The sequence below is a fragment of the Eretmochelys imbricata genome, chromosome 19 (assembly GCF_965152235.1).
Source record: "Eretmochelys imbricata isolate rEreImb1 chromosome 19, rEreImb1.hap1, whole genome shotgun sequence".
NCBI classification, from domain to species: domain Eukaryota; kingdom Metazoa; phylum Chordata; order Testudines; family Cheloniidae; genus Eretmochelys; species Eretmochelys imbricata.
In genome coordinates this window covers 21,130,129-21,201,398 of record NC_135590.1, presented here as the reverse complement: position 1 = coordinate 21,201,398, position 71,270 = coordinate 21,130,129, and the positions used below count along the sequence as shown (strand labels likewise).

The 71,270-nt window shown below is 49.2% G+C and overlaps 3 long non-coding RNA genes and 1 other non-coding gene across 5 annotated transcripts in view; all 4 read left to right on the top strand.

Moving 5' to 3' along the window:
* The window catches only part of LOC144277149 (uncharacterized), a 5,172-nt gene extending 966 nt beyond the window's left edge, over positions 1 to 4,206 (top strand). The window contains exons 2-4 of the long non-coding RNA XR_013348409.1: positions 3,280 to 3,423; positions 3,897 to 3,984; positions 4,166 to 4,206. This is a non-coding gene — a long non-coding RNA (uncharacterized LOC144277149). The remainder of the gene's footprint in view (positions 1 to 3,279; positions 3,424 to 3,896; positions 3,985 to 4,165) is intronic.
* Positions 150 to 222, top strand: TRNAF-GAA (transfer RNA phenylalanine (anticodon GAA)). Its single transcript has one exon. It is a non-coding gene; the product is annotated as a tRNA-Phe (tRNA).
* Positions 4,207 to 4,232: 26 nt separating the features above from the next.
* On the top strand, positions 4,233 to 10,923 carry LOC144277150 (uncharacterized). Of its 2 annotated transcripts, none has more exons than XR_013348410.1 (2): positions 4,233 to 4,328; positions 10,204 to 10,923. It is a non-coding gene; the product is annotated as an uncharacterized LOC144277150 (long non-coding RNA). The 2 variants fall into 2 exon arrangements; XR_013348411.1 differs by lacking the exon at positions 4,233 to 4,328 and adding an exon at positions 6,959 to 8,734.
* Positions 10,924 to 42,404: 31,481 nt separating this feature from the next.
* Positions 42,405 to 45,195, top strand: LOC144277092 (uncharacterized). The gene is made up of 4 exons (XR_013348390.1): positions 42,405 to 42,512; positions 43,308 to 43,328; positions 43,433 to 43,459; positions 44,846 to 45,195. It is a non-coding gene; the product is annotated as an uncharacterized LOC144277092 (long non-coding RNA).
* Positions 45,196 to 71,270: the final 26,075 nt, after the last annotated feature.

Here is a 71,270-nt window from a genome sequence, read left to right as displayed (position 1 = left end):
AGAGTGAGGAAGCAAGTCAAGCTGAGCAAAGCAGGCAAAAGCGAGTCTTGCCATCATGGGCCTCTCACAAAGATGTCCTTTTTGTGTGCCACAGCTGACAAAAACATCCCGGACAGAGAAGCAGCAGGCCAAAAGAGAGCCATGGAGCTCCCGAAGTAGCTCAGTTGGGAGAGCGTTAGACTGAAGATCTAAAAGTCCCTGGTTCAATCCCAGGCTTTGGCAGGCCCTTTCCTCCTCCTTTGTGCAGGGGTGGCTTGTTTTCTGGGAGGGCATTGGCACCTTTACCTGAGGCGGGTCCCTGATTTTGAGCTCCCCAGCAGGACAACAGAGCATGGGCTTCTGCCCCTGCCCCTGTCTTCAGCTCCCAGTTGGCCCACCTGACCTTTAACAGTAAGAGAAGGGAGCTGTCTTTCCCTGGCAACTTATTGGTGGACCCAATATGGCAGGAAGAGAGTGAAGTAGGGCAGCCGTCAGGAAGGGTGTGGGGCAGTGACAGGCAGGGATTGGGGTCGAAAGCTCCTCTGCACAGGTCGGGATGGGAAGGCGGGGTTAGAATTTCCCTCCAAAGCTATTTTAGGGTCTGATCCTACAAGCCTCCCACGTACCCAGTGCAGGATGGCTCCAGACTCCTCACCCAGTCCAGTGTTCGTGTATACAGCAGAGAATTGGAAGCAGCAAATTGGGGGGGGGGGTCGTATAAAGAGATTAGAAATACAACAATTTACTTCTGAAAGAGAAGAAAAGACGACATTACCAAGCTGCATAATGGGGCGACCTGACCCTCAGAGACTGCGAAGGGAAATCTCAGGGGCTCTGCTCACCTGGCCCCAGGCCTGTGTCCTCAGGACAGGTCTGTGGGAGAAGGGAAATCGCCAGAGAGAGGAGTGGGGCCCAGTGTGGATTTTTGGGCTGTGGCAGGGAATTTAGGTCCTGAGACTGGAGCCATAAAGAGGGAGTGAGTGAAGGCTCCCCTCTGCTTTCAGGCTGAAGGAATCCTGGGTTGGTCAGTCTGTCCGGGGGGGTCACATTGCTCACAGGCAAAGAGAGGAGGAGAACTGCCCCCAGAATGACACATGCAGATCCTGGAGAAAAAGAAAGAGAAAAGAGACCAGCAGCAGGTGAAGGTGGCTGAGTGGGGGATTCCCTTGTGTGTGTGACGGAGCACTTGGGGAGCTGTGTCCATTCAAACACACTGAGCTTTAATATGGAGGAAGGCTGGACTTCTGTGACTTGGTAAAGGATTTAGGTGTCATAATGGACATACAACTCAGCATGAAATCCCCGTGCGATGCTGTGGCCATCCTTGGATGCACAGACAAGGAGAATAGTGACTAGAAATAGGGCACCAGAGATATCTCTGTATACCACCATGGTCAGACCAACACCGGAATCTTGCATACAGTCGTGTTGGCCGCATTTTAAAAGAAGAATGAAAAATTGGACAGGGGACAGAGAACCCCCCCCCCCCCAAAAAAAAAAAAAGGAGCTGAAAAGTTGACTTTCAGTGCGATACAAGAGCTGAATCTGTTCAGTTTCTCACAAAGACCAAGAGGTCACTTGATGACAGTGCGTAAATCCCCTCACAAAGAGAAACCTGGGTACGAAAGGGCTCTTTAACCGAGCAGCGAAAGGCAGAACAAGAACCAATGGCTGGAAGTTCATGCCAGAGAAACTGACATTAGAAATTTGAGACACATTTGAGATCGGGTGATTAAACATTGGAACAAGGTACCCAGGGCAATGATGGATTCTCCACTCCACGTGGAGGGGGCAGGAGGGGGCAGGAGATGCTGAAGCAAGTGCTCTCAGGTGATATAGAAAACAATTTCTCTCCGGTGCTTGGCCGGTGGGCCTTGCTCACATGCTCAGGGTCTCACTGATATCCATTTTGGGGGGTTAGGAAGGAATTTCCCCCAGGTCAGATTGGCAGGGATATTGGAGTTTTTGCCGTCCCCTGTGGCATGGGGCACAAGTGACTTGCCTGGATCAGCTGGGTGTCATGTGTCTGGGGGTCACACTGGATTATTTTGTTGTCTTGACTGGCCTGAAAATCTAGACCTGGATGTTCTGGCTCTAATGTTGCAATGTCTGACCTATGGTCACTCCAGCTCCCAAGTGCCTCTTCCGAGTCAAATCCCCAGCCAGTCTTCAGAGGACGGCAGCTGCTGCGCAAGGCAATCGGAGCTGGTGGGAGTGACTCTGGGGCAGTCACTAGCCAGAGAAAACAGACCCTCTCCCAACACCCTGACTGCTGCCCCTCAGGTCTCTGGCCGTACAGGAGATGGGCCAGGCCCCCGTGGGAGGAATGAGGGGGATAGAAACCCCCAGGATGCAGAGTTGTGTGTTTCAGCCATGTTGGTGCATGGGTCTCACTCAGACCCATGCACTCTACCCACACGCAGAGCCAGTTCGGACTGTTGAACCCCAGACCCATGAGGGACGTGTTCAGCTCAGCATCAGTTGGGCTTTAACCCGTGAGAAATAACCCTGGAGTTATAGTGGGGTCTCAGGGCCAGAGGACCCCAGACCCCTGAGCTGTCAGCGGAGAGCCAGGTGACCCGTCAGCACGAGGCCTTGTGCGTCAGCAGGAGGCCTTGTGCGTGGGGGGCAGACACATGGCTCAGGGAAAGGGGAAGATCACACACACAGCCGGAGCCCTCACCCGGTCCTGCACCCCTGCCCCAGCCCGGTGCCCGATCCTGCACCCTGAACCCCTCATTTCTGGCTTCACCCCAGAGCCTGCACCCCCCATTAGAGCCCTCACCCCTCCTGCATCCCACCCCCCTGCCCCAGCCCAGTGATAGTGAGTGTGGGTGGGGGAGAGCAAGCCACTAAGGGAGGGAGAATGGAGTGAACTGGGGGCGGGGCCTCTGAGAAGGGGCGGGGCAGGACCTGAGGAGAAGGGGCGGGGCTAAGGGGTTCGGTATTGTGCAGAAAGTTAGTAACCTGACATCAGGCCTGGCATAGGTGCTGCCTTTTGGTTTTGCCAGTAAGTCCCCCATCCCAGCTCTGCCCTCTCCCCCAAGGCCCCAGCCCCACCTCCACCCCACCCTGCTCTGCCCCCTTCCCTGAGGGCATCCCACTCAATCCTTCCTGCCCCCTCCTGCCTTAAGGGCAGGGTGTGTGTGTGTTTGGAGGGGCTCAGCTCCCCCCAACTGGCAATTTTCAGCATATTCATGCACTTTTCATATTCAACCATTTGGGAGCCCTGTGGATGCGATGGGGTGTCTGGAATGGGGCGTGTGTGATCCCATGGTGCCCCTTCACCTCTGCCTGCAGAGCTGAGGACAGATGGGTCTGAGGAGCAGAGCAGGAGCTCTGGGAAGGAGAAGAGCAATATGAAGATGGTGTCTAAGACGAGGCCAGGTGACTTCTGTGGAGGGAGACATGCTGGACAATGCCAAGGATTGGGGAGACAACCAGGTGTGAGCCCAGGGCACAGAGAGCTGGGGAGGATGTCTGTGTCTGAAACACTTCCCTGTCCTCTCTCACAGATGGAGTCCAAGAGGGATAGGAAGGAGAGAATGAGCGCCCCAGTACTCAAGAATAATAAGGTGCATCCTAGCTGGGCCTAGGGCTCTGCGGGGTTAAGACCAGTGGAAGGGACAAGAGTCTCCTGTGCAGAGTGACGATTTTGGGTGCAGGTGCACTGGGATGCTTCTAATTGTAGCTCCGAGAACATCATGGGAAGGGGGTTCAGAGTAGATCCCTGGGGTGTGGGAGATGCGAAAAAAAGAGCCCCGCCATCACGGTAGAGTGTGACGGTAACTTTTGTTTTTCCTTCTTGCATTGTGTTTGGCACCAAGGGAAAAGAAGTGTGTGTGTGTGTATGTCTTGATGCCAGGCAAGACCTGTCCAGCTCACCCTCTCTCTCTTTTTACTGCCTCCTACCACAGGCCCTGGGCCGGAGAAGTGCACATTGATCCCCACAGGCTTGTTCTCGAGGCCTGCACCATCTGGCGGGAGGGAAAAGAATCATACCAGGTCCTGGAGGTGACAGTGGGGGAGGTGGGGTGACTGGCCACGCAGCCTGTTGGCTCTGTCTCTTTTCATCGCGTGGGGCTGCTCTAGAGCATATGGGAGACGGAGGGAGGCTGAGCTCTCGTGCACCAGTAGAGCTGTGGGCAGGGCTGCCTTGCTCATCGGTTATTTCCTGTGCTTGCAGATGAATCGCCCAGGAGCCCCAGGCAGAGGAGAAGCTGGAAGAAGTGGAGCTGAGCAGGATGGACATCCTGGTAAGCAGAGATGAACAGTCCTGAGCTTTCTGCCTTTCCCAGCACTGGGTGTGAGTCAGCGGTGACGGCACACTCTTCCTCAGCTCTTCCCAGGTTAGTTTTCTTCCGGGGCTGTGAGCTGCGCATGGTATTAAGGGCAGGGGAAGAGACAATCGTCTCCTGTGCAGAGTGACTCCTTTGGGTGCAGGTGCACAGACTAGCTGTGTCTTCAAGGGAGATGATGTTGCCATTTGCGGGGGCTGATCATCTCTCTGGCCAGGAGTGTGGTGTGCTCCCTAGCAGAAGGTTGAATCCATGAGGGTGACTCCCTGTTCTGAGTTTCTTTCCTTCCTCCTAGGTTTCTCTCTCTCTCTCTCTGTCTTCTCTACTGTGTTGGCCAACTCACACTCAAACTCTCTCTCTCCTTTCATGGACACTTGTTATGTTCAGTTGCCTGCATCCTCTTCCTCTGCTCTCCCTCCCCCAGTCTCCTCTGGGCTAGGCTGGGTCTATCTGCCTATGGCCATGGTCTCTGCCCTACTGGGCTAACCTACTGGGTTGCTCCTCCCACCCCCTATCTTTCTAGAGAGTTTGGGGAGACTTCATTGGTGTAACTGGGTCACAGCATGAGTGGCCAGTCATGTCTTTGGGGCTGTGGGGTCTGAGACGGAGAGGGGTGAATTCATGGTCATTTGGGCACAGAAGAAATGGGGCTGGGATTAGAGAGGCCTAGAACCCCCCTTATCATCCCTGGCGCCATTACTGCATCACCCAAAAGCCTCGCTCGAGGTCCACGCCCAGTACTGGGTTTCCAACAGTGCCACTGGCACTGTGGCACTGGGCCCAAGCTCAGAAGGGGTCCCGGCCTGGCCCCCTCCACTTGCCATGTGCCCCGAGGCCCCACTACCCACTAGCTCCTCTCCCCTCTTGCCCACTGCTCGCTCCTCTTGGCCAGCCAGACCCGGGGCTCCTCTCTGCCCCCTGACCCCCCTGGCCACTGCTGGCTCCTCTCCGCCGCGGGTGGTGGAAGCTCTACGGTGAAGGCTCTTTTATCGGGCACTAGCTCTCTTAGCTCAGGGCATGGGGCTCCCACTGGTGTCTCTAGACTTCGTCCTCTGCCCCGTCTCTCTGAACTCCCCAAGTCTTGTGGAAATGAGCCTGCTCCTCTCACAGGTGGCTGACAAAGGAGGCTCCGGCCCGGTGAGGCTCTGGCGTTGTGCAGAGCACGATGCAGCAGGGAGTTAACACTAGGGCCGTAGTTCTTCCTTCCCAGAAACAGGACGTACATGTCGAAAATGGGGCAGCTCCCCCAGCCCCCCCCAGTGCAGCGCAAGGTCAGTGTTTGTCAACAGGGAGCAGCAGGAACTCCTACCCCTCCATGGGCTGGGATGGATACTTGGCTGGCCTGGGCCCCTAGAGGTGTGAGAGCAAAGGGAAGGTTTGTTTGTGGATTTTCCCCTTCAAGGAACCGAAGGAGCTTTTTCTCTGAGAGCTGCATGGGAGGAAGTGAAGGCTCAACCCTGAGCTGGAGGCTGGCAGCGATATTCTGTTCAGGGCTGGTGGGGGGAAGCTCCCCGCAGTGAGGCTTAGAGGCTCTCTGCTAAAATCTGGCCTGGAAGGTGTTAGTGTTGCGATATTTGTTCAGTGCTGATTGATTGGCTGTAGGAGCTCTGCTGGAAAGAGAGCCACCCCCAGCTCTCAGTTCTGCTGACTTTGCAGGTGAGTGAGTGCACGCCGCAGTGAGTGCGTGTGCTGGGACAGGGCGGGGTGGGGGGAGCGCGGGTAAATAAGCTGTAGGGAAGGAAGGGGGTGGGATGAGGAGGGCTGGGGCGATGGGGAAGAGAAGGGGATGGAGGAAGCGGAGGAAGGGGGAAGCGGGAGCCCGGCATGCAGCATCCCCCTGGCAGCAGCTGAGGCTCCCCATTAAGCAGGCCCATCGAACCCTCACCCTGACAAGCCCCCACCTCCCCTGCACCTGGACCACCCCGATAAGCCCCCCGGACACACACCCCACAGAGCCCCAGCCTGCTGCACTTGGACCCGCACTCCAACGAGCCCTACCTCCCCTGCACCCGGACCCGTCCTGCACTGAGCTCCCCACACCTACACACCTCCTGCTGAGCCCCAACCACCTTCACTTGGAGCCCTCTGCAGAGTCCCACTGCGCTTGCACCTGGAGGCCCCCAACAAGCCCCTGTGCATCCAGATCCCGCAGTGAGCCACCTCACCCCGACTGCTCCACACAGAACCCTCTTACCCCACCCGGATCCCCTCACACTGAGCCCCTTCACACTTGGATCCTGCCAGGCTGAGCCTGTCTGCCCACACCTGGCGCAGGGGCAGTGGCCAAGAGTGTTTCTGCGGCAGGTTTATCCCTTACACTGTGTCAGGGTCGGGTGCAGCCTCACGGCCGAGTCCCTATCCCGGGAGGGGAGGGGGAAGGCTGCAGGGTGATCTCCCACCTCCACGCAGCCAGTGGCCTCTGCTTCCCACTGCCAGGCCGGAGCTTCCACATTCATTTATTGACAAATAACGTTTGCAGAATTTTAAAATAGTGCACAGAATTTTTAATTTTTTGGTGCTGAATTTCCTCAGGAATATGGGGTGCTGGGCAGTTGTGGGGGGGCTATGAGAGGGGCACTGGGCAATGGGGAGTGTTGGGCACAGGGATCTGTGAGCCAGATCTCTGGGTGAGGGGGCACTGGGCATGGGAGTTGCTGGGCATAATAGGGTGGGGAGCAATGGGCAGGGGGGTGGTATGGCAGAGCACGCTGGCAGCACAGGGCTGGGTGGGCCAGTATGTGTCTGGTGGCTGCGGGTTTGCAAACAGAGCCCCTGTGTGGGGCTGTGCAGACCGGAGCTGTGTCTCCCTCCCCGCACCTCCCTGTGCCTTACCCCTTGCTGGCCCCTGGCTCTGGTGATCAACCCCCCCTTGTGCCATACCCCATTACCCCATGGGGACCCACATATATGTTTGGTGCCAGGCTCACAGAAGGTTAATCGGGCCCTGTCCACACCTCCTTGTGCTGGGCACTGCACGGACACCCAGAGGGCCAGTAGGATGCATGAGGAGATAGATGAGTGTGTGAGGCAGATGGGTGAAGCGCTATATGTTGCATACAGTGGGGGCGGATGGGGGGCTTTAGGGTTGGATAGACAGCCGGACAGGTGGAGAGCTGCAGGGACGGATGGTGACGTCATGGGCCAGAGGTGTGATGGGTTCAGCTCATGGGTGCTGGCCCTGTCATCTCCTGCCCCCATCTGCCCTGGACTCTGCCCCGTCTCTTGCAGGCAGCACTCAGCAGAGTCAGGCCCTGTAGCGCTACACTGGTGCCTCCATCCCGAGCGTACAGCTGTGCACAGGGTGCTGCTGGAGTGCTCAGGCCTGGAGAAGCCAGCGGGCTCACGGATGCTGAACCAGCTCCTCCAAAGACTGCCCCAGATCTCCCCCTCCTTGGGCAGCAAGACCCTGGCTGTAGGGGCTCCTTGTCCCTCCTTGCACCCAAAGCAGCCTGCTCGGCAGAGAGACTGTGGTCACCTGCCTCCGCCCAGCCTCTTGCTGGAGCTGCTCCAGCCCTGAATTGCTGGTATCCCAGCCTGGCTGGAGTTGGTGTGATGTCCTCACGGAGTCAGTTCTTTCTCCCTGATAGATTATGATTTTCCCCTCTGTAGTTAGTTGATCTTTCTCTGCTTCCCCAGAACCCCTCCCCAGAGTCTGTCATCGCTTCACCTAAAAGCTGCTTCCCCTTTGGGTCTCTGTGTTATGGGGTCTCTGCTGTCATCGGGGACACTGCTCTGGCTATGGGCAGGTGCTCAGCAAGGTGAGGGTTGTAACTCAGAGCTTTCACCATCAGAAATTTAAATAAAATTAGCCTTTGCCTCATTCCTTAAAGTGCAGAGTAACACACAGGCACACGCCTGCTCCCCAGGGATATGTGTGGGTCGGTGTCAGGGTGCAGGACCCCCTGGTGCCCAGGTGAGGCATTGCATGGTGAATATCGCTCCTGTTGGGGCACTGACCCCTGCTGACCAGGTAGGATAGTGCCCTATGTGTATCTCCCCCCCAGCACTGTGATAGTGACCCCTGCTGGCCAGGCACGGGAGAGCCCTGTAGGTGTCTTCTTGTTGGAGCAGTGACTCCTGGTGGCCAGGTGCGGCAATGCCTGGCATGTATCCCCCCTCTCATTGCTGCAGCGACCTCTGATGGTCACTGAGGGCAACTGCCTATGTGACCCCACCACTACCATTGTGACCAGCCTGCAGAGTAAAGGTGCGGCCGCGGAAAGACGAGGGCCACCCTGATGGCACACGGAATGCCCCCTTTGCCAGTGCTGCCGCAGCACCTGCTTGGAACGCTGGTGCCTGGAGCCTGCCCTCCTGGGCTGGAACTGAGGGGGAGTCGGGGGCAGCAAAGCAATGGCTGTTCCCCAGGGGCTGCCTGCAGGGGTTGGTCCCTACCCACTTCCAGAGTCATCAGCCCTGTAGGAGCAGGCAACCGGTGGGAGTTCCAACCTTCCCAGGTGCGGTGGGGCTCAGGATTCAGGCTTCTGCCCTGGGATGGGGGGCGGGGGGGCTCAGGCAAGATCCATGGAACGTTGGCTGGGGGGGGGGGGGAGAAGTCTGTAACTCATGCAGTTATCGATATATGTGTGACCTCAAATATTACCAACCCCCCCCCCAAACCCAACCAACCATCTCCCCAGCAGACTCTCCATCTGGAAAGCATTCATCCCTCACACTGATGAAAAGACTCACAGTAGAAAGACGATCAGCTTTTAAAACAATCCTCCTGCAAGACAAAGAAACTCACATCTTTGGACTCAGAAAACACTCCCAAGAAACGTTAATAACATGTTGTCATGAAGAAATCAAAGGGACGGGAGACGGGGTCTGAGGCACCAGAAGGGGCTGCGGCAGCCCTCTCCCGGCTGCCCTCCCCACTGGACCTGGGGCGATGGTCCGGTTCCGACACGGGGGAGCCGGAGCGGAGTGGGGGGTGGCTGTGGACAGAAGGCCGGGCCTGGCCTTTGGGGGCAGGGGAAGGGGTGTGCTCCATGTGTAATTCTGGGGGGTGGGGCTGAAGGGACACCCCAGGGGTGTGTGATGAGGGAGGAACTGGGGGAGGGGAGACTGGCAGTGAGGAGGCTGTGGTGTGTGTGGGGTCACAGAATTGTCTGGTGGGCTTTGGGGGAGGACTCGATAGCTAGCGGGGCCCAGAGTGCCACAGCCAGTTTCTAGTTCTGGGGGGTCTAGGTCTGGGATCCAGTGGCTCCTGTGAGGTGCCCCAGGGCTATAGTGACTGACAGGGGGCTGGACAGCAGCACCACGGTCCTTGAGGAGGGGCTGGGAATGAGGACACTGAAGGCTATGATGGAGGAGGGGAGCCCGGACAGCACCATGGCCATTGCAAAGGAGGTTGCGGGGGGTAACATTGGAGAGTCTGAGGGGGTTGTTGCTTAGGGAGGTGCTGTGGGTGTGCGGTTGGCAAGAGGGACCCCCCACCTTCCACAGCCATTGCTGGGGAGCTTGTGGGGAGACCACAGGGAGCAGGTTTGTGCTGAGGTGATTGGAGCCAGAAGGGGCTGGGGCTGTAGGGATTGGAGCAAGGCAGGTGGGGGCAGTGTGGCGGGGAGGGCACTGAAGCCATTGGGGGAGGAGAGACCTGGAAGGAGCTGGGTCCGTAGGGAGGGGGGTAAAGGGGTGCGGAGGTTGTAGCAAGTGTGGGCCAGGGGTTCCTTTGGTCAGTAGCAGGGACTGGTGGTGCGTGTGAGACTAGTGCCATCCCCACTGAGAAGCTGACAGGAGGGGACATATAGGAGAGGTAGGGAGGCAGAAGCATCTGCCCCAGGGGAGGTAGCAGAGAGTTTGGTTGGCGTGGGGGAGCAGCCTGGAGGTGAGGTTGGCTCTGGTGCAAACTAGTATGTTGGGAGGAAGAGAATGCACGTTTAAACACTGATTTAAATTACACATGTGCCACTTTATCCTGCAGCCAACCCTAGGGGCCTCATTGACAAGAAAAGGATTTACAAGTAGGAAAGTGAGATTGAAACGACAAAGTTTAGCAGGGGGATGCTGAGCGTAAGACCTGAAATGTATCCGTGTGGTTCCCAGGATCAAATCTCAAGAAATGCTCTTACAGTCGACAACCAAAGCGCACCCAGCTGAAGCTCTGGGCATCCCTTCGCAAGCTGTTCTAAAAAATACTTCAACAGAAACTCTAGACTGGAGCCTGCCCCCTGATCAGAGCAGGAGCCCCAACACACCTCTGCTCATTGAACTCCCCCTCCCCCCAGCCCTCGCAGGACAATTTAACTGTCACAGCAGCAGCCGCATTGAGTTTGCTGTGGCCAACTAAAGCAAAAATGTGTTTGGGAATCACGGGACTGGATGATAATGGCCTGGTGGCATTAAAATCCCTGGCTGGTTTAATGCCTTTGACCCCTCTCAAAAGAAGCTGCTCACAGGGTAAGAGGCTCCTGTGACACTTAAAAACATGCAGCAGTTCTACTGCTGGAAGGGCAGGGGCAGAGGAGAGGCCCAGCAACCTGCCCCAGGATTTGGCATTTCCTCAGGATTATGGGACCTTCACTGAACACTGTTAGATGCATTAATTGATTTTATTGGGGGAGGGGAGGACTGTTAGATGGTCATTTACAATTTTTCTCTTTATAGACTTAAGCAACCAAATAAAATATTGTAAACTGCAGAATTCTGTAGCTCTGGTCCCTGTTGCTGCTGCCCCATTCTGTAGCCCTTGATCCCATTTTACTCCTTTCTTGCTGTCTCCATTGGATTGGTCTGTAGGATGAGCGCATGGGCAATACGGAGCCAACTGGGCTTGCCTGAAGAACAAGTGGAGATCTACAAGGTATCTGCAACCCTAGCTCCCCTCCCAGGGACTACAGCTGGCCTGGACAGCCCATTAACTGCATTGGAGGCTTGCTCCTCCTGCGTATTTCCTCTCCAGGTAGCTTTTCTTGCTAGCAGGGTACCAATGTCATGCAATGAGTGACATCTGGTCTGTGCTGCCTCTGCCCTCATCATTCTGCCGCAATGCTGTCAGTGCAATATTATAACTGCTCAAGCTGTGGCCACTGTGAAATTGCTATGACTGCATGGGCAGACAGAGCAAAAATCCATTGGAGAACTGCTCATTTAGGCACTTCTTCAATTCAGGGAATTATGGATCTAAATCCCCATGACTGCTCTGAAAGTCTCAGCCTCCGTATTGCCACCACGTGATTTTATCATGGGTCTCCTGGTATTTGGGGTTTCCAAGAGCCCAGCTCCTGGCATCCAATGGCTAGATGAGAACTTTGGCTTTCATTTAAGAAAAATAAAGTTAAGTTTCTAGCCCTAGTGGATGCAGAGAATTGAAAATGTGACCTCATTCCACCCGAAAGGCTCAGGAATCAAACAGCAAAGAGTGCCCCTTACATGAAGGGGGACCCTGGGGAAGAGCAGACCCCCAGCCCAGCATTAAAACACAAGACCATATCTATAGACGGCTCAGTGGGGTGAGGTGAATCAACTTTCTGGTCTAGACAGGTTCTCATAACATGCTCGGTAGCTTTCCTGCCCTTTGTCTCTTCTCACACAGCCCAGTTCTCTTCACCCCAAGCCCCATTTCTGCTGGGTGGAGTGATCGTGATCCTTGTTCTTCTCCCCTCATTCCCTCCACCGTTCCCCAATGTCTCCCCTCACTCCCCGGAGTGTTTCTAGGGCCTATCAGATCAAACCCCAGGAGTTTGGCTTTGACACCCAAACAAACCCAGGACTTTGGCATCCAAAATCTGGAGGCCTCTTTGTGATGGGGTGTACCTGGCCCCTTGTGGCCTCCTCCTGGTGGCCCTGCAGTCCTACTCCCTGCCCCAGGAAGGAGCAGCAGAGGGGGCTCCTCTGGGCTTGCCTAGAGAAGCCTCATGGAAGCAGCCAGTCAGAGCCCAGCAGCCTCCTATAAAAAGGAGCTGCAGGACCTCAGCTGCTCAGTTCCTTGCTGGGGGTGGAGGAGCAAAGAAGTGTGCTCAGCTCTGGCCAAAAGGCATTTGATAGGCTGCATGAGCTAAACTGGGGAGTGAGAGGAGCTGAAACCATTACGAGGTGGAGGTGGGGAGAGGCCCAGGGAATGTAGCAGGAATTAATTAAAGGAAGCAGTAGGCGCTTGCTGTTGACAAGATCCCTGGGCTGGAATCTGGAGCTGTGAGTGGGCCTGGGTTCCCCCAGTGATGAAGTGGCCTGAGCCCTGGGCAGGGGACAAGACTCCTCTAGAAACTGGAGGAAAGGGCTGTATTTAAAGGGCCCTGAGATGGGGCTGAAGACCCTGGTGAGGGCAGGCAGGCAGGCAGACAGCTCGCTGAGCTCTTTGCTACCCGGGAAGGGGTTCATTTTTGACTGTGAGACCTGGCTGGAGGTGTGAGTCACTGCAGACATGCCTTGTGAGGTCAGCAACATACAGGGGGCACCAGGAGTGGGGGAAAGATTGCAGTACCACAGCCAACTACTAGCAGGCACTCAAGAGACAAATACCACTCTGTTCCACTGTGGATAAGTGCTGAAATAATCATTGGGCCAGAGAATGTGAAGGACTCTGTAGTCCAGTGGTCAGGGCATCCACCTGGGAGGAGACCCTGGGTCTAGTCTGCCTGCTCCAATCACTCTTTCATTATTTATCCACAGGAGAACAGCTTCCACAGGAGAAACGGAGGGAGCCTCAGATCAGAATATCCCAGTGGTTAGAGCACCTCCTGAGACATGGGAGACTCCTGTTCAAATCTTCTCTTTCCCCCTGGCAGACAGGACAGAACGGAATCTGGGTCTCCCAGGTCCCAGCTGAGTGCTCTGAGCACAGAGCTAAACAGTGTGAAGTGGGGACCACACCATCCTGCAGAGTTGTTGCAAGTTTGTTACTTCGCTTCTGTTCATAGTTCTGGTCATAGTAAAGGGTTTATCTAGACACTGAGCTACTCATCACTAATGCTACATCGACACTAGAAGATGCTCTAAGCTCTTCCCATCAGCTTAATTGCCCCACTCGCCATGAGAGGCGTAGCTCTGTCAGCGGGAGAAGCTTTCCTGCCGACATAGCGCTCTCCTCAACAGCGCTTCGATCGGGATCACTTACTTCGCTCAGGGGGTTGGATTATTCGTAAATTATACCGAAGTCAGTTCTAGTGTAGACAAGGTCTAAGATACCAGAGCAACTGCTGCTGCTATTTGAACAGGAAGAGAAGGAAGAGGTTGCAGGACGGTGAAGGAGAGAAAATCAACACTGCAGGAGCAGGAGAATCATAGAATCATAGAATATCAGGGTTGGAAGGGACCTCAGGAGGTCATCTAGTCCAACCCCCTGCTCAAAGCAGGACCAATCCCCAATTAAATCATCCCAGACAGGGCTTTGTCAAGCCTGACCTTAAAAACTTCTAAGGAAGGAGATTCTACCACCTCCCTAGGTAACGCATTTCAGTGTTTCACCACCCTCCCAGTGAAAAAGTTTTTCCTAATATCCAACCTAAACCTCCCCCACTGCAACTTGAGGCCATTACTCCTTGTCCTGTGCTCTTCTACCACTCGGAATAGTCTAGAACCATCCTCTCTGGAACCACCTCTCAGGTAGTTGAAAGCAGCTATCAAATCCCCCCTCATTCTTCTCTTCTGCGGACTAAACAATCCCAGTTCCCTCAGCCTCTCCTCATAAGTCATGTGTTCCAGACCCCTAATCATTTTTGTTGCCCTTTTCTGGACTCTCTCCAATTTATCCACATCCTTCTTGTAGTGTGGGGCCCAAAAATGGACACAGTACTCCAGATGAGGCCTCACCAATGTCGAATAGAGGGGGACGATCACGTCCCTCCATCTGCTCACTATGCCCCTACTTATACATCCCAAAATGCCATTGGCCTTCTTGGCAACAAGGGCACACTGCTGACTCATATCCAGCTTCTTGTCCACTGTCACCCCTAGGTCCTTTTCTGCAGAACTGCTGCCTAGCCATTCAGTCCCTAGTCTGTAGCTGTGCATTGGGTTCTTCCGTCCTAAGTGCAGGACCCTGCACTTATCCTTATTGAACCTCATCAGATTTCTTTTGGCCCAATCCTCCAATTTGTCTAGATCCCTCTGTATCCTATCCCTGCCCTCCAGTGTATCTACCACTCCTCCCAGTTTAGTATCATCCGCAAATTTGCTGAGAGTGCAATCCACACCATCCTCCAGATCATTTATGAAGATCTTGAACAAAACCAGCCCCAGGACTGACCCCTGGCGCACTCCACTTGACACTGGCTGCCAACTAGACATGGAGCCATTGATCACTACCCGTTGAGCCTGATAATCTAGCCAACTTTCTACCCACCTTATAGTGCATTCATCCAACCCATACTTCTTTAACTTGCTGACAAGAATACTGTGGGAGATCGTGTCAAAAGCTTTGCTAAAGTCAGGAAACAATACATCCACTGCTTTCCCTTCATCCATAGAACCAGTAATATCATCATAGAAGGAGATTAGATTAGTCAGGCATGACCTTCCCTTGGTGAATCCATGCTGACTATTCCTGTGTTATACCAATAAAATAAAAACCAGCAGGATCTTATTAAAGGGACAAGGCAAAATGCCACATTTATTGTAAATATAATAAAGAAATATGAAACTCACACTATCCTATCATTACTTATTCCTTACTTAACTATATATATATATATATATATATTCATTCATTCATTCATACCAGTTCTGCATAGGGGTTTATAGTTACCAGCCTAGAAGTTGCTCATGACAGAGTACTGGCCAGGTAACCTGTACACGAGAGTGGAGCCGAGTCCAGGTCAGGTGCGCATCCGATACTCCTGAAGGGTAGTGGCAGAACTGGAGACTCAAAGTTCTCATTCCTTAGTGTCCATTTTTATAGGAATTTCTTCCTATGCCAGTCCGTGGAATTTGCTTTGTCATATTGTTAGTCATGACTGCTCCAGGACGGCTGTCAGGTGCTCATCAGCTTTCTTCATCCTTTGAATTGGTTGGGTGGATCCCAGTTTGCCCTCCGGTGGGGTTCTCTGGTTGTCTCCACCTGGCGTCTTCTTTGGCCAATTGATGTTAAATTCCTAGGCTGGCACTTCCCTGATTATTCAAAACCCACCATTCATTCACATACGTTCCTTACTTTAATAAAAACACATTTCTCATTTCACCGAGTGTTGTTATTTTATTTGAGACTCCCTGTGTCTTAACATTCCTTCAGTATTGCCTTTCTTTTATTATACAAAGGTGTTATTTATTTGAGACTCCCCGTTTTTTAACATTCCTGATCCAAACTATAGAGTGTGGGAGTCTCTATGTGACATTTCTATGAGTGCCGCTCCAATTCGTGGTTCTTCATGGGTGTTACAAACAAGCATGTCAATCTCCATTACAAAGTATCCGTTTGCAAAGTAGAGCCAATTGAACATAACCATTTGAGAGAGTAACGTTAATTGATTGGTTTACATTTATAAGCGTCAATCTCAATTACAATCAATGGAAAGCGCCAATACAGAGAAAGCAGAGTCAATTAAGCCGTTTAGTTTTACAAGCGTCAATCTTAATAACAAGTGAGAGAAAGTATCAATTTAGAGTCAATATGAGCGGTTTGGTTTTACAAGCGTCCATCTTAATAACAAGTGAGAGAAAGTATCAATTTAGAGAAAGCAAAGCCAATTGAGCGGTTTGCAAGGTATGGTTTGCAAGCTTTAATACAGAATTGTAAATCAATATTGCAGATTTACAATTATGTCAAATAGAATTATAAATGCAGATTTAATTGCAGATTTACAATTATGTCAAATAGAAGAATTATAAATGCAGATTTAATAAATATTATAAATCAATATTGCAGGTTTACAATTTTTTATGAACAGAATCACAAATATTGGAATATGCCTACACCTGATCACTTTCCTCTCATGTAAGTGCTCATGTAAGAATATCCCAGGTCGGGGTTCCAGGGGTGTGTCTGTGCGGATTTGATCTTGTGCTTTTTCAGGGAGTTTCTTGAGCAAATGCTGTAGTTTCTTTTGGTAACTCTCAGTGGGATCAGAAGGTAATGGCTTGTAGAAAGTGGTGTTGGAGAGCTGCCGAGCAGCCTCTTGTTCATATTCCGACCTATTCATGTGTGGAAGTATAACATTATATAAGGGGACATGCTGGATACATTGTATATGAGAGGGCATGCCAAAATATGTTACAAAGTATCTGAGGGAGCACATGTAGGGACAGATAGCTTTTGAATGGAGAAGCAATTAAGATAGAGCCAGCACGTCTAAGAAGCAGGCATCAGAATGGAAGGTGTGAAGGGCAATTAGTTAACTGGAAGCTGTTAAAGGAGATTGTTAAGGGTGGCAGGTAATTGAAGATACGTGACTGGTCTCAGGGATCTCGAAGGGTGGTGACTAAAATCTTTTTCTTCTTTTGTCTGTAACTTCTCTGTAACTTGTTCTCCAAAAAACTGTATAAATTAAGAGACACAAGCCCCACTCGGGGGGCTCACTTCTAAATGTATTAGCAGAGCAGCTTTGCTAATAAAACAGAGTGGTCTGATAAATTGTGAGTCTGAGTCAAACTTTGACAATTTGGAGGTTCCACCGAGATGGCAAGCGGCTTCACTGAGGCTGTGTGATCCCTGACTGCCTTGCAGGACGATTGTGGCAGCCGGCGCCTGGACGCTTAGTCCAAGCGATCCTCCACAAGACAGAAAGGTACACAGCAGCAGCGCAGTCTATGCCATTGAACTTGTTGGTTCCCACTCTGTTCGGGTAGGGGTCTTTGGATCAAGCATCTGGAATCAGACGTCTCAGGTAATTATTATTTTTGTGCTTTAACCGGTTTGAGGACTGTCTTGTCTTTGTGTCTATCCGTCTTCCCCGTGGTGTGTGTGTGAATCTGGGAGCCATCTCTGTCCGGAGACTGGCTGACCAAGAGGTCCCCGTCCCCACGGTCTGAATAAGTGGAATCTGCACAGCTGCAGCTGCACCATGCGTTGGGTATAACCCCTGGTGTGAAAGCAAGGGCAGTTGAGGCAGTAGCCTGTGGGCTCCTTTGTGTGTGTTGCACTGGGTACCGCTCTGCTGAGCCCGAATTTCCTTCTTGTGTGAGTGCTGTGTGAAGTCCTCCTGGACAGGTAATCAGAAGTCTAAGGTAGAACAGTTCCCTAAGGGAACTCCAGCTTATTTTGTGTATTTTAGGAGGGGTCCGGACTCTTGTAGGTTTCCTGAAAAATGGTCCAAATTAGCTCTAGAGAACCCCAAATTACAGTGGCCACTGTTAGGTTCTTGGGACAAGGATCGAGTGGACGCTTTAAAAAGCAAACTCGTCCTCCCAAAAACCAAATTGGAGAGAGAAGAAGTAGACTGCTTCATGCAGTGGTGGGAAGAGGCAAATCATAGATGGGCTGAGTCAAAACTCACCTCTCTTAAAAATTCTATCAAAAAACTAACAGTTCAATTGGACGCAGTCTCTCCCCCCACTAGTCCGAGCGCTCCCCTTTGCCCAGTCCTGTGCAATGATCCGGATCAAACCCGACCCCCACCATACTCCTGCGCAAATAAGAAATCAGAAAAGGAAAAATCTTCAGTGACTACAGATAATGAAAGTGAAGAAGATACCCTCATTGGCCTCGCAGCTCTGCAAAATATTATGAAGAAGAAATCCAAAGCAGACCGCAAAGATTCTCTTGACATCTCTTCTTGGAAAAGAGAACCTGATGGGAGATTAATGAGAGACTCTGGTCAAACTGTTGTGGCACCCTTATGAGTCCTTAAGATGGGAGAAAGTGAGTCCATATGGGATTATAAGCCCTGGACTCGTACGGAACTTTTATCTATAGTTAAAAGTTTTCCCAAACCACAGGAAAACTCTGTCAAATTTGCTGAGGAGTTTCTGTTAATCTGTGAAACCTATGAACCCTCTGAGACAGACCTCCTCCAACTGTGTAAATTGTTAGCTCCTGCCAGTTATTATGAAAAATGGTTGACTGCCGCAGACTGGCCAGCTGAGGCACGCCACTCAACCATAAAAAGTACTGGCCCAGATTCGGCATACAGAGACCGGTGTATGGCTCTTTGGAAGCGCCTGCATCAAGCGATTCCCAAAGTGTGGTCTCCTAAAACAAACTGGACAGCAATACGTTGCTGTAAGCAAGGGCAAGGAGAAAGCCCAGGCGACTATAGGTCCCGGCTAACTGATATTTTCCTACAACATTCAGGAATACAAGAGCCCGATGCAAATGGGCAGGGGGCCTTGGCACATGCATTTGTTGATGGTCTTCTCCCTGCCACAGGCAGCATGTTAAAACGAATAAGTGTGGGATGGGAGACTGAAACCATGGACAAATTGCTGGCAGTAGCAGAGCACTGCCACCGCACTTTAAAAGGAAAGGAGGAACAGTCCTCCCAAAAGTTAATGGCTCTGCAGATACAGCATTATTCAAGACTAAGCAGACCACACCGGGGACAGGGATGGGGTTGCGGAAGGGGGCGGGGGGCTGGATTAACTGGGGTTTGTAACTACTGTAAACAGCCTGGACACTGGAAGAAAGAGTGTCCAAGACGACCTAATAATTATATGGGAAATCAAGTGAACCCCCCGCTGGTTCCTCCAGCTGATCCCCAACCCTATTTTTCACCCCAACAATGACGGGATGCTGGGGAACCTCACAAAGTTTTAGCTCCCTTATTACCTCTGTCCCCTACTGGAGAAGGTGTCCTGACTGTAAATGATCTCTCTCTCCCTTTCCTTGTTGATACTGGAGCTTCTCTTTCTACAATCCGCACCACTGACTTGCCTGAGGTTCCCCGATCTGGAAAATCTGTGTCTGCTGTTGGCATTACAGGGATCCCTACCTCTTTTCCCCTCTCAAAACCTTTGTCTGTTCAGGTCAGTCCCCTCTCTGAGGAGCATGCATTCCTCCTCTCTGATTCCACCCCTGCAAACCTTCTGGGACGGGACTTGCTATGCAAACTTGGCTATTCTATTTACTGCTCCCCCAGATGGTGTCTATCTGCAAATCCCTCAGTCTTCCTTATGTGATTCTGTAGCCTCCCTGCTGTCTGAAACTTCCCTCTCCACTCCAGTCCCTTGCTGTCCCTTAACTCCGTCCCTAGAGCACCTAATCTCTCAGGTTCCTTCCTCTCTATGGCCATCTCACCGCCCCGACCTTTCAGATGTACCTCTCCCTAACTCTGACCTGGTATTATTCACTGATGGGTCCTGTTATAGAAGTGACCAAGGCCACCTTCTTGCAGGGTACACTGTGGTCTCTCTCTCTCTGAGACCATAGAAGCTGTGCCCTTACCCTCTGTGACCTCTCCCCAGGTGGCTGAACTGATTGCTCTAACCGTGCCTGCTTTCTAGCCGAGGGGCTCTCTGCCACTATTTTTACTGTTGCTCGGTATGCCTTTGGGGTTGTGCATGACCTTGGCACCCTCTAGCAGGCTCGAGGTTTTCTTATCTCTACTGGTACCCCTGTCAAGAATGGCCCCTACATTGCCGCCCTCCTGTATGCAGTTTTACTACTGTCTGCCTTGGCAATTGTTAAGTGTACTGGCCACTCAGCGGCAGACACCGAGGTGGCAAAAGGTAATGCACTTGCTGATGCTGCTGCAAAACATGCCGCCACTATAAAACCTTCACCAGAAGCGTTTCTTGGTCCCCTCTCTGTCTCTGTAACGCCGCCATCCCTGTCTCATCTCACTCAGCTCCAGGATTCTGCCCCAGAAACAGAGAAAGACTTCTGGAGTGCTTTGGGTTGCTCTTCGCATTCTGATTCCCTTTGGCGATTGCTCACCGGTACCTTTGTAGCCCCCCTCTCACTCTACCCGTCTCTAGCCACCCTGCTACATGGTGTTTCGCATGTCGGCAAGGAGGGGATGGTCTCTGCTATGAGTAAGGCGGGGTGGTGGGCTCCCCATTTCAGCTCCTTTGCAGCCCGCCGCTGTGCCGCTTGTGTTACTTGTCAAAGCCACAATGTAGGCAAATCTGTAAAAGTAACACAAGGGTTCCGGGGTTTGCCTCAAGCACCTTTCCTACACTGGCAACTTGGTTTTGTACAAATGCCAAAGTGTCAGAAATATGAATTCATTTTAGTTATAATATGTCTGTTTTCGGGTTGGATTGAAGCCTTTCCCTGTCGCAAAGCTGATTCATTGTCCGTTGCAAAATGTCTTTTAAACCACATTATCCCTACCAAGGGAATTCCTGCCACTTTGTCTAGTGACCGGGGAACACATTTTACTGGAAAAATTGTTCAACATCTAAACCAGGTATTACATGTCACCCACCTGTTGCACTGCCCTTACCATCCACAGAGTGCAGGGGCAGTTGAAAGGCGAAATGGTGTGCTTAAAAATAAGCTGGCAAAAATCTGTAGTTCCACAGGGTTAAACTGGCCAGCTGCTTTACCACTGGCCCTTATGGAAATTCGGTCATCCCCATCCCAGAGACACAAATTGAGTCCATTTGAAATCATCATGGGACGCCCTATGCGAACAATGGCTACTATTACCCCAGCCCCAGACCTAAACCTAACTCACAGCACGCTCCTCCAGTACTGCAAAGGGTTAATGCAAGCTGTGAGCTCCTTCCATTCGCAGGTGCGAGCAGCTTGGCGGACGGAACCCACCTCTGCTGCCTGTCACACTCTTGAGCCTGGTGATTGGGTCTGCCTGCGGCATCACCTTCGGAAGCACGCCTTGGAACCCTGGTAGAAGGATCCATACCAGGTACTGCTCACCACCCGGACAGCAGTGAAATTATCCGGCATCGCTGCATGGAGCCACGCCTCACAGTGTAAGCTAGCGCCACCTCAAGGGGACCAAGCACCTCTGCAAGACCACGCAGAACCAGCTTCAACCCCAGAAGACAAAGAGGAACAGCCTGCAATACCTTACAATCTGTGCTCTCATAAGGGTTGCCAGAAGCAGAGGGTAAGCAGACAGCAGGACCCAACAAACAAGAAGCAGTAGTGAGCCTAGCGTCTGCTGCCTGGTGGACGTAAAACCATGACTGCGGTTCCCTCGAAAGGGGTTGTCGGAACCAGAAAGGGTTCTGCTTCCAACATGTGTCCTTTGAGAAGCTTAATCCTCAGCTACTGTGTCCTGAGGGTCTGGGGAATCCAGAGTGACAGTGACCATTCTTTCATCCAGCAACAGGTGCAGACAGCTCAGATCCTGAATATTTCTAATTGCTGGGTCTGCAGCCACATCCCAGCTCACTCACAAGCTAGTATCCCCACCATGGCAATCCCTTTGAATTCCTCAGAGCTTGCTGAAGAACCCTATCCACTTAAAAGGACATGGAAGGAAAATGACACTTGGGGGCTGGGAAAAACATATGTTCCTAAACTTATAAGTGTGATGAAAGGAAAGGGCCACTGGTGCTGGGTGTGTAATGGGACAGGGCTGAATCTAGGGAGGAGCAGCTGTCTCCAGTACATCTTGTCCCGTAGTGTATGGGACTATTCAAACAAGGTTGGAGAATGGCGAACCGGGTATGGAAAGATAAACTTCCTCTCAACCTGGGACCAAACCAAAGATTCAATCTCTTGCTCCCCCTACAGCCTCCCTGAGAAAAACAGCACCATCTACAAATGTCATGTGAATGCTACCTCTTCTCCCAGTGAAAATCATCCTGTGACCTTTGGGGGATACTATTCCTCCTTCATAAATTCTTACATGTCAAAGGGTTGCAGTCAACCCTTCCCAGCTTTAATGGGACATCATTGGGTTTGTGGGGGAAATGCTTACACTGTGTTACCAGCAAATTGGTCAGGTATCTGTTATCCTGCTCAGCTTTTCCCACAATTCCGGGTGCTTCAATCCTTCCCACAAAATCACCTCCGTAATTTCAGGCGAAAAAGGAAGGACTTGCCAGATGCTAAATGGTATGTGGATAACATAAGCCCCCTAACTTGGGAAGAAGCTGTTGGCATTTCTTTAGTCCCAGTAGGGGGGGTAATCCACCATGCAAAAAGGCTTTTAAGGTTACAAGCGGTGGTTGAGATCATGGCCAATGAAACAGGAGAGAGCTTAAAAGCTCTAGCCAAAGAAGCAGGAGCGGTCCGACAAGTGGCCCTCCAAAACCGTCGGGGATTAGATATAATACTGGCAGCCAAAGGAGGGACCTGTGCTCTAATTGGAACAGAATGCTGTGTATACATACCTGATAATACTAATGAGGTAATAAATCATGCTAGCCATCTGGAGCAAATTGCATACCTTCCCCACGAAGAACCAAGTTCCTTGTGGAAATGGATAAGTAACTTATTCAATTTCTCTAGTCTGGGAAACTGGTTGATTCAAGGAATCCTGACTATCCTATTTGGAATTCTAATAATCTTTGTGTGTTTTCAATTGATTTTTTGTTGTATCCAAAACTGCACAAGACACATCATCCATCAGGTTACCCCTAACCAGAGTGCTAATCTAATGTTGTTAAATGTCACCAGTGAAAGTAATGAAAAAGAACGATTGATGTATGGAATCCACTAAGTCATTGGTCATGGGCGGAGCCTTGACCAAAAGGGGGGATTGTGGAAGTATAACATTGTATAAGTATAACGGGTTGTATAAGGGGACATGCTGGATACATTGTATATGAGAGGGCATGCCAAAATTGTTACAAAGTATCTGAGGGAGCACACGTAGGGACAGTTAGCTTTTGAATGGAGAAGCAATTAAGATAGAGCCGGCAAGTCTAAGAAGCAGGCATCAGAATGGAAGGTGTGAAGGGCAATTAGTTAAGTTAACTTGGAGCTGTTAAAGGAGATTGTTAAGGGTGGCAGGTAATTGAAGATACGTGACTGGTCTCAGGGATCTCGAAGGGTGGTGACTAAAATCTTTTTCTTCTTTTGTCTGTAACTTCTCTGTAACATGTTCTCCAAAAATCTGTATAAATTAAGAGACACAAGCCCCACTCGGGGGGCTCACTTCTAAATGTATTAGCAGAGCAGCTTTGCTAATAAAACAGAGTGGTCTGATAAATTGTGAGTCTGAGTCAAACTTTGACAGGGTTCAGGAGTCAGCCAGAGCTGGTGGACGTGGCATTGCCTTCTGGATCCCTCTCTCTGGCCTGGTCTGGTCAGGACATCTCTCAGGATTAGGATGAAGAAGGCCTGGGCTTCCAGGGGAGGGAGGAGTGGCAGCCATGATGGTGAAGCTCACTCCCTCCCCTTCTTTCATCCAGAATAGCAGTACCCTGCATCTGTTCAAATATATTCCCGCCAAAATCTTTTTTTAAGAACCCCAAAATGGAGTAAGGGGTGACTAGCACATCCACTCATTATTTTGTCCACCATTTAGGCCTAATTTCTGACAAATTTTGTTTCACTGATTTCTGATCCCACATTTCTCTTGTTTACCAGGCATGATCTTAACACAGTCTTTGAGTTCTATCAGGAGGCATTTTTGTTTGGACTAATTCAGTCTGTTTCCCTCCCCTTTTCATCCTTTCCCTTCCACATTCATTGTTATAGGTTATTGTGACATTTTGTGAGCTTTCACTCCTGTCTCACAGGTGAGCTCATAATTAGGGTAAATTTGCAGGACCAATTACTACAACAACACCCAAAAACAGAGAGACACAAAGCTGGCTCAGGGTCTAACTGATCACCATATTTGGGGTCAGGAAGGACTTTTCCCCTTGGTCAGATTGGCAGAGACCCAGGGATTTTTTTGTTTTTTGGTGGGTTTTTTCCCTTTCCTCTACTGCATGGGGCATGGGTCACTTGCAGGTTTAAACTAGTGTAAATGGTGGAGTCTTTGTGACCTGAACTCTTTAAAATCTTGATCTGAGGACTTCAGTAACTCAGCCAGAGGTTCTGGGTCTATTACGGGGTGGGTGGGTGAGGTTCTGTGGCCTGCGATGTGCAGGAGGTCAGACTAGATGATCATGATGGTCCCTTCTGGCCGTAAAGTCTATGAGTTTAAGGCAGAGCAGCACAACTCTTCCCCTCCTTGTCTAGGCTGGCTCTTTGCACACTGGCTGCTGGAGATGTAAACAGTGAACTGACAAAATTTGCAGATGTTACAAAATTACTCAAGAGAGTTAAGTCCAAAGCTCCCTGCAAAGAATTACAAAGAGATCTCAAAAAACGGGCTAACTGGGCAACAAAATGTGAGATGAAATTCAGTGTTGATAAATGCAAAGTAATGCACATTGGAAAGCATAATCCTAACTACACATACAAAATGATGGAGTTTGTATTAGCTGTTACCCCTCAGGAAAGAGATCGTAGAGTCACTGGATAGTTCTCTGAAAACATCCACTCAATGTGCAGCGGCAGCCAAAAAAGTGAACAGAATCTTTGGGAAAGGGATCGGTAATAAGACAGAAAATATTATACTGCCACTATATAAATCTCTGGTACACCTGCATCTTGAATACTGTGTGCAGATCTGGTCACCCCATCTCAAAAAATATATTAGACTGGGAAAAGGACAACAAAAAATGACTAGGGGTGCGGCACAGCTTTCCTAGGAGGAGAGATGAATAAGGCTGGGATTGTTCAGTTTAGAGAAGAGATGAGGACGCAGGGAGGGGATAGAATTCTATAAAATTACGAGTGGTTTAGAGACAGCGATTAAGGAAGGGTTATTTACCCTTTCACACACCACAAGAACCAGGGGTTACCAGGTAAAATTATTAGGCAGCAGGTTTAACCCAAACAAAAGGAAGCACTTCTTCGAACAATACAGAGTCAACCTGTGGAACTTGTTGCCAGGGGATGTTGTGAAGGCCAAAAATAGACCTGGGTTCAAAAAAGAACTAGATAAGTTCCCGGAGGACAGGTCCATCAATAGCTAGGACGGCAGGGATTCAACCCCATGCTCTGGGTGTCCCTAAACCTCTGACTGCCAGAAGCTGAGACTTGACAGGGGATGGATCACTTGATAATTGGCCTGTTCCGTTCATTCCCTCTAAAGCCTCTGGCACTGACCACTTTTGGAAGACAGGACAATGGACTAGCTGGACCACTGATCTGGCCATTCCTGTGTTCTCAGGCCCCAGATCACACACTGACACTTCCCTACAGGGTCCCCTAGCCTTCAAGCAGGACCAGGAGCCCCCTCACACTTAAGACAATAGCTTGTCATCTGAACACAGTCTCCAGCACCCCACAGTCAACACTGCATGACATGAGCCTCTGCGTGACAACAACGGGTTCCAACTGGCTCAGGCCAGATCCTCTGAAAGGTGCAGTTCACCGCTGCTAGGGGCTGTAACATCTTGTATTCTCTGTGGATTGACTCACACATCTAGTTGCAAAGAATCAAATCTAGTTCAACAAGTTCTTGACCCTGATTCACTGTCAGCAGGAAGGAAGGTCTCTGCACCTCTCCGTATTTTCTAATCTCTGCGGTTTGCCCTTTTGTGAGTTGAGCAGAGTTACATTATTATGGGTGATGTTACAAGAGAACTGAAGGCCCCGTTGTGCTGGACCGTGCAGAGACACATGGCACAAGGCCTGAACGGCTAAATAGATAAGACAAAGGGTGGGAGGAAGGAAGTATCATTCTTCTTCGAGTAGTGTCCTGTGGGAACTTCACTGAAGGAATATTTGTGCCCCCTGCACCTCAGTGTCTATTCAGCCCCCACAGATGCTGTCCCTGTCTCGTGCCCTGCATTAGGGCTATAGAGCGTTGCATGGGCAAACTGCCTTCAGCTCCTTCTCAACCACCTAAACCTGAGACAGGGCCTCAGCAGCCTCCGAGCTGAGAATACCTCATCCATATTTTACTTTCTGTTTTGAGTGATTAGTGTTCATTCATTGCATTTCAGTCAGTTAGTGTTCATACTCCCCTTCTGTTTCCTTTTTTCAAAAAAAAAAAAAGGAACAATAAAATAATCCCCCCCTCTTTATTTTCTTATAAGACTAGCGAACTCCCTGTCCTTAGTTCTTTCTTGCCTCCTCCCTCTGGGGAAGTGAAACCTGGACAGGGTATGCCTGGCTCTTCCAGGTTTAAGTGTTGTTCCTCCTGCCGAAAACCAATTCCAGTCAGTGATGTACATTCCCACTGCATTTGCTGTCTTGGAGAGTCACACGTGCCTTAAGAGCATACTTTCTGCCTGAAATTAAAAGCTAGGAATAACCTTTAATTAAACTATGACTACTAATGATGGAAAGTTCACTCGGATCAGCCTCTGACCCTGGCCTTGGGACACACACCCCCTTACAAGAGTCCCCAAAGTGGCGGATTCCATCTATTTCCTCGGCTCAACACACTATGGCAGCTTGGAAGAGGAAATTTTTGGATTCCTCTCAAAAGCCACAAAAAAGCAGGCTACAAGTCATTGGGTAGAGCATCTACCACAAAAAAATGATCCCTAACAAAATCAACCACCCTAGTACTGATTGATCTACAACTGGGTACCCACAAGACGACTGGCTCCTCAGCTACTGGTACCACCAGTAAGCCTAAAAACCCAAGGGGCACAGGCTATGGGAGTTTGGTACCATTGCGGGGAAAGGGGTGGTAGAGAGAGAACCAGCTCCTCTAGCTCATCTCCGATAGAGTGCTCTAGGGCCTCAATACCAAGTGCTTCGGCTCTTCAGGAGGCGGGAGGTAGTGGTCGGGGACTGTCTCCTCTGGGGGACTGAGTCATCTATCTGCAGCCCTGACCAGGAAAACCGAGAAGTCTGCTGATTGCCAGGGGCTAGGATTCACGATGTGATGGAGAGACTGCCAAGACTCATCAAGCCCTCGGATCGCTACCCCTTCCTGCTTCTACACGTGGGCACCAATGATACGGCCAAGAATGACCTTGAGCGGATCACTGCGGACTATGTGGCTCTGGGAAGAAGGATAAAGGAGTTTGAGGCGCAAGTGGTGTTCTCGTCCATCCTCCCCGTGGAAGGAAAAGGCCTGGGTAGGGACCATCGAATCATGGAAGTCAACGAATGGCTACACAGGTGGTGTCAGAGAGAAGCCTTTAGATTCTTTGACCATAGAATGGTGTTCCATGAAGGAGGAGTGCTGGGCAGAGGCGGGCTCCATCTTACAAAGAGAGGGAAGAGCATCTTTGCAAGCAGGCTGGCTAACCTAGTGAGGAGGGCTTTAAACTAGGTTCACCGGGGGAAGGAGACCAAAGCCCTGAGGTAAGTGGGAAAGCGGGATACCGGGAGGAAGCACAGGCAGGAATGTCTGTGAGGATGGGGCTCCTGCCTCATACTGAGAATGAGGGGCGATCAGCAGGTTATCTCAAGTGCTTATATATGAATGCACAAAGCCTTGGAAACAAGCAGGGAGAACTGGAGGTCCTGGTGATGTCAAGGAATTAAGATGTGATTGGAATAACAGAGACTTGGTGGGATAACTCACATGACTGGAGTACTGTCATGGATGGATATAAGCTGTTCAGGGAAGGACAGGCAGGGCAGAAAAGGTGGGGGAGTAGCACTGTATGTAAGAGAGCAGTATGACTGCTCAGAGCTCTGGTACGAAACTGCAGAAAAACCTGAGCCCTGGTCTACACTAGGACTTTAGGTCGAATTTAGCAGCGTTAAATCGATGTAAACCTGCACCCGTCCACACAATGAAGCCCTTTATTTCGACTTAAAGGGCTCTTAAAATCGATTTCCTTACTCCACCCCTGACAAGTGGATTAGCGCTTAAATCGACCTTGCCGGCTCGAATTTGGGGTACTGTGGACACAATTCGATGGTATTAGCCTCTGGGAGCTATCCCAGAGTGCTCCATTGTGACTGCTCTGGACAGCACTCTCAACTCAGATGCACTGGCCAGGTAGACAGGAAAAGAACCGCGAACTTTTGAATCTCATTTCCTGTTTGGCCAGCGTGGCAAGCTGCAGGTGACCATGCAGAGCTCATCAGCACAGGTGACCATGATGGAGTCCCAGAATCGCAAAAGAGCTTCAGCATGGACCTAACGGGAGGTACGGGATCTGATCGCTGTTTGGGGAGAGGAATCCGTGCTATCAGAACTCCGTTCCAGTTTTCGAAATGCCAAAACCTTTGTCAAAATCTCCCAGGGCATGAAGGACAGAGGCCATAACAGGGACCCGAAGCAGTGCCGCGTGAAACTGAAGGAGCTGAGGCAAGCCTACCAGAAAACCGGAGAGGCAAACGGCCACTCCGGGTCAGAGCCCCAAACATGCTGCTTCTATGATGAGCTGCATGCCATTTTAGGGGGTTCAGCCACCACTACCCCAGCCGTGTTGTTTGACTCCTTCAATGGAGATGGAGTCAATATGGAAGCAGGTTTTGGGGACGAAGAAGATGATGATGATGAGGAGGAGGTTGTAGATAGTTCACAGCAAGCAAGCGGAGAAACCGGTTTTCCCGACAGCCAGGAACTGTTTCTCACCCTGGACCTGGAGCCAGTACCACCCGAACCCACCCAAGGCTACTTCCTGGACCCAGCAGGCGGAGAAGGGACCTCTGGTGAGTGTACCTTTTAAAATACTATACATGGTTTAAAAGCAAGCATGTGAAAGGATTACTTTGCCCTGGCATTCGCGGTTCTCCTAGATGTACTCCTAAAGCCTTTGCAAAAGGTTTCTGGGGAGGGCAGCCTTATTGCGTCCTTCATGGTAGGACACTTTACCACTCCAGGCCAGTAACACATACTCAGGAATCATTGTAGAACAAAGCATTGCAGTGTATGTTTGCTGGCATTCAAACAACATCCGTTCTTTATCTCTCTGTATTATCCTCAGGAGAGTGAGATATAATTCATGGTCACCTGGTTGAAATAGAGTGTTTTTCTTCAGGGGACACTCAGAGGAGCCCATTCCTGCTGGGCTGTTTGCCTGTGGCTAAACAGAAATGTTCCCCGCTGTTAGCCACAGGGAGGGGGGAAGGTTGAGGGGGTAGCCACGCGGTGGGGGGAGGCAAAATGCGACCTTGTAACGAAAGCACATGTGCTATGTATGTAATGTTAACAGCAAGGTTTACCCTGAAAGAGTGTAGCCACTGTTTTATAAAATGTGTCTTTTTAAATACCGCTGTCCCTTTTTTTTCTCCACCAGCTGCATGTGTTTCAATGATCACAGGATCTTCTCCTTCCCAGAGGCTAGTGAAGCTTAGAAAGAAAAAAAACGCACTCGCGATGAAATGTTCTCCGAGCTCATGCTGTCCTCTCACACTGACAGACCACAGACGAATGCGTGGAGGCAAATAATGTCAGAGTGCAGGAAAGCACAAAATGACCGGGAGGAGAGGTGGCGGGCTGAAGAGAGTAAGTGCCGGGCTGAAGAGAGTAAGTGGCGGGCTGAAGAGAGGGCTGAAGCTCAAATGTGGCAGCAGTGTGATGAGAGGAGGCAGGATTCAATGCTGAGGCTGCTGGAGGACCAAACCAGTATGCTCCAGTGTATGGTTGAGCTGCAGCAAAGGCAGCTGGAGCACAGACTGCCACTACAGCCCCTGTGTAACCAACAGCCCTCCTCCCCAAGTTCCATAGCCTCCACACCCAGATGCCCAAGAACGTGGTGGGGGGGCCTCCGGCCAACCAGCCACTCCACCACAGAGGATTGCCCAAAAAAAAGAAGGCTGTCATTCAATAAATTTTAAAGTTGTAAACTTTTAAAGTGCTGTGCTTAAAGTGCTGTGTGGCATTTTCCTTCCCTCCTCCACCACCCCTCCTGGGCTACCTTGGTAGTCATCCCCCTATTTGTGTGATGAATGAATAAAGAATGCATGAATGTGAAGCAACAATGACTTTATTGCCTCTGCAAGTGGTGATTGAAGCGAGGAGGGGCAGGTGGTTAGCTTACAGGGAAGTAGAGTGAACCAAGGGGTGGGGGGTTTCATCAAGGAGAAACAAACAGAACTTTCACACCGTAGCCTGGCCAGTCATGAAACTGGTTTTCAAAGCTTCTCTGATGCGTACCACGCCCTCCTGTGCTCTTCTAACCACCCTGGTGTCTGGCTGCGCGTAACCAGCAGCCAGGCGATTTGCCTCAACCTCCCACCCCGCCATAAACATCTCCCCCTTACTCTCACAGATATTGTGGAGCACACAGCAAGCAGTAATAACAGTGGGAATATTGGTTTCGCTGAGGTCTAAGCGAGTCAGTAAACTGCACCAGCGCGCCTTTAAATGTCCAAATGCACATTCTACCACCATTCTGCACTTGCTCAGCCTGTAGTTGAACAGCTCCTGACTACTGTCCAGGCTGCCTGTGTACGGCTTCATAAGCCATGGCATTAAGGGGTAGGCTGGGTCCCCAAGGATACATATAGGCATTTCAACATCCCCAACAGTTATTTTCTGGTCTGGGAATAAAGTCCCTTCCTGCACCTTTTGAAACAGACCAGAGTTCCTGAAGATGCGAGCGTCATGCACCTTGCCCGGCCATCCCACGTTGATGTTGGTGAAACGTCCCTTGTGATCCACCAGAGCTTGCAGCACTATTGAGAAGTACCCCTTGCGGTTTATGTACTCGGGGGCTTGGTGCTCCGGTGCCAAGATAGGGATATGGGTTCCGTCTATGGCCCCACCACAGTTAGGGAATCCCATTGCAGCAAAGCCATCCACTATGACCTGCACATTTCCCAGGGTCACTACCCTTGATATCAGCAGATCTTTGATTACGTGGGCTACTTGCATTACAGCAGCCCCCACAGTAGATTTGCCCACTCCAAATTGATTCCCAACTGACCGGTAGCTGTCTGGCGTTGCAAGCTTCCACAGGGCTATCGCCACTCGCTTCTCAACTGTGAGGGCTGCTCTCATCTTGGTATTCATGCGCCTCAGGGCAGGGGAAAGCAAGTCACAAAGTTCCATGAAAGTGCCCTTACGCATGCGAAAGTTTCGCAGCCACTGGGAATCGTCCCAGACCTGCATCACTATGCGGTCCCACCAGTCTGTGCTTGTTTCCCGAGCCCAGAATCGGCGTTCCACAGCATGAACCTGCCCCATTAGCACCATGATGCATGCATTGGCAGGGCCCATGCTTTCAGAGAAATCTGTGTCCATGTCCTGATCACTCACGTGACCGCGCTGACATTGCCTCCTCGCCCGGTATTGCTTTGCCAGGTTCCGGTGCTGCATATACTGCTGGATAATGCGTGTGGTGTTTAATGTGCTCCTAATTGCCAAAGTGAGCTGAGCGGCCTCCATGCTTGCCTTGGTATGGCGTCCGCACAGAAAAAAGGCGCGGAACGATTGTCTGCCGTTGCTCTGACGGAGGGAGGGGCGACTGACGACACGGCTTACAGGGTTGGCTTCAGGGAGCTAAAATCAACAAAGGGGGTGTCTTAACATCAAGGAGTATTTCAGGCAGGACTTCACAGAGGGTTCCAATAAGAAATGGTGCACCTAAGTTATCGTTCTTATTGGAACAAGAAGGTTAGCCTGGCCTCTGATTGATACATGGCTAGATTTACCTCGCTGCACCTTCTCTGTGAGTGACTGCAGTGTGACCTAGAGGAATGAGTCCCCTAGACGGGGAGGGGGGGAAGCAAATGAGTACAAAACAAATCTGGTCTATTTCTTGTTTTGATCCACTCCATCTATCTTTTACATCTTTGGCTGGCAGCGGACGGTGCAGAAGGACTGCATGCCATCCACATCTCATGGCTGCTCGGCAGAAGATGGTACAGTACGACTGCTAGCAATCCTCATCTCTTGCCTGCCTGGCAGAAAATGGTACAGTACGACTGCTAGCAATCCATATCGCCTGCCTGCTCACCATAAGACGGTTCAATAGGACTGACTGCAGGACTAAAGAGAATGACCTGGTCAAGTCACTCCAAATTTAGTCCCTGCGCCCATGTCTGCCCAGGCGCTCCCAGCCGACATGGCCAGGAGCACCTCGGACATGACAATGACAGCTACCAGTTGTACTGTACCGTCTGCTGCCACAAGGCAAGGGGTTAGGGTTAGGGTTAGCAAAGCCGTACCGCGTCTGCGGTTTGCTACTGTGTAGCAAAGCCGTACCGCGTCTGCCAGCACCCAGGAGACATAGGGTGAGTGGGCTCCATGCTTGCCGTGGTATGGCGTCTGCACAGGTAACTCAGGAAAAAAGGCGCGAAACGATTGTCTGCCCTTGCTTTCACGGAGGGATGGAGGGAATGGGGGCCTGACGATATGTACCCAGAACCACCCGCGACACTGTTTTAGCCCCATCAGGCATTGGGATCTCAACCCAGAATTCCAATGGGCAGCGGAGACTGCGGGAACTGTGGGATAGCTACCCACAGTGCAACACTCCGGAAGTCGACTCTAGCCTCGGTACTGTGGAAGCGCTCCGCCGAGTTAATGCACTTAATGCACTTAGAGCATTTTCTGTGGGGACACACACACTCGAATATATAAAACTGATTTCTAAAAAACCGACTTCTATAAATTCGACCTTATTCCGTAGTGTAGACATACCCTGAGTGTCTCTGGATTAAGTTTAGAAGTGTGAGCAACAAGAGTGATGTAGTGGTGGGAGTCTGCTATAGACCACCGGACCAGGGGGATGAGGTAGATGAGGCTTTCTTCCGGCAACTCGCAGAAGCTACTAGATCGCACGCCCTGGTTCTCATGGGTGACTTTAATCTTCCTGATATCTGCTGGGAGAGCAATACAGCGGTGCATAGACAATCCAGGAAGTTTTTGGAAAGCGTAGGGGACAATTTCCTGGTGCAAGTGCTAGAGGAGCCAACTACGGGGGGAGCTTTTCTTGACCTGCTGCTCACAAACCGGGAAGAATTAGTGGGGGAAGCAAAAGTGGATGGGAATCTGGGAGGCAGTGACCATGAGTTGGTTGAGTTCAGGATCCTGACACAGGGAAGAAAGATAAGCAGCAGGATACGGACCCTGGACTTCAGGAAAACAGACTTCGACTCCCTCAGGGAACGGATGGGTAGGATCCCCTGGGGGAACTAACATGAAGGGGAAAGAAGTCCAGGAGAGCTGGCTGTATTTCAAGGAATTCCTGTTGAGGTTATAGTGATAAACCATCCCGATGAGTCGAAAGAATAGTAAATATGGCAGGCGACCAGCTTGGCTTAACGGTGAAATCCTAGCGGATCTTAAACATAAAAAAGAAGCTTACAAGAAGTGGAAGGTTGGACATATGACCAGGGAAGAGTATAAAAATATTGCTCGGGCATGTAGGAATGAAATCAGGAGAGCCAAATCTTACGTGGAGCTGCAGCTAGCAAGAGATGTCAAGAGTAACAAGAAGGGTTTCTTCAGGTATGTTGGCAACAAGAAGAAAGCCAAGGAAAGTGTGGGCCCCTTACTGAATGAGGGAGGCAACCTAGTGACAGAGGATGTGGAAAAAGCTAATGTACTCAATGCTTTTTTTGCCTCTGTCTTCACTAACAAGGTCAGCTCCCAGACTGCTGCGCTGGGCATCACAACATGGGGAGTAGATGGCCAGCCCTCTGTGGAGAAAGAGGTGGTTAGGGACTATTTAGAAAAGCTGGATGTGCACAAGTCCATGGGGCCGGACGAGTTGCATCCGAGAGTGCTAAAGGAATTGGCGGCTGTGATTGCAGAGCCATTGGCCATTATCTTTGAAAACTCGTGGCAAACAGTGGAAGTCCCAGATGACTGGAAAAAGGCTAATTTAGTGCCAATCAAAAGGGAAGAAGGAGGATCCTGGGAACTACAGGCCAGTCAGCCTCACCTCAGTCCCCGGAAAAATCATGGAGCAGGTCCTCAAGGAATCAATCCTGAAGCACTTAGAGGAGAGGAAAGTGATCAGGAACAGTCAGCATGGATTCACAAAGGGAAGGTCATGCCTGACTAATCTAATCGCCTTCTATGATGAGATTACTGGTTCTGTGGATGAAGGGAAAGCAGTGGATGTATTATTTCTTGACTTTAGCAAAGCTTTTGACACGGTCTCCCACAGTATTCTTGTCAGCAAGTTAAAGAAGTATGGGCTGGATGAATGCACTATAAGGTGGGTAGAAAGTTGGCTAGATTGTTGGGCTCAACGGGTAGTGATCAATGGCTCCATGTCTAGTTGGCAGCCGGTATCCAGTGGAGTGCCTCAAGGGTCGGTCCTGGGCTGGTTTTGTTCAAAGTAAATGATAAATAAATGGTCTGGAGGATGGTGTGGATTGCACTCTCAGCAAATTTGCGGATGATACTAAACTAGGAGGAGTGGTAGATACGCTGGAGGGCAGGGATAGGATACAGAGGGACCTAGACAAATTGGAGGATTGGGCCAAAAGAAATCTGATGAGGATCAATAAGGATAATGCAGAGTCCTGCACTTAGGACGGAAGAACCCAATGCATTTCATTTGCCTAAAGACTTGTTGGTTTCAGAGATACCTGAGTCGCCCAGGTTCAGCACCGACACATTCTTGGTACTGATCACATCTCAGTGCCCAGACATACATGCAGTACCAATGGAGTCTCCCACAGCATCCATGACAGCTTCACCTCTTCCCAGTGTCGAGGCGGAGGAGGAGGATGACAGATTCTCCTCAGTCTCCTTGGAAGGCTCTCTGTCCCACTACCAGGGAGCGAATCACCCAGAAACCTCTGCAGAACCAGCTTACCACCATGAGAGACATGACCCACACAGTTGGTATGGACACGCTTGGGTGCACCCATCAATGCCCTTTGCACCACCCCAGTGGCCATACTGGCCTATAGACCCAATTCTTGAGGGCCCCTAGTGTTGCTCATCACGATAGGAGAAGGCAGTCTCCTACTGCTTCTCTGTCTAGGTCTCCCAATCCACAGGAGGAGAACAGGCAGTGAGATGAGACAAAGGGATTACTCCAGTGACTAACATCTCTTCATCATCTCCTGATGAAGCTGTTATGCCTCCCCCACCAACTTTGGCAAATGACTTCAAACCATTTCAAGACTTCATCAAGAGAGAAGTGGATTTTCTACATATTCCACTGGAAGAAGTCAAGGTGTTGCAACACAAGCTGTTCGACATCCTACACCCTTCATCATCAGCTTGTATTGCACTCACTATTAACGAGGTATCGCTGGACCCAGCAAAGACTATGTGGCACAGTACATCCCACATGCAAGAGAACGGATAAAAGTATTATGTTCCCTCTAAAGACTTGGATTTTTTATTTTCCCACCCATTCCCAAAATCCCTTGTAATCGATGCTGTAAATGAACGTGGCAGACAGCACCATGCTAAATCAACATCCTATGACAGAACTTAAAACAACTTGAAAATCATATTCTTAGGTGACCCTGCAATTTAAGGTTGCTAATTACCAAGCTCTTATGGCAAAATACAACCATATCAATTATGCTACATTAAACACCTTCATTGACCATCTCCCATTAGTTTCAGGTGATCACTACTGAGGGTCAGCTTCTTGCAAGGACATTGTTGCAGGCACCTCTCTAAACACCTCTGACACAGCTGCCTGCTTCATCTCAACAGCAGTGGGCATGCGGAGCTTCCTGGCTTCACCTTTCTGGCTTTCCAAGGAAAGTCCAGTCTACTGTGGAGGACCTTCCATTTGAAGGATCCAAATTATCTGAAGAGAAAATGGATGAATCCCTCCACATACTAAAAGACTCTAGAGCCACTTTGCATTCACTGAGAATTTATGCACCTGCACAAAAAAGAAGATATAATAAATCACAGATGACACAGAGATCCTGGCCTGATCAATTTTCTCCTCCCCAAAGGCATTATGAACCCCAACAGAAAACACAATGAATATGAAAGTGAAGATCAACTCCCCCACAGTCATCAACTTCACAGCCATCTACATCTATGCACAATTTTTGATATGTTGTTTGAGGACCCGAGGTACCATCCCCATTTTAATTTGCTGCAAAAACACAAACATCACCGCTACTTTGGCAACTGCCTTACTCTTTTTCATCAGAATTGGGACCAAGTGGGTTTTGGAGATCATCTCCACAGGATTTTTGATCCATTTTACCTCCCTCACTCCTGCCTACCGCTCCCCCCGACCCTCCTCAGGAACCCTTCTCATGAGCAGCTTTTACATAAGGAAACAAGCTATCTTTTGAACCTAGGTGCTGTAGAACCAGTTCCTACTCAACACAGCGGAAAGGGCTTCAACTCCAAGTACTTCCAGATACTGAAAAAGAATAGTGATTGGACACACATTGTGGATCTAAGATCACTCAACAGATTTGTAAAGATACAATGCTTCAAGAAGGTGACTTTGGCAGCAATAATCCCATCTCTGGACCACGGGGACTGGTTCTCGACCCTTGACCTACAAGATGCTTACTTCCATATCGCGAGCCACAGAAGGTTTCTAGTATTCACTCTGAGACAAGACAACTTTCATTGTCTGCACCCAGAGTGTTCTCAAAGGTCCTTTCTATTGTTGTGGTGCTCCTTCGCAAACAAAGAGTGATAATATTCCTGTATCTAGATGATTGCCTGCTCAAGGCATGCTCCTTTGATGATGCTTTGACGCCCCCACAAAAGACTGTGGACCTATTCCTCCAACTGGCTCTAAAAGTAGACATCCAAAAGACCATATTAACTCCAATATAACATCTGGAACTTATAGGGGCCTACCTAGATGGAGCAGAGGCCAAAGCCTTCCTCCCCTTATGCAGGTTCAACACCTGAGACAACTTAATCTCAACAGGACAGGCCAACCCTCAAACCTTGGTCAGAAATAGTCTTCAACTACCGGGACACATGGTGGCAGGCACCTTTGTAATAAATCACGTGAGACTCCACATGTACTGGCTTCAGTGGTGGTTCAGCACATACCAAGCACACACAGTATAAACAAACTTCTATGGATGCCCTCAACAGTCAAAAACTCCCTCAACTGGTAGAAAGACTCTCACAATGTCTGCTCAGGAGTTCCCTTCACTCAACCACCCCCAACGTTAATAATGACAACAGATGCATACCTACTGGGATGGGGAGCCCTCCTGGACACAAACATTAGTCAAGGCAAATGGTTCCCCTTCGAATCCACATTGCATATCTACTTACCGGAACTCAGAGCAGTCAGGAAAGCTTGTTCACATTTTCTCCCACTGACCGGGGAAAGCATCTAAACATTATGATAGAGAACACTGCATGTATGTTTTACATAAATCACTAGGGAAGAGCAGGCTCACCTTCCCTTTGTACCAAGGCAGTGACACTCTGGACCTGGTGCATTCACCACCCCATAGAACGGCTTCCGTATGAGGAGAGATTAATCAGGCTGGGACTTTTCAGCTTGGAAAAGAGGTGACTAAGGAGGGATATGATAGAGGTCTTTGGGGCAGCTGCCTGTTAGGATAAAGATATTCAGGTCTGTCTGTAAAGGCCTATACTCTAAGAATTTAGGTGTATTCTTATCACTTGGCTAGTTATAGAGGTATAAAAGAAAGAATCAAAATCACTGTCTGCTGGTGTAAGGGCCTTCTCTTACTGTGACAGTCTGAGGCCCTGTTCTTAGGCTAAGACCTTTGGCTAAGCAACAGGCAGCCATAAACTGGGAAGTGAATGGTCACATCCTCACATTCCAAACTAGTCACATTGAAATAAGGTGCTATTGGGCTGTTAGGAATACAATCCTGTCCTGATAGTTCCTATCACCTCCAGAGAAAGGGAAGTGCCTAGAAAATGTAAACAGAAACTTAGTTTGATAGCATCCTGTCTAGCAAGAACTCACTTATCAATAGCTGGGATGTGAAATCCTCATTTCTGTATTGTCTTCTCATTATAGTTCCCACTTTGCTATTGTTTGTCTGTATAATCTCTGTCTGGTTCTGTGATTGTTCCTGTCTGCTGTATAATTAATTTTGCTGGGTGTAAACTATTTAAGGTGGTGGGATATAATGGTTACATAATCATGTTACAATATGTTAGGATTGGTTAGTTAAATTTCAGGAAAATGATTGGTTAAGGTATAGCGAAGCAGAACTCAAGTTTTACTATATAATCTGTAGTCAATGAGGAAGTGAGTGGGTGTGGGTGGAGAGGGTGGATGGGGGAGGGAGATGGGAACAGGGAATGGGGGTAAGGAAATTGGACTCATGTTTGGCTAAGGGCAGGAATGGGAACAGGGACACAGGTGTAAGGCTCTGTGGTGTCAGAGCTGGGAAGGAGGATACTAAGGAAGGAAACTGGAATCATGTTTGCTGGAAGTTCACCCCAATAAACATCGAATTGTTTGCACCTTTGGACTTCGGGTATTGTTGCTCTCTGTTCATGTGAGAAGGACCAGGGAAGTAAGTGGGTGAAGGAATAAGCCCCCTAACACTGCCATTGGCCACTATCGGAGGACAGGATAGTGGGCTTGATGGACCTTTGGTCTGACCCAGTCTGGTCGTTCTTATGTTCTTATTTGTGGCAAGGTTTACTCATGCCCTGAGACATCATCTTGTTGTCGTCTTATGATGGAAAGGGGTGATGGCAGCGAGATGCACTTCCAGGGAGCGTAGCAATAACCCTGACATTTTCAGTTCTAGGATGCAATCTACCACAAGTGGTAGTGGAGAGGATGTAGGGGTAACATGTTTCCAGTCACACCAGAGCTGGAATCTCTTCCACTATTGAATAGACATGGTCTTTACTTACTCAGAGCAGGTAATTTCTAAGCGTTGGAAGCATTGAGTTGGAGAACCTGTCGATTGGGGTGATGGACCTTGCCAGTACCCTGAGAGGGGAGATGAGGAACAGGCTGCTGAGTGATTGGCATGCAAATCACCAGTTGAGTACGACATGGGAATCACGTTTGTCATGGCCACAAGGGGTCTGTAAGTGTAACCCTGGCCCTTTCTTTTCTTTCCTCAGGCAAGACCTTTGATATTAGAGGAATTGGAGGCAAGGCATAGAGGAGACCTGTGTTCCAATGTAGGAAAAGATCATCCCCGAGAGAGTGATGACCCAGGACAGCTCCGGAGCAGAACTGGGAGCACTTCTTGTCTCTGGCTGTGGGGAATAAGTCTATCTTTGGGACTCCCCAAAGTAGAAATATGCTGTGGAGAATGGAAAGGTCTATTTCTCATTTGTAATCCTGGGAAAAGTTCCTGCTGAGAGTGTCTGCAGGAGTGTTCTGTGTGCCCAAGAGGTGAGCTGCTGAGATGTTGGTGTGAACATAAGAGCATAAGAACAGCCATACTGGGTCAGACCAAAGGTCCATCTAGCCCAGTATCCTGCCTTCTGACAGTGGCCAATGGCAGGTGCCCCAAAGGGAATGAACAGACAGGTTATCCTCAAGTGATCCATGCCTATCACTCAATCCCAGCTTCTGGCAAACAGAGGCTTGGGACACCATTCCTGCCCATCCTGGCTAATAGCTATTGATGGACCTAGCCACCATGAATCTATCTAGCTCCCTTTTGAACCCCGTTATAGTCTTGGCCTTCACAACACCCTCTGGTAAGGAGTGCCAGAGGTTGACAGTGCGTTGCATGAAAAAATACTTTCTTGTGTTTGTTTTAAACCCGCTACCTATTAATTTCATTTGGTGGCCCCTTGTTCTTCTATTATGAGAAGGAGTAAATAACACTTCCTTATTTACTTTCTCTATACCACTCATGATTTCATAGCCCTCTATCATATCCCCCCTTAGTCGCCTCTTTTCCAAGCTGAAAAGTCCCAGTCTTATTAATCTCTCCTCATACGGAAGTCGTTCTATACCCCTAATCATTTTTGTTGCCTTTTTCTGAACCTTTTCCAATTCCAATGTGTCTTTTTTGAGGTGGGGCGACCACATCTGCACACAGTATTCAAGGTGCGGGTGAACCATGGATTTATATATAGGCGATATGATATTTTCTGTCATATTATCGATCCCTTTCTTGATGATTCCCAACATTCTGTTTGCTTTTTTGACTGCCGCTGCACACTGAGTGGATGATTTCAGAAAACTATCCACAATGACTCCAAGATCTCTTTCTTGAGTGGCAACAGCTAATTTGGACCCCATCATTGTATATGTATAGTTAGGATTATGTTTTCCAATGTGCATTACTTTTCATTTATCAACATTAAATTTAATCTGCCATTTTGTTGCCCAGTCATCCAGTTTTGTGAGATCCTTTTGTAGCTCTTTGCAGTCTTCACAATCAGATGTTCTACACTGTCATGAGACCTCAACCATGTCCTTCAGTTTCTTACAAGACTTCCCTTCGAACCCATGGCTTCCTGCTCTCTTCTATACCTCTCTATGGAAACTACAATCCTAGTGGCCATTATGTCTGCATGGAGAGTGGGAGAGATAGGGGCTCTATTGGTATACCCCCTGTTTACAGTTGTTTTAGAAGATAAGGTTACATTATGACTGTACCCCACATTCCTACTGAAAATATCTTCACACTTCCACATAAACCGGTTTATCCATCTCCCCACTTTCTTTCCAAAACCACACCAGGATAAAAGGGAGGTGACACTACACACTCTCAATGTCAGGAGAGTCCTTTTATTTGGTGAGGATTAAGCCTTTTAGGAAATCTCGCAGACTACTTCTCTCCATTGCAGACAGATCTAAGGGAGCCTCAATCACTAAACAAAGACTCTCGAGATGGATATCAGACTGCATTACCCATTGCTATCACAATTATGGCATTCCACCTTCCTGTACGGTTCAAACTCACTCCAGGAGATCTCTCTCCACTTACACAGCCTTACATAAGAATGTTCTGATCACAGACATGTGCAGAGCAGAAACGTGGACATCTGCTCACACATTTGCTGAACAACTTGCAGTCGCCCACATCTCAGCAGAAGCACCTTAAAAGTGTGTGAGGGGCCCACAGGCACCTGAACTGTGGCTGCACCCCACATGCCATGCCCCGCCTGAGGCCTGCCCCTTTCTCCCTGTGCTCACGCCACCCATTGCCCCCAAGGCCCTGACCTCACACTACCTCTTCTCCCCAAGCCCCTGACCTTGCACCAACCCTTCCCCCAAAACCCCAACATCACTCTCGCTTCCCCTCAAAACCCCGCCTGCTGCTCACTCCTCTCCCCCCACCGTTACTTGCCTTTACAGCTGGCAAAAAGTGGGGGGAGGGCCTGACCACTTGATCCCCCCAATTCCGGCACCCCTGCATCCTCTGCTATATTTTATTCCAGTGTCTGATGCTCAGGACTAGACTCGACTCTGAAACCCCACCCCTCTGTTAAGGGTACTGCTGCAGAGTCCCCGAGACACCGCTGAAAGAAGGAGAAAGGGTTACTCACCTGGTGCCGTAACTGTGGCTTCCTGAGATGTGTCCCTGTGGGTGCTCCACTACTTCCCCTCCTTCCCCTCTGCTTTGGAGCTCTTACCTATGAGCTCTGTGGTAGAGAAGGAACTGGGGGCACTTTGTCTGAACAGCGCTATATTGACCTAATGCGGAGCACGAGATGGGGAGAGCGTATGTGTGGGCCGAACAGAAACTGCTACCTAAAATCTCCGATGTGAGCCGCAGGGCTGTGAATACACAGAGCATGGAGTAACACACACCTCGAAGAACTGCAGTTACTGTGCAAGGCGAGGAACCCTTTCTTATCCCATTTTACACTCAGGGAACTGAGGCCCAGAGAGCTCAGGGCCCCAATTCAGCTAGATACAGGTTTAACTTTACGTGTGTGAATAATCCCATTACTATAAGTCAGTCTCTCACTGTCAGGCATTTTTTTCCAGCCCTCAAATAATTTTTGTGGCTCTTTTCTGCATCCTTTCTAGTTTTTCAACGTCTTTTTTCAAATGAGGTCAGCCAGTTGTTCCAACAGCCCCAAAGCCAGCTGCACTGACTGCCAGCCACTGTTGGAGTGGCCCAGGGCAGCTGGCCCCGGGGACCACCTGACCAGCAGCCAGTGGGGCTGGCCCCAGAGAGCGCCTGAGCAGTGGTCCCTTGGGCGGCTGAAGCAGCTGCTGCTCAGTGGCCCCTGGCAGCTGGTGCCACTGGCCCTGCTCCCCCTCCAGCAGCAGCCCCGCTAAGATTTACTTAGGGGACTTATGGTATAAATCATGAACTGGTCACAGGTGGTGAATTTTTTTGTTTATTGCCCATGACCTGTCCACAACTTTCTCTAAAAATACCCGTAACTAAACTGTAACCTTAGGCCTGGTACAGCAGTGACTGAGTGAGGGTCTAAGGTCTGTGATGTACAGGAGGAACCCTTCTGGCCCTGAACGCTGTGAATCTATGATTTTCTGTAAAATGGCAGCTCTTTGCTAGTATGAGAGGGGACCATTGCCCCCCTGGAATCTCACCTCTTTCACTCTTCTTTCTTTAGAAAACCTGCAATCTGAAGTGGAGAAAGAGAGAGGTAAGTTCCTGGGACAAGTTCCCTGAAATAATAGTAGGAATAACCCAGTTAATGCAACAAGATGAAACCTCACCTCTTTCTTCCTTTTCTCTTCCAGAGTTTCTGCACGCTGAGCTGGAGAACGAGAGAGGTAAATGTCTGGGCTCTCCGGAGGCTTGAACAATTTTCTCTCACTGTACATAGTCAGACACACTATGGCTTTTGTCTCTGCACTATCTGTTAGGAGAGGCTCTGGGAATCAAACGGACGGGACGCTCTGACTAATCATAGAGTGGGGTAACTGCTCCATAGATAAGGTTGCTGCTCAGTTTCCATCATAAGCCTGATTTTAGCCCCTTCCTTTAAAATCTGCACACAGGGGAATGTCCATATCCAAAACTGGTGGGTCTGCCTGAGCCCATGTACCTTTTTGCTACTGAATTTAAAGGAATGGAGGGGTGGGGGGATTCTGATGCCCTGGAAACAGGGGCTCAGCGCAGTCCCAAAGTCTCCTAGCACTCTCTGACACTTTGAGGCACAAACTCAGTGAGAAGGAGCCAGCTCATGTTGCTGGGCCCATGAGCTGAGATCCAGTGTTCAGGGCCAAGGGTTAGCTCATTAAACCCTCACTTCCATGTTATCAGGGCCTAGCCCCTCACCAAGCTGCCTGGCACATGGGGAGTATGGACACTACACCACACGTGAGCCCAGCTAGGGCAGGGCCATAGGAGCCCAGCGAGGGTCAGATGCCAAGAAGGGGAGTGTAATCGACAGTGCCCAAAGCCACTAAGAGCTCTATGAGGATGGAGCTCAGGCCAGGAGACCTCGGCGGAAAGAGGGCAGCAGAGAGCACAGTGGAGAGGGCAAAGTGGTCCTTTAAAGGCACATTCCCTAACCCAGGAGCTGTTGTAGAACTGACTGCATACCCATGTCTCTCTGTTTGCAGAGAAATCCCTGGCTGAACTTGGTAAGTGCCATGTGTCCCCTTTCCCCCACCCCATATGACATTGTGTCCTATGCTGGCAATCCGTGCTCCGGGAAGTGCTCACCTCTTGGTGTGTTTGATTTCAGGCTGGAGTAAAGTCAGCAAAAATGCAGGTAAGTGAAGCTGGTATTTTAATGTCAGGCCCCCTGCACCACTCTGCTGCCCAGCAAATGCGCACATGCCAGAAGTCACAGGGAAAGAGCAGTATGGTCAACGAAAATGCCAGATTCGTCCCCAGTTTACTTGCATAAAACAAATGCTCACACTTAAGTATGGAGTCCCAAGCTCTCCAGTGTAACTGCAATAACTCAGAGTGCTCCTAAGGCCGGGAACTTACCTGCTGTCAATTCAGGGGGGTAGGTGCTCGCAGCAGTTGGTAATTATGGTTCAGAGTTGGGGTTTTACTGGACACATATGGTGAATTCTCATGTGTTGCGTTGTTATTAACTTCATGAACTAGAAGGGTTCTAGAAAACTGTAAATTACCTTAACTGGCTGCGGGTAATTGCCTTAATGCTTTTTGGACTCTGGTGAAATCTCTGTTTTTACGGAGTTGTCAATCAGTAGCCCTTTGGCCAATTCAGTTCAAATATGGTAGAAAAATTCTATATCAGACCTGGACCAAATCTATCAAATTTGAGTCTGATATGACTTGGTGGGTATTAGAATAGAGGGCTCCCAACTCAGGTGTAGATTGGAAACTCAGTTGCTGTCTTAGCTGTGGAGACGTGGTAGCGGCCCCACAGCACTGATTTTGTGGTAGGTGACTACTGAGTTCTTTTAATGGTTGAAATGATCTCCGTGTGTGTAACACCTGAGCTTGTTCCTTACTGGGGCCTCTGTAGAGGTTACAGACAGGCCCAATGGGAGCTAGAGGCATCTCCATCTCTTCCAGGGGAACTATTTGCCCCTATTGCCTGGGAGGAGAGCTGCAGTGAAATGCAGAGAAGCAGATCCCTGGGAGTTAGAGGCGGGAAATCAGAGAGTGTCCTAGCCAAGACAGAGCTGGCGGGAGGATGGGAAACAGCCTCGATGGGCATAGGCACCAACTTCTGCTGGTGCCCGTGGGTGCTCGACCCCTCCTCTACCCCCAGCCCTGCCCTGACTCCACCCCTGCCCCGCCCCCATTTCAACCCCTTCCCCAAAGTCCCCACCCCAACTCCGTCCCCTCCCTGCCCCTATTGGACTCCTTCCCCAAATCCCCTCCCAGGCTCCGCCTCTTCCCCTGAGTGCGCCACGTTCCCGCTCCTCCCCCCTCCCTCCCAGAGCTTGTTACGCTGCTAAACAGCTGTTTTGTGGCTGCAAGCTCTGGGAGCTAGGAGAAGCAGGGACACAGCATGCTCAGGGGAGGAGGCAGAGGTTAGGTGAGGTGAGGTGGAGGCGCGGAGCTTGGCTGCCGGTGGGTGCTGAGCACCCACTAATTTTTCCCCGTGTGTGCTCCAGTCCTGAAGCACCCACGGAGTCAGCACCTATGCTGATGCTCTACCCCATCTCTGCAGCGATGGTGAGTCTGGATCCCGACACGGCTCATCCCAGCCTCAAGGTCTCTGAGAATCGGCGATCTGTGGAATAGAGGGGCTTGCAGCAGGACGTGCCTGACAACCCTGAGAGATTTGACAGTGAAACCTGCGTGCTGGGTTTGGAAGGGTTTGCCTTGGGGAAACACTACTGGGAGGTAGAAGTCGGAGGTGGTAGGGCCTGGGCTGTGGGGGTGGCCAAAGAATCTGTCAGGAGGAAGGGCTGGATCAGCTTTTCTCCTGAGGAGAGGATCTGGGCCGTGGATCAGTGTGGGAGCCATTACTGGGCTTGCACCTCCCTAGAGACCCTCCTGTCCCCGACTGGGAGCCCTGGGAAGATCGGAGTGTATCTGGACTATTAGTGGGGCCTGGTGTCATTTTATCATCCTGGTATGGAGGCCCCAGTCTATACTTTCACCAGCTCTTTCACTGGGCAGCTCCACCCTTTCTTCTGGGTCTACTCCCCAATCACGCTGTTTCCCTGAGATATGGCATTGTGGGGATAGCACCTCTCACTGGTCAAAGACGTTTTTTGTTCTGTTGTTTTCCGAAATGGACTAATTTTTCATTTTTAAATATTTTCCATTATTTTTTATTCCTCTCAAAACTTGGAATTTTCCAGAATGAATATTTTCAGTTTTGAAAATCCTACCGTTTGGCTAAGCTGGGGGCTCAAAATTGGCAAAGCAGAAGAAATCCTGATATTATGGTGATGAGTGTGGTAGAAGAAGCTACATAGAATAGAACAGAACCCAATAAACAATACATCATAGGACCCCTCCATCCAAATAAAAGGTTTAAGTTGAAAATTTTGTAATAATGCAAGAAAAAAAAAAACCCTCAAGAAAATCCAAATGTTTTCAACAAAAAAATCTCTTTTTGTTAGCCGGCCAAATTTCCTCAAAATATTTTTTGAACGAAAACTTTTGTTCAGCTCTAATTAACACCTGTAACTGCACATAACCAATGAATGTTTCCTGATTCGTAGTACTGTAATTTATCAACTGACCATCATTGATGAGAGGAAGGGGTAAGAACATCTGTTAAACCCTGTCCCAAAACATCACATTATCCGAACTGGATAAAACGCTCCAAGAAAGCACATTCCTAACCAATAACCATGTTCTGTGACATTACTGGTGAAAGAAATGGAGTCAGAGGAATGGAGGGAGCTCCGGTTCTCTGGATGAGTGTTGATCATAGGGTTCACAGCATCCAGGAAGGCTTAACCTAAACCCAAAATGACAGGTATGTCCTACACCAGCTACATGTAGCGTTTTAGGCCAGAAGGGACCATGAGATCATCCAGTCAGACCTCCTCTATATCACAGGCCACCAACACACCCAGCACGCTCACATCAAGCCCAACATCGAAGATTAAACCAAACTATTGCAGACCACAGGTGACTAGACTCTTACATGCCAAAGCCATGGAGCCCCACCCAGCCTGAGCGAAACAAAGCATGGGGGCAAAAACTAGATCAGTCTCATAATACTTCCCCTGCGTCATAATACTGCCCTTGAGGGGGCGCTAGCCTTCGCCACCCCCACCCACCTCGGTTCCAGTGTCTCTGGTGTCTAAACAGGATTTCCTTAAATCAAAAGAGCCGGCTTCTCCCACCTCCTGCTGCAGGATTAAAGGAAAGCAGTGCTTTCTTATGTTAGCCACAGTATCTGATCATCTCCTCTATTAATTGGATGATTTAAGGAGCTGATGACCCAAACCAACATCATTGTTAACCCACCAACTTATGGAGTCAGTCTTGGTTGTGACCTGGATATGATCATTGTTTTCAGAGGTTCACAGATTCCAAGGCCAGAAGGGACTTTTGTGATCAGGTTGTCTGGACTCCTGTGTAACACAGGCCAGGGATCTGCCCCACAATAATTCCTGCTCGAACTAGAGCAGATATATTTTTTTTAAATCATCCACTCTTGATTTAAAAATGGTCAGTGATGGAAAATCCACCACAACCCTGGGTAAATGGTGCCAGTAGTTAATTACCCTCACTATTAAACATGTTTGAGAGGGATAGCCATGTTAGTCTGTTTCAGCAAAAACAATGAGGAATCCTGTGGCGCCTTGAAGACTAATAAATTTATTTGGGCATAAGCTTTCATGGGCTGGAACCTACTTCATCAGATGCATGAAGTGGAAACTTCAAGTGGGCAGATATAGATACACATGCAAACACAGGTACAAGGCCTGTCATGTACCCCTGGGAGATGGCAGGTTCCAGGGCTGCTACCAGCAGGTCAGGCTCCAGTGCTAGAGCTGGCCTGGCTACAGAGCCTCCGGCTCAGAGAGACACCACAGATGCGCCTGCCACAAGATCCTTTCACGCTCTTCCTGGCATGGCAGAGGTTAGTTTTTATAAGGTCTGTTACACACAGCACCACCTAGTGGCTGAAAAGTATAGTACAGTTTACCATGCCATTACAAGCCCGGACGCTGGAAGGGTTCACTCGGAGAGCCCAGAGAGGGGCCAAAGGTGCAGGTAACCCTGTAACCAGGACAGGTTCCCTCTCAGATCTGCCCCTTTACCATGGCCATGTGCTCTAATACCACCTGGCCACAAGCAGCCGCTACCCCCAGGACTGTGCAGCCTCTCCTGGGCACCAGTCCGGTGCAGCCACTCCAACCCATCTCCAAGTACAGCTGGACAAACTCTGGAGGATCTGTGTGTGTGTGTGTGTGTAATTCCCACCCTTGTATTCCTCCCCACAGTGAATGCTGTAGAAAGTGTCTTGGTAAAGGTTGGACAGCTTTGGTCAAGCCTTTGCATGTTATTATCAGTCCATTACTGGTATTATTTGTTTACAGCACAGCAGTGCCTAGAGGCCCCAGTCAGGATCGGGGCCCTGCAGTGCTAGGAGCTCGACAGACAAAGAGCACAGACAGGTCCCTGCCCCCGGAGTGCTCAGTCTGACCAGAGAGCTATATCACGCAGCGGCAATGTTCTGTACTATTTACATGACCCCAATATGTTGCATTAATACCAGTGGGAGATAGAGGACTGTTTGCGCTCAGGGCAGGCTGAGAGACATGGGTATGAATGTTACCTAGCTGAGACTAAATGGGTCATTGGGAAAAGACTGACTGAGGCAAGCCCCAGTGTGAAGACAATGGCAAAGCCCATCACCAAGACATTGTTGCCTAGCAACCAATGACCCAGAGGAGATGGATTTCCCCACTTCACAACTGGGAAACTGAGCAACATCCCCCAGCTCGAGAACAAAGATGGGAAAGGTATGAGGTGGGGGATCAAAGCTAGTTGCTGGAAGGAGTTGGGCTTTCCCCTGGAGTCTGACCAAGAAGGTCAGACTGAGAGACAGACAGAACTTGAGCAATGGGGTTTATTACAACTTGGCTGGGCTCTGGGCTAGCCAGAATGGACTTGAACGGTGCTTTAACCTTCAGTTCTCTGTGCCAACCTAAGGACGTCCTATGCTGAGTCCAATTGATTAATAGACCCGACTGTTTTGACAACATGATGTGAGTGTCACTGCAAATGCTTTCTGAGGTGCATTAATCCCGGAGGAGTGGACAGGTCTCTACCAGGACGTAGTCTATCACAGTAGAACTTGTTGAAGAGAAATCCCGCTGTGCCCCAGCAGTGCTAAAGGTCCAATCGAAGGAGGCAGTGAAGCAGTGTTGCTTATCCTGCAGGACAAATGGGCAACCTTAATGGTCTGGTAGACTGACGGGGTTCCTCATAGAGCCTGTTCCAAAGCTGGGGGTGTAGAACTGATCCCGTGGATCCATGACAGTTGGTGGCAGAGGTGGGATGCTGAATGCACCAGTAGTATTTTGCAATAAGTGACTTGCAGCAGTAAAACAAGGGTAGTCAAAGGAAACAACAAGAAAATGGCATATAACCTAGACCCTTGTTCACCGCTGGTTAGACCACCTCCCTAGGAAGAGCATGACAAACGCTGTCCAGGGAGAGGGCTAAGCCTTCTGGAGACAGATGAAAGGACCAAGAAACAGGTTCCAGACCCAGGTGGGTTTTCCAGTGAGGCCTTAGAGCAACAGAGGCAGCAGCAAGATGCCCCCAAGAACCAGTTCCCCATCCAGCCCGGTGCCCTCATGATTCAGGTCCCCTTTGATAGATTAGAAAAGGCGGGAGCTGCAGCTGAAGGCGAAGGAGCTGGCAGAGCATGAGGAGAAGCAGGAAAAGCATGAACTACAGCTAGAGAAGTGGAGGGGCAAGAGGACCCACAGAGGGGAAAGTGGGGAAAGACCCTGGGATGCCAAGTCCACAGGGAGCCTAGATCCTAAATGGTTGCTCCTGATAAGGAGGGGGGATATGGATGCCTACCTCATAGCCTTTTAGAAGGCATGTGATTTGAACCTGACTGATCTTGGAGACAACTCTGCAGTCTCACTCCCTTACTTGGCCCTAAACATACAGACGCCAAATGGATGGAGTTGATAGTGGTGACTATGAATGGTTCAAAAAGTCTTTACTGATTAAGTATGAGTTGGCACCTGGGGTTATAGGAAAAGGTCTTGGGGTGTGCAGAAGACCCCGGGTGTGACTTATGTACAAGCCACCGTTCTGAGGGGAGAGTATCTCCACAAATGAGGTAAGGGTGCAGGTGTCACTACACTGGAGGATTTGTATAATCGGGCTGGTTTGGAACAACTCTATGAGCTCTGTCCCCACTAGCTTAAAAGATGGTTAGTGGACAAGAAGTATCAGGCTCTGCGTTGTGCAGGCGGGTTGACAGACGAGTTTGTGGACAGTCACTCTGGGTATCAAGAGAGGCTCAAAGGGGACTGGGGAAAGGGAACCAATGGAGGTACCCCAGAAGTGAGACTCAGATAAACCCAAAGTGGGGGGAGCAGCTGATGCGGGGAGACCTCATCCAAGGGATCTCAGACACCTGACATGTAATGTCTGCAGAAAACCAGGGCATAAGTGGGCGAAATGCTCAATGGGTTAACTCGGTGAGAGCCCAGCCAGAGGGAATGCCACCTCCTTGTGCCTCTGGGGCTGACAGGCAACCTGTAGCTCAACCTCAGAGTGTGAACTACCTGACTGAACATTTGGAGGAAAGCAGACTCCCAGCCAACTCCTCGGGACATTGATGAAGGGGCTCCCAGGCAAGGCACCGGTATACATGTGCTATTGTACACTCTTGGGCTCACACACACAGCTGACCTCTCGTGGCCCGAACCCTAATTTAAGGGGCTTCCCGACCCGGACTCAGGTGGGGCGTGAGCAGAGTCCTCACCAAACCAGACACTTCTCTCACCGAGACTGGCGAGAGCTCGGCTCCCAGATGGAGGGCTCTTGCCTGGCATCACCAACGGTCACAGGCTCGCTGCTCTCACTCACATTCCGTCGCATGAGGGCAGTAGACTGTGAGGCTTGACTTCTTTTTCCTTGGTACTAAACCCAGCCCAAGGGGAACAAAACAAGTAAGTTACCATCTCAGTCGGCAACGTCTCGGAGGCTCCTCTGTTTGCCTCTCCCACACGGCGGGGATCCGCCCTCCACTCTCCTCCCATTGAAGGGTTCATGTTTAGTTATTCCACCTGGAAGCAGGCAGGGCACACACTGACTGTTTTGTAGAAGCAATGAACACATTGCTCTATCCAAGGACAAGGGCTAGATATGAACCATGAGAACTTGATTGTTGGGACAGTGACTGTGGGAAGCTTTCTTAGCCTGGGCTCAAGGCCTGAGAACCAGGATTGTAGTAGATAAAAGATGGTAAATAAGTATATTAATCAACGTCATACTTTCCTTTGTGTATCTTTTTGCGGTAGCAGTGTGTAATGCTTAGGGGGGAGAAATATAATAAAAGGAGAAGGTGGAAGGCGGGGGGCAGAACAGCCCATCTCAGCTGACCAGCCTGCTTGCTTGCATAAAGCTGTGTTCTGTCTCATCATTGAACTGCCACAACTGGCGCCCAAACGTGGGGCCCTCAGCACTCACCTTGCCCGGCAAGGGTTTCAGACGCGTCACTCATCCGCTTCGTGGATCCCGGTGAGTATTTTTCATTGTGGTAAGTATGGGAAGCTCCCTCTCTGCTTTGCAAGTGCAACACCGCAATGAGCTGCAGTATTTGCTGCGTAAGGCTCAGCATGACTGCCCCGCTCGAGCACTTACTCTCCTGCTACAGGAGGTGCGTGCCCAGTGCCCGTGGTATCCTGAAGCCGGAAGCCTTAAGCTAGCGGACTGGGAGCGATTGGGCCAGACGTTGCACGAAGAGCCTCGGGCGCCCGTGCAGGCTTTACATGCCTGGCACCTCTGTCGCGACGCGATACTGCGTGTCACCTCGGATAGGCCCTCTCTCACGAGGCTGGTGATCTCGCCACGCCCGTCGGCTCCTGTAGCCATCCCCATTGCAGCTCTCCCCCCTTCTACCAATGCAACCCAGCGTGTCGCTTCGGAAAGACCCTCTCCCATACCCACAGCCCCCCCTCTCCCTGCTTTGCCCCCAGTGTCTTCATTACCACCGCCTCCCTTGCCTTCCCCACTGGAGCCGGTGTGTGATCACCCTCCATCCGTGGGGCCCCATGCTCCGGGGCCCCCCGGAGGGTCATCTGCATCTGCTCAGAAGCTTTCACTGGTGCAACAAATGGTTCACGCAGCGAAAGCTCGATCAGATCTTACAGCGGAGGAGCTGGCTGATCTGGTCTCAGTTTGCCCGGTGACCTGGCAGAATGACGACCAGGGCAACCCCGTGGGCACCTGGACCACTTTGCCATACTCAGTGGTTAGAGAGGTAAAGAAAGCAATTCGTGAGTTTGGCCTGACTAGCACCTTTGTGCGTGGTCTCATTGAAGGGATAGGTACTGGGTACTCCCTAATCCCTGAGGATTGGAAAACACTGCTGCGCATGATGTTATCACCCAGTCAGTATGTTATTTGGATTAGTGAGTATCGGCAGATGGCAGAACGCCAAGCTCAGGTACATAGAGAGCACGGTATCATTTATGAGCACTTGGCAGGGGAGGGCCCGTTTGCTACTATTGAGATGCAGTCTCAACTCCCTCAGGCCATCTTCCCCATTATTTCCACCTGTGCCCAGCATGCTTTCAAGAAGGTCCCGGATTCAGGCAAGCCTACCAAAAGCTTTGTCAGTATCCGTCAGGGTGCCTCAGAGTCCTTTTTGGATTTTACCAACAGATTGCTTGAGGCTATCCTCCGACAGGTGGATAACACTGAGGCAGCTCACGAGCTCCTGTTAAAATTGGCAGTTGAAAATGCAAACGAGGATTGCCACCGTGCTCTCCAGGCAGCGCAAGCCTCTGGTATTTTAGAGCTCTCAGACATGCTGCGGGCGTGCCAGAACATCGGCACACAAGCCCACAAGGCTGGAGTTCTGGCTGCCGCCCTGAGAAAAACCAGGAAGGAGGGGAAGCGTTGTTACCGCTGTGGTAAGGAGGGTCATTTTCAGCGGGAGTGCCGCTCATCTAAGGCACCAGCCCGACCCTCAAAGAAGTGCCCCAAGTGTGGGAAAGGTTATCACTGGGCTAATCAGTGTCGTAGCGGGTCGGGAAACCGCGCGACGGGTCCCCCCCGAACCCAGGGCCAAACGGGGGTGTTTCCCACTCAGACAACCGCTCCTCTGCCTTAAAATCCGTAGACTCTATGAGGGCGGCGACTGCTGGAAGTGCAGGGCTTGATTTGATCATGCAGGAGGACACTGACTTTCGGCTGCCAGGAGAGGTCTGTGCCATACCTACACAGGTGACGGGACCTCTCCCTGCTGGCTTTGTGGGTCTTGTTCTCCCTCGCTCACATGCCGGGAAACAGGGCTTTTTTGTCATTCCAGGGGTCATTGATGCTGATTACACTGGCATTATTAAGGTTCAGGTGTGGACTCATCTTCCACAGTCGCTCCCGCGTGGACGGTCAATTGCACAATTGATTTTAGTCCCCTATCAGGTGCCAGCTGCCGAGGATCGAACTCGGGGCAGAGGCGGCTTTGGATCGACGTTGTCTCACTCGCCGTCTCACAGGGCGTCTTCTCCACTTGTTGCTCTGACAATGTCAGTCCGCCCCTCAAAACCTCAGTTAACACTTCTCTTAAATGATGTTCCTTTTACAGGGCTGGTGGACACTGGAGCTGACGTTACGGTGATTCGTGATCTGGAGTGGCCGGTTAGTTGGCCTACGGTTCCTTCTAAAGAATTGTGGGGGATCAGGGGTAGTAAACCCGGGCGCCAAAGTTTGTCTTGGGTCACAGTCTCTAAACCGGGAGGCCGTACCCTTGCTACTATCCTCCCTTTTGTACTCCCTGTCCACCTCAATATTTGGGGCCGTGATTTACTTGCAAAGTTAGACACCACCCTCGATCTTAACATCTGATGGCCCAAAACCCTCCCTCACCCACCGTGCCCTCCGCATTACCCTTGGTATGGCAATCCTTAGAGCCCGTATGGATTGACCAGTGGCCCCTCCCTCTAGAAAAGCTAAAAGTGCTTCATTCGCTTGTGCAGCAGCATTTCGAACCACAGCGATTGGAGAGCTCCACTAGTCCCTGGAACACCCCGGTGTTCGTTATTAAGAAAAAATCAGGTGCTTGGCGGCTGTTACATGATTTAAGGGAAATAAATAAACGCATCCAACCTATGGGCCCCTTGCAGTTTGGCTTACCAAATCCAAATTTAATTCCTCAAACTGATCAACTTTGTGTGTTAGATTTAAAAGATTGTTTTTTCACCATCCCCCTTTGCCCACAAGATCGCGAAAAATTTGCATTTACGGTGCCACAATATAATAATCAGCAACCCTCTCAAAGGTATCAGTGGAAGGTCTTGCCCCAGGGAATGCAAAATAGTCCAATCTTGTGTCAGCTTTTTGTGGATCGGGCACTTGCCCCTTTCCGTGCCCGGTACCCTACGCTAAAGGTCTACCATTACATGGATGACATTTTGCTTAGTGGTCCCCGGGTCACGGCACAACAGCTTGAATCTTTGTCTCAGATTCTCGGCCAAAATGGCCTGTTAGTGGCACCAGAAAAAATCCAACGCTCTTATCCCTACCACTACCTCGGATATAAGGTTTTACAAACCTATGCTGCTCCGGTTCATCCGGAATTAATTCTACCTCAACCCCTAACCCTTGTTAAATTACAACAGATTTTGGGTCATTTAAATTGGATTCGGCCCTACTTTCATCTCCCCACTTCAATGCTGCAGCCGTTGTTCGAGCTCCTGCGTGGAGCCCGGGCACCGGGAGCAGTTATTGCCATCACTGAGGAGCATATTGCCTGCATTCAACAAATCAATGCAGCATTGAGTCAGGAGTTTGTGGACAGACTCCCAGAGGTCCGTCCCTTACGGTTGGTTCTTCTTGCCACCCCTCATACGCCAACTGCGGCTCTGTTTGTACCCTGTACAGACACAGCCGTTTCTATTATAGAGTGGCTATACCTTTCATCCACCCCTCCTCGAAATATTTATCCGTATTTAGATGCCCTATCTGATCTTGTTTGTAAAGCCCGCCACCGTGCAGTGCAACTCACTGGCACTGATTTAGTTGCCATTGTGCTCCCCTTGTCCCGTACTGAATTTGACTCTTTGTGCCACACCTCCTTGGCCTGGCAGGTTGCTCTTTGTGATTATGTGGGAGAGATTTCTTACAATCCTCCAAAAGATCCTCGGTTGGTCATTACCCAAAAGGTGCCCCTAATTGTTCATCGTCTTAGCCGCTCTCAACCCATTGTTACTGCTGTCACTCTTTTTACTGATGGCTCTCCCCACCGAGGTGTAGTCACTTATCAGTTGGGTGACCCCCCTCGTTGGCATTCTCGTTTTACACTGCCTCAGCGTTCTGCACAGCGTTCAGAATTGGCTGCTATTATTTTGGCCTTTCAACTTTTTGCTGATTGTCCCTTTAATTTAATTGTGGATACCCATTATGTTTATCAGGTAATTGATCATTTACCCCTTGCCCTCATTACCCCTCAGGTTGATGCGGACCTCCTTCGCCTGTTTTTGTCTTTGCAGCATCTTATTGCCACTCGTCATTTCCCTTACTTTGTTGCTCATATTCGCAGTCATACCCCTCTGCCTGGGCCACTCACTGAGGGCAATGCACGCGCCGATCGCGCGTTGCGTGGTCAGGTAAATTCCCTTTTTTCTGACCCCATTGAAAGCCATGCCTTTTTTCATCAGTCTGCCTCTGTTTTGGCCCGGCAGTTTCACATTCCTGCTGATCATGCACGTTCCATTGTTCGTTCCTGCCCCCACTGTGCTGCTGCTGCTCCTACCTTTTCTTATGCCGTTAATCCCAGAGGTACCACAGCAAATCAGCTGTGGCAAATGGATGTTACTCATGTGCCACAATTCCGCCCCTATTCATTTTTACATGTTTCCGTTGATACTTATTCGGGCTTCCTTTGGGCAACCCCACAATGTGGGGAAGCCACTAACAAAGTTATTCACCATTTGCTGGCCTGCTTTTCTGTTATGGGTCGCCCCTGCCAAATTAAAACAGATAATGCCCCAGCCTACTGCTCTGCAGCCCTCTCCACCTTTTGTGCCCACTGGGACGTCCATCTTAAACACGGAATCCCTTATAATTCCACGGGCCAAGCCATTGTTGAACATGCCAATCGCACACTCAAAACCTTGCTTGATAAACAATTAAAACAAGGGGAGCTGCGTCTCCGAACCTTAGGAGACATTCAACAACAAATGCATATCCTCTTGTTTACTTTAAATAATTTAACACTGAATGCAGATCAGCAGACCCCTGCGGATCGGCATTTTCACAAATCTGAGGTACTGGAAAGACCGCGTGTCTTTTACCATCAGCTGCCCGATCCACAGTGGCTGGGCCCAGTACCTCTAATCACTTGGGGTCGGGGATATGCTGCTGTGTCTCTCCCTGCAGGACCGTTGTGGGTTCCAGCTCGGTGTGTGCGACCGGCACTTAAACAACATGGCATGGCACCAGGGGCTGTCGAATCCCATACCAGAGTTTCAGCTGACTTTGGAGGAGACCGCGTTGCCCCCCGAGTCGACAATGACGGGACGGAAACGGAGGAGGTGTAGTGTCCCAAACCGGCCCGTGACATGGGGAGCAGTAAAAGCATTGGTCGCCGTGGCCCAACAAAGACTGGCAGCAGATCAACAGCCAGAGACTCCTAAGACTTTGTTTGTGGCGATTCTCGCCCAAATCACTGCTAATTCTGTGATGATTGTGTGCCTTTTGTGCCTGCTATTTCCTGTAGGGGTTGGCTCGGAAGCGCTTCCCCCGTTACGAGCCCGAATGACATATAACATATGGGAAAGATTGGCTTCAATAGCAAAAGTTACCCACTTTTGTCTATCTAATTCTGTAGCAGCCGGAGATTTGTTAGGTACATGCCTTATTCCAGTATGTCATCACCCTGAGGAGATGGATAATAAGACACTGTTTTCTGCTTATGTGAATCTTTCTTCCCAGTACTCTAGCATGGCTAATTGGGGCCCGGCCAACTATACTCTGCCTCGCACGGCTATATCCCTCCACACACTGTACCCGGCCGGGGCTGACAATGTCACCTGTGCGCGTGTAGTTAACTGCACTAGTACAAAGGTGCCTTTGGGCTGTCGAAAAATTTCTCAACCCCTTTTAAATTGTTCCCATGCTGTGAATGTTTCATACAATTATGGCCCTATCATCCTACCATCAGAATGGTTTTTTACTTGCGGTTCACGCACCTTTAATTATATTCCTGCAAATTTAAGTGATGGCACCCTTTGCTGTCTTAGTAGAATGACACTTATATTGCCTTTTGCTGGTCAAAAACGTAGTAGAAGAAGTGTACCCCTTTCAGATGATTGTATTGCAGATGTTGAGCTTTTTAGTCGTGCTGAGTATACTGCTTTAGCGGCCTCTATTTTTGGGGTCCCCGCGCTTGCCATGTATTCAGCCAGAACTTTAAATAACCTGGCATGCTTTGCAGCAAAGGCAATTAATACAACATCCCAGGCTATTGCCTTACTTAACACAGAACAACACGAATTAAGGGATGCAATCTTGGATAACAGAGCAGCCATTGATTTTCTGCTCCTGAAACACCATCTAGGCTGCTCCCCGTTTCAGCACATGTGTTGCTTTAATTTAACTGATAATAGTCGCTCCATAGAAACTAGACTGGCTGAATTGGCCAATTTTACAACACACATACGCCAAGATCTGGGGTTTGAAGGTTTTTGGAATTGGCTTACAGGTTGGCTGCCCTCTCTAGAATGGCTGCGACAGCTTTTCGGTTATGCTGTGTTTGTAATCATTGGGCTTATTTTTTGCTGCTGCTGTGTACAATGTATTCCTTCCTTGTTAAGATTTTGTGAAATTTCACCCTGGAAAGCTCCCCAAGTTATGTCCTTGTCTGTCTGGGAGTTAAATAGCATGACAAAACAAATTGATGGCTACCATGAGATGGCCGAATATCATTAAATAAAAAACGGGGGGATGAAGGGTTCATGTTTAGTTATTCCACCTGGAAGCAGGCAGGGCACACCCTGACTGTTTTGTAGAAGCAATGAACACATTGCTCTATCCAAGGACAAGGGCTAGATATGAACCATGAGAACTTGATTGTTGGGACAGTGACTGTGGGAAGCTTTCTTAGCCTGGGCTCAAGGCCTGAGAACCAGGATTGTAGTAGATAAAAGATGGTAAATAAGTATATTAATCAACGTCATACTTTCCTTTGTGTAACATTTTGCGGTAGCAGTGTGTAATGCTTAGGGGGGAGAAATATAATAAAAGGAGAAGATGGAAGGCGGGGGGCAGAACAGCCCATCTCAGCTGACCAGCCTGCTTGCTTGCACAAAAGCTGTGTTCTGTCTCATCATTGAACTGCCACATCCCATTACACCTTGAGCATCCCAACCAAAATCTCCTTTTCTAACGGCACCCCACAGAGTCACTCTGCTCAAGAGACTCTGGCCCCTCCCCACCTTCATCCCCCCGAGCCCCGTCCAAAGCGAGGACGCCCACGGCCGGTGAGGAGGACGACAGCGAGTGCGGATGAGGAACTGAAAGCACTGACCTGGCAGCCAGGTCTGCAGAGGGCAGAGAGCGGAGGCCTGGTTCCGCCTCCTTGGAAAGAGGCCCAAGCGGCTCAGGCCCCCTCCTGCCGTGTTCCCCTCCGGCGAGAGCTCTGGCACCATTCCTCGCCAGAGCCGCTGCGAAAGCCGAGCCGGAGCCCTCGCTCCACAGTGCTTGACATGTTGTGGGTCGTCTTGTGTTGCGTGTGACATGTTGTGGGTCATTTTGTGTTGAGTGAGTGTGTGTTTGTGAGATGTTGTGGGTTGTGTGTGTGATGTTTTGTGTGTGATGCTTTCTGTGTCGCGGTGTGTGTGTGTCTTTGTCGTGTGTTATTTTTGTGTGTCGTGTTCTGTGCCCTTCTGTGTCATCGTATCGAAAAGCATTTTGGTTAATCATTCGAGGAGAGCTTTAGCACTAGTACTTGTCAATAATTTAAGTCCCGTTAGGAGTAATTTTCTTGAACCAATCGCTACGAACTCACCAGGAGAGAAGCTGGATTGATGGAGTCTTTACCACTAGGTACTTGGAAAGAATGATTTTCTACCTTGAGTCATTTGCAAGAACCGATCTGTTCCAATGCACCAAGGGAGAATGCCTTTGCTTTTCTGCTGGATGATTCCGTGGGAAATTTCTCAGAAGACGGATGAGGAATGAATTGTCTCATTCCTAGTCATTTTCAAGAACCGATTTTAGTCCAAATCTCCAGGAGCTAATTATGACTATAGTACGGAGGATGATTCCATGTGTAATTAATTGCTAACATTGATCAGAAAGAACTGCCTCCTTTTTAGTCATTTCTACCAAATCTTCAACTGATATCTACCTAATCACAAGGAGCCAATCTGAAAGGCTTTTGGAGGATGATTCCATTTGTCATTGATTATTAGCATTGATTAGTTATAACTTTCTCTTTTTTAGCGATTTTCACGATAAATCTCTGCCAAATGCCGAAGAGAGAATAGACTTGCTTTTTGGTGGATGGTTCCATGAGAAAGACATCAGGCTACCTGATTACGAAAGACGTTCTCATGTTGAGTAATTTTCGCATACTGCTCTGTACCGTCTGAGGAGAAGTGAATCCTCGGGGCTTTCAGGAAGATTCCCTCTCCAATTTATCTGTCGCACAGGTCAAAGATGAATTACTCTATTTTAGTATATTTCAAGAAACGATTTCTTCCAAATCACCAGCAGGGAATCGAAAAGCATTTTGGTGAAACATTCGAGGAGAAATTGATCACTAGTACTTGTCAATAATGTATGTCTCATTATGAGTAATTTTCTTGAACAGATCTCTACCAGATGATCAGGTGAGATTACGTACGGCTTTTCGAGGAAGAGTGCATGAGACATCAACAGCTCCATCTGATTAGGAATGAATGTCTCATTTTTAGCAATTTACACTACCCATCTGTATGTGTGACGTGTTCTGTGTGTGTGTGCGTCGGTGTCGTGCTGTGTGTGTTGTCTTGGGTGGCCACCCAGGGTAATGCACAAAGCATTCCCCTCCTGGAGGAAGAGTGACACGACGTGGCCACTCAGGAGTAACACACAAACAATCCCCCGCCTCCCCCGCCCCCACCATCCACCCCGGAGCAAGAGTGATGTGTGTGGCCAATTCAGGTCATGCACAAAGCATTTCCCTCCTGGAGCAACAGTGACACTGGGTGGCCACTTGGAGTAATGCAGAAAGCATTTCCCTCACGGAGCAATGGTGACACTGCGTGGCCAATTCAGGTAGTGCTCAAATCATTTCCCTCCTGGAGCAACAGTGACACCGGGCAGCCCCTTGGAGTAATACACAAATCATTTCCTCACGGAGCACCAGTTGCACAAACTGAGTTTAATAATAAATAAATAAATAAATAAATAATAATAATAATAAAACTAAACAAAAAATAGATAGGTAGATTTTCAGTGATTAGAAGGGATAGCAAACAGAAGAAGGCAGATTGCTAAGCAACTACAAAGACGCACGCATACTGAGCCTAAGATCTTCAAGAGACTGGATTCAAGATGTAATTTCCCATCCTACATGTCTTTCGGCAACTTGAAGAGTTTCTGTAGCTTAGACTTCCCGTTGTTTCTCTTTACAGACTAGACTCCTGTTTTAGGCTGGACTTCCCCCTTCTCATTTCCTTTGTCTCTTCAGGTACTTTCAGCAGCCTTTCTACTGCCCTGCATGATTTTCGTCCGCTCCGACTTTTCCATGGCTCCCGAGACCTCCCTTGTGGGAATGCACACCTACCCGTGTCCTGTGAAGGGACACGGCACGAGGAGAGAAGAGGAGAGAAGAGAAAGAGAGAGTTGGCAAACACAGGAGAGAAAACAGAGAAACATGAGAGCAAGGCGAGCAACTCACCACCTGGAGTCATCCTCTTGGATCCAAGCTTCAGTTCTGGAGAAGACACCGTTCCTGACCAGAGAAACGAGCAGCCTCTGAAAATGGGACCTTTTCTCCCTCGGAACCACAGCTGATCAGGAACCTTTTCTTACAAACCGAACCCTAATGGACGGGGCTTCCCGACCCGGACTCAGGTGGGGCGTGAGCAGAGTCCTCACCAAACCAGACACTTCTCTCACCAAGACTGGCGAGAGCTCGGCTCCCAGATGGAGGGCTCTTGCCTGGCATCACCAACGGTCACAGGCTCGCTGCTCTCACTCACATTCCGTCGCATGAGGGCAGTAGACTGTGAGGCTTGACTTCTTTTTCCTTGGTACTAAACCCAGCCCAAGGGGAACAAAACAAGTAAGTTACCATCTCAGTCGGCAACGTCTCGGAGGCTCCTCTGTTTGCCTCTCCCACACGGCGGGGATCCGCCCTCCACTCTCCTCCCATTACACCTTGAGCATCCCAACCAAAATCTCCTTTTCTAACGGCACCCCACAGAGTCACTCTGCTCAAGAGACTCTGGCCCCTCCCCACCTTCATCCCCCCGAGCCCCGTCCAAAGCGAGGACACCCACGGCCGCTGAGGAGGACGACAGCGAGTGCGGACAGGAACTGGAAGCACTGACCTGGCAGCCAGGTCTGCAGAGGGCAGAGAGAGGAGGCCTGGTTCCGCCTCCTTGGAAAGAGGCCCAAGCGGCTCAGGTCCCCTCCTGCCCTGTTCCCCTCCGGGGAGAGCTCCGGCACCATTCCTCGCCAGAACCGCTGCGAAAGCCGAGCCGGAGCCCTCGCTCCACAGCGCTCGACATGTTGTGGGTCGTCTTGTGTTGTGTGTGACATGTTGTGGGTCATTTTGTGTTGAGTGAGTGTGTGTTTGTGAGATGTTGTGGGTTGTGTGTGTGATGTTTTGTGTGTGATGCTTTCCGTGTCGCGGTGTGTGTGTGTCTTTGTCGTGTGTTATTTTTGTGTGTCGTGTTCTGTGCCCTTCTGTGTCATCGTATCGAAAAGCATTTTGGTGAATCATTCGAGGAGAGCTTTAGCACTAGTACTTGCCAATAATTTAAATCTCCTTAGGAGTAATTTTCTTGAACCAATCGCTACGAACTCACCAGGAGAGAAGCTGGATTTGCTGGAGTCTTTACCACTAGGGACTTGTAAGGAATGATTTTCTACCTTGAGTCATTTGCACGAACCGATCTGTTCCAACGCACCAAGGGAGAATGCCTTTGCTTTTCTGCTGGATGATTCCATGGGAAATTTCTCAGAAGACGGATGAGGAATGAATTGTCTCATTCCTAGTCATTTTCACGAACCGATTTTAGTCCAAATCTCCAGGAGCTAATTATGACTATAGTACGGAGGATGATTCCATGTGTAATTAATTGCTAACATTGATCAGAAAGAACTGCCTCCTTTTTAGTAATTTCTACCAAATCGTCAACTGATATCTACCTAATCACAAGGAGCCAATCTGAAAGGCTTTTGGAGGATGATTCCATTTGTCATTGATTATTAGCATTGATCAGTTATAACTTTCTCTTTTTGAGCAATTTTCACGATAAATCTCTGCCAAATGCCGAAGAGAGAATAGACTTGCTTTTTGGTGGATGGTTCCATGAGAAAGACCTCAGGCTACCTGATTATGAATGACGTTCTCATTTTGAGGAATTTTCGCAAACTGCTCTGTACCGTATGACGAGAAGTGAATCCTCGGGGCTTTCAGGAAGATTCCCTCTCAAATTTATCTGTCGCACAGGTCAAAGATGAATTACTCTATTTTAGTATATTTCAAGAAATGATTTCTTCCAAATCACCAGCAGGGAATCGAAAAGCATTTTGGTGAATCATTCGAGGAGAAATTGATCACTAGTACTTGTCAATAATGTATGTCTCATTATGGGTAATTTTCTTGAACAGATCTCTTCCAAATGATCAGGCGAGATTACGTACGGCTTTTCGAGGAAGAGTGCATGAGACATCAACAGCTCCATCTGATTAGTAATGAATGTCTCATTTTTAGCAATTTACACTACCCATCTGTATGTGTGACGTGTTCTGTGTGTGTGTGCGTCGGTGTCGTGCTGTGTGTGTTGTCTTGGGTGGCCACTCAGGAGTAACACACAAACAATCCCCCGCCTCCCCCGCCCCCACCATCCACCCCGGAGCAAGAGTGATGTGTGTGGCCAATTCAGGTCAGGCACAAAGCATTTCCCTCCTGGAGCAACAGTGACACTGGGTGGCCAGTCAGTGGAATGCACAAATCATTTCCCTCCTGGACCAACAGTGACACTGGGTGGCCACTTGGAGTAATACACAAATCATTTCCTCACGGAGCACCAGTTGCACAAACTGAGTTGAATAATAATAATAATAATAGGTTTCAGAGTAACAGCCGTGTTAGTCTGTATTTGCAAAAAGAAAAGGAGTACTTGTGGCACCTTAGAGACTAACCAATTTATTTGAGCATGAGCTTTCGTGAGCCACAGCTCACTTCATCAGATGCATACCGTGGAAACTGCAGCAGACTTTATATATACACAGAGAATATGAAACAATACCTCCTCCCACCCCACTGTCCTGCTGGTAATAGCTTATCTAAAGTAATCGTCAGGTTAGGCCATTTCCAGCACAAATCCAGGTTTTCTCACCCTCCACCCCCCCACACAAATTCACTCTCCTGCTGGTGATAGCCCATAAAACTAAACAAAAAATAGATAGGTAGATTTTCAGTGATTAGAAGGGATAGCAAACAGAAGAAGGCAGATTGCTAAGCAACTACAAATACGCATGCATACTGAGCCTAAGATCTTCAAGAGACTGGATTCAAGATGTAATTTCCCATCCTACATGTCTTTCGGCAACTTGAAGAGTTTCTGTAGCTTAGACTTCCCGTTGTTTCTCTTTACAGATGAGACTCCTGTTTTAGGCTGGACTTCCCCCTTCTCATTTTCTTTGTCTCTTCAGGTACTTTCAGCAGCCTTTCTACTGCCCTGCATGATTTTCGTCCGCTCCGACTTTTCCATGGCTCCCGAGACCTCCCTTGTGGGAATGCACACCTACCCATGTCCTGTGAAGGGACACGGCACGAGGAGAGAAGAGGAGAGAAGAGAAAGAGAGAGTTGGCAAACACAGGAGAGAAAACAGAGAAACATGAGAGCAAGGCGAGCAACTCACCACCTGGAGTCATCCTCTTGGATCCAAGCTTCAGTTATGGAGAAGACACCGTTCCTGACCAGAGAAACGAGCAGCCTCTGAAAATGGGACCTCTTCTCCCTCGTAACCACAGCTGATCAGGAACCTTTTTTTTCAAACCGAACCCTAATGGACGGGGCTTCCCGACCCGGACTCAGGTGGGGCGTGAGCAGAGTCCTCACCAAACCAGACACTTCTCTCACCGAGACTGGCGAGAGCTCGGCTCCCAGATGGAGGGCTCTTGCCTGGCATCACCAACGGTCACAGGCTCGCTGCTCTCACTCACATTCCATCGCACGAGGGCAGTAGACTGTGAGGCTTGACTTCTTTTTCCTTGGTACTAAACCCAGCCCAAGGGGAAAAAAACAAGTAAGTTACCATCTCAGTCGGCAACATCTCGGAGGCTCCTCTGTTTGCCTCTCCCACACGGCGGGGATCCGCCCTCCACTCTCCTCCCATTACACCTTGAGCATCCCAACCAAAATCTCCTTTTCTAACGGCACCCCACAGAGTCACTCTGCTCAAGAGACTCTGGCCCCTCCCCACCTCCATCCCCCCGAGCCCCGTCCCCAGCGAGGATGCCCACGGCCGGTGAGAAGGACGGCAGCGAGTGCGGACGAGGAACTGGAAGCACTGACCTGGCAGCCAGGTCTGCAGAGGGCAGAGAGAGGAGGCCTGGTTCCGCCTCCTTGGAAAGAGGTCCAAGCGGCTCAGGTCCCCTCCTGCCCTGTTCCCCTCTGGGGAGAGCTCCGGCACCATTCCTCGCCAGAACCGCTGCGAAAGCCGAGCCGGAGCCCTCGCTCCACAGTGCTCGACATGTTGTGGGTCGTCTTGTGTTGCGTGTGACATGTTGTGGGTCATTTTGTGTTGAGTGAGTGTGTGTTTGTGAGATGTTGTGGGTTGTGTGTGTGATGTTTTGTGTGTGATGCTTTCCGTGTCGCGGTGTGTGTGTGTCTTTGTCGTGTGTTATTTTTGTGTGTCGTGTTCTGTGCCCTTCTGTGTCATCGTATCGAAAAGCATTTTGGTGAATCATTCGAGGAGAGCTTTAGCACTAGTACTTGTCAATAATTTAAGTCTCCTTAGGAGTAATTTTCTTGAACCAATCGCTACGAACTCACCAGGAGAGAAGCTGGATTGCTGGAGTCTTTACCGCTAGGTACTTGGAAAGAATGATTTTCTACCTTGAGTCATTTGCACGAACCGATCTGTTCCAACGCACCAAGGGAGAATGCCTTTGCTTTTCTGCTGGATGATTCCGTGGGAAATTTCTCAGAAGACAGATGAGGAATGAATTGTCTCATTCCTAGTCATTTTCACGAACCGATTTTAGTCCAAATCTCCAGGAGCTAATTGTGACTATAGTACGGAGGATGATTCCATGTGTAATTAATTGCTAACATTGATCAGAAAGAACTGCCTCCTTTTTAGTCATTTCTACCAAATCGCCAGCTGATATCTACCTAATCACAAGGAGCCAGTCTGAAAGGCTTTTGGAGGATGATTCCATTTGTCATTGATTATTAGCATTGATCAGTTATAACGTTCTCTTTTTTAGCAGTTTTCACGATAAATCTCTGCCAAATGCCGAAGAGAGAATAGACTTGCTTTTTGGTGGATGGTTCCATGAGAAAGACATCAGGCTACCTGATTACGAAAGACGTTCTCATTTTGAGGAATTTTCGCAAACTGCTCTGTACCGTCTGAGGAGAAGTGAATCCTCGTGGCTTTCAGGAAGATTCCCTCTCCAATTTATCTGTCGCACAGTCCAAAGATGAATTTCTCATTTTGAGTATATTTCAGGACCTGATTTCTTCCAAGTCAACAGGAGCAATTTGAGATGTACCGAGGAGGATCATTATGTGAGGAAAGAATGACTGGCACTAAGCCGTTAAAAATTTCTCATGTTTCGGAATTTTCGAGACTCGATCTCTAAGAAATCACCAGAGGCAAATCTGAAAGGATTTTGGAGGATCATTCCAGATGGAGTTAATGACTAGCGGTGATCAGTAATAACTGTCTCAATGTTAGAAATTTTCATGAACCGATCTCTACCAAAGCATCAGAAGAGAATCCGAATGGCTCTTCGAGGAAGAGTGTATGAGACATGAATGGATACATCTGATTCGTAAGGAATGTCTCATTTTCAGCAATTTACACTACCCATCTCTACCAACTGAGCAGCAGAGTAGCTAAAAGGTCTTTGGAGGATGATTCCATGAGGTACTAATTATATGCAGTGATCAGTAATAAATGTTTGATTTTTTAGTAATTTTCATGAACCAATCTCTACAAACTCAGGAGGAGAGAATCTGGATTGCTGGAGTCTTTACCACTAGGTGCTTGTAAAGAATGATTTTCGTACTTTGAGTAATTTGCACAAACCTATCTGTTCCAACGCACCAAGAGAGAATGCAATTGTTTTTCCGGTGGATGATTCCATGGGAAATTCATCAGAAGACGGGTGAGGAATGAATTTTCTCTTTCCTACTAATTTTCACCAACCGATTTTATTCAAAATCACCAGGAGTTAATTATCAAAGGATTTGGGAGGATGATTCCAAGTGTAATTAATTACTAACATGGATCAGGAAGAACTGTCTCCTTTTGAGTAATTTTCATCAAATCATGAACTGATATCTACCAAATCTGAAGAAGCGAATCTGAAAGGCTTTTGGGGGATGATTCCATTTGTCACTGATTTAGAGCATTGATCAGTTATAACTTTCTCATTTTTAGCAATTTTCACGATCAATCTCCACCAAATCCTGAAGAGATCATAGACTTGTGTTTTGGTGGATGTTTCCATGAGAAATAGATCAGGATACCAGATTAGGCATGTCTTTCTCAACTGGAGTAATTTTCACGAACTGCTCTGTACCATAGGACGAGAAGTGAATCCTTGGGTCTTTCAGGAAGATTCCTTCTCAAATTTATCTGTTGCGCACATCCAAGATGAATTTCTCATTTTGAGTATATTTCAGGAACTGATTTCTTCCAAGTCAACAGGAGCGAATTGGAATGTACTAAGGAGGCTCATTATGTGAGGAATGAATGAGGAGGAGGGCCAAATCGCACCTGGAGCTGCAGCTAGCGAGAGATGTTAAGAGTAACAAGAAGGGTTTCTTCAGGTATGTTGGCAACAAGAAGAAAGCCAAGGAAAGTGTGGGCCCCTTACTGAATGAGGGAGGCAACCTAGTGACAGAGGATGTGGAAAAAGCTAATGTACTCAATGCTTTTTTTGCCTCTGTTTTCACTAACAAGGTCAGCTCCCAGACTGCTATGCTGGGCATCACAAAATGGGGAAGAGATGGCCAGCCCTCTGTGGAGATAGAGGTGGTTAGGGACTATTTAGAAAAGCTGGACGTGCACAAGTCCATGGGGCCGGACGAGTTGCATCCGAGAGTGCTGAAGGAATTGGCGGCTGTGATTGCAGAGCCATTGGCCATTATCTTTGAAAACTCGTGGCGAACCGGGGAAGTCCCGGATGACTGGAAAAAGGCTAATGTAGTGCCAATCTTTAAAAAAGGGAAGAAGGAGGATCCTGGGAACTACAGGCCAGTCAGCCTCACCTCAGTCCCTGGAAAAATCATGGAGCAGGTCCTCAAAGAATCAATCTTGAAGTACTTGCATGAGAGGAAAGTGATGAGGAACAGCCAGCATGGATTCACCAAGGGAAGGTCATGCCTGACTAATCTAATCGCCTTTTATCATGAGATTACTGGTTCTGTGGATGAAGGGAAAGCAGTGGATGTATTGTTTCTTGACTTTAGCAAAGCTTTTGACACGGTCTCCCACAGTATTCTTGTCAGCAAGTTAAGGAAGTATGGGCTGGATGAATGCACTATAGGGTGGGTAGAAAGCTGGCTAGATTGTCGGGCTCAACGGGTAGTGATCAATGGCTCCATGTCTAGTTGGCAGCCGGTGTCAAGTGGAGTGCCCCAGGGGTCTGTCCTGGGGCCGGTTTTGTTCAATATCTTCATAAATGATCTGGAGGATGGTGTGGATTGCACTCTCAGCAAATTTGCGGACGATACTAAACTGGGAGGAGTGGTAGATACGCTGGAGGGGAGGGATAGGATACAGAAGGACCTAGACAAATTGGAGGATTGGGCCAAAAGAAATCTGATGAGGTTCAATAAGGATAAGTGCAGGGTCCTGCACTTAGGACGGAAGAATCCAATGCACCGCTACAGACTAGGGACCGAATGGCTAGGCAGCAGTTCTGCAGAAAAGGACCTAGGGGTGACAGTGGACGAGAAGCTGGATATGAGTCAGCAGTGTGCCCTTGTTGCCAAGAAGGCCAATGGCATTTTGGGATGTATAAGTAGGGGCATAGCGAGCAGATCGAGGGACGTGATCGTCCCCCTCTATTCGACATTGGTGAGGCCTCATCTGGAGTACTGTGTCCAGTTTTGGGCCCCACACTACAAGAAGGATGTGGATAAATTGGAGAGAGTCCAGCGAAGGGCAACAAAAATGATTAGGGGTCTAGAACACATGACTTATGAGGAGAGGCTGAGGGAGCTGGGATTGTTTAGCCTGCAGAAGAGAAGAATGAGGGGGGATTTGATAGCTGCTTTCAACTACCTGAAAGGGGGTTCCAAAGAGGACGGCTCTAGACTGTTCTCAATGGTAGCAGATGACAGAACGAGGAGTAATGGCCTCAAGTTGCAGTGGGGGAGGTTTAGATTGGATATTAGGAAAAACTTTTTCACTAAGAGGGTGGTGAAACACTGGAATGCGTTGCCTAGGGAGGTGGTGGAATCTCCTTCCTTGGAAGTTTTTAAGGTCAGGCTTGACAAAGCCCTGGCTGGGATGATTTAACTGGGAATTGGTCCTGCTTCGAGCAGGGGGTTGGACTAGATGACCTTCAGGGGTCCCTTCCAACCCTGATATTCTATGATTCTATGATTCTATGACTACCACTAAGCCGTTCAGAATTTCTTATTTTTCGGAATTTTCGAGACTCGACCTATAACAAATCACCAGAAGCAAATCTGAAAGGATTTTAGAGGATCATTCCAGATGGAGTTAATGACTAGCAGTGATCAGTAATTACTGTTGAATTTTTGTAATTTTCATGAACCGATCTCTAGCAAAGGATCAGGAGAGAATGCGAATGGCTTTTCGAGGAAGAGTGCATGAGACATCAATGGCTACATCTGATTAGTATTGAAGGTCTCATTTTTAGCAATTTACACTACCCATCTCTATCAAATGAGCAGGAGAGTATCTAGAAGATCTTTGGAGGATGATTCCATGAGGTACTAATTACTTGCACTTTTCCGGTATAACTGGCTCCTTTGTAGTAAGTTTCACTGACCGATATTCACCAAATCCTCAGGCGAGAATCCTTATGGCTTTCTCGGATGACTCCATGAGAAATGGATTAGAAGCCCTGAGAAGGCATTACTTTCTCATTGTTCAGGAAATTTCAGGAATGGAGCTGCAGCTTGGACCGGAAGTGAATCCTACGGGCTCTCCAGACGATTCTTTGAGAAAGTTATCGGTCGCACACATCGATGATGAATTTCTCATATTTAGAAATTTTCACAAACCGATTACTTCCACATCATCCTCAGAGACTGGAAAAGAGTGTTGTGTGAAAGCAGAATACATTGTATTGAAATTATAAGTCTTTAAAGATATGCTGTTTGAAGGCTTTCTTGAAATATAGTTGTCAGGAAGAGAAATATTAAGGCGTGTGAGTCCATGGGTCCTCAAACTAATTAAGTTAGAGCTCCTCCTGAGGTAGGAGACTGGTAAAAGTTCGTGTGAAAATAAGATATGTATGTATAGTTCTCAGTTTCTGCTTCCTTTTGTCTCCTATGTTAAATTGGTTTAGAGTAGCTATATAAATAAGTTAGCTTGAGTTTTGCAGGAGACTCACATCTGTCTGGGTGCATTGGCAATGCGTTTTGCTAATATAGAGTGGTCTGACAAATTCAGTGAGTCTGGAATCTGACTTTGACAGCTGGAAGATGATTGCTGGAATCTTTATCACTAGTACTTGTTAAGAATGATTTCTTCATGTTTAGTCATTTTCAAGAAGCGAGCTTTACCAAATCCTGAAGAGAGAATACAATTGTTTTTTGCTGCATGATTGCATGAGAAATATAGCAGGAGACCTGAGGAGGAATAACTTTCTGATATGAATTTTCACAAACTGATCTGTAACATAGCATGAGAAGTGAATCCTCGGGGCTTTCAGGAAGATTCCCTCTCAAATTTATCTGTCCCACAGGTCAAAGATGAATTTCTCTATTTTAGTATATTTCAAGAAACGATTTCTTCCAAATCACCAGCAGGGAATCGAAAAGCGTTTTGGTGAAACATTTGAGGAGAAATTGATCACTAGTACTTGTCAATAATGTATGTCTCATTATGAGTCATTTTCTTGAGCAGATCTCTTCCAAATGATCAGGCGAGATTACGTACGGCTTTTCGAGGAAGAGTGCATGAGACATCAACGGCTCCATCTGATTAGGAATGAATGTCTCATTTTTAGCAATTTACACTACCCATCTGTATGTGTGACGTGTTCTGTGTGTGTGTGCGTCGGTGTCGTGCTGTGTGTGTTGTCTTGGGTGGCCACCCAGGGTAATGCACAAAGCATTCGCCTCCTGGAGGAAGAGTGACACGACGTGGCCACTCAGGAGTAACACAAAAACAATCCCCCGCCTCCCCCCCATCCCCCACGCCGGAGCAACAGTGATGTGTGTGGCCAATTCAGGTCATGCACAAAGCATTTCCCTCCTGGAGCAACAGTGACACTGGGTGGCCAGTCAGTGGAATGCACAAATCATTTCCCTCCTGGACCAACAGTGACACTGGGTGGCCACTTGGAGTAATGCAGAAAGCATTTCCCTCACGGAGCAATGGTGACACTGCGTGGCCAATTCAGGTAGTGCTCAAATCATTTCCCTCCTGGAGCAACAGTGACACCGGGCAGCCCCTTGGAGTAATACACAAATCATTTCCTCACGGAGCACCAGTTGCACAAACTGAGTTGAATAATAATAATAATAAAAATAAACAAAAAATAGACAGGTAGATTTTCAGTGATTAGAAGGGAGAGCAAACAGAAGAAGGCAGATTGCTAAGCATCTCCAAATACGCACGCATACTGAGCCTAAGATCTTTAAGAGACTGGATTCAAGAAGTAATTTCATATCCTACATGTCTTTCGGCAACTTGAACAGTTTCTTTAGCTTAGACTTCCCGTTGTTTCTCTTTACAGACTAGACTCCTGTTTTAGGCTGGACTTCCCCCTTCTCATTTCCTTTGTCTCTTCAGGTACTTTCAGCAGCCTTTCTACTGCCCTGCATGATTTTCGTCCGCTCCGACTTTTCCATGGCTCCCGAGACCTCCCTTGTGGGAATGCACACCTACCCGTGTCCTGTGAAGGGACACGGCACGAGGAGAGAAGAGGAGAGAAGAGAAAGAGAGAGTTGGCGAACACAGGAGAGAAAACAGAGAAACAGGAGAGCAAGGCGAGCAACTCACCACCTGGAGTCATCCTCTTGGATCCAAGCAGCCCGGAGCAGCAAGGACCAAAGTAGCAGCAGCTCTTCACACCCCCACCCCCAGGTCCACCTGCGGAAGGGGCAGCTGTGTGACTGCTGCTGCTCTCAGTGGGGTTTGCGTGGCTCAGGCCAGACACCTGGGCTGGGGACCCCCCCCCCATATCACTGGGAGAGCGTCTGGGCCCAGGGTGTTCACATCCCGTCCTCACCCCTCCCTCAGCCCAGCCTGGCTCCTCACCTGGAACAAAGCAGTGGCCTCCATTGGCCTGGCTGCTGCCAGAGGCCCAGGTGCTG